The following is a 71523-nucleotide window of genomic DNA, read 5'->3' as shown; positions in this document are numbered from 1 at the left end:
AAACTATTCTTGGACAGTACTGGCTCACTCTGTACCAAAGCTAAAAGAGCCAAAAATATGCTGGATAGCATCCTATAGTGTTTTTGACAATTACAAAATATTATCTTCCATGTGGACAAAATCATGACTGTTCATAGCATTTTTCTGAACCTCGCCTTGGACTTTTTAGATATGCAAAACCTGTTTTTTAAATAAATGCTCAAATTAAGAAGCAAAGCACAATGCTGTGCTGAAATTTGAAAATACTGTGTCCCACAGTCTGTTCTCTTACAGCAGACATTAGCAAGAGGAAGTCCTGGGTCATAGTTAGCTGCCTTTCCATTTCACCTGGAGGTGTGCTCCTGTCTGATTTATTCCTGGGTATGTTCACTTATTCATGTCCTTGAATTCCTGCTTGAGACACTGCCCCCTACAGGTGCTATGAAAGGCTGCAAACAGGATAAGGCGTAATCTCAGGTCATGGGAAGTTTATAATGTTGTTCAGATGATAAACTATGTATACATGCCTTAAACTTTGAAAAATGATGCAAGGATTAAGTTATTCAAGAGGGTCATGGAGAAGTAAGGCATTTCAGTTCCTGGGAAGGAGTTACTATGGGCATCCCCCATTTAACTGACTCAGACGCCACCAGAGCAATTTTTGCCTGAAGCCACTTGGGAACCAAGCACAGCAGAGTCCATTGTGGGAGGCATGCGTCAGGACTTTAGAAAGTTCAGAAGCAGTTTTTGCTTTTGTTCTCTAAGAAATTCATCCTATGTAGCCCTCAAAAAGGAGAGATACTTTACTTCTTGTACTTAGATAGACAAAACCCTTCTTTTTTATCTTTTCACCAATAAGATCAAATGACCCTAAATGCAATTACATGTAAATTAAATTTTGAAACAGTTATATTTTAAGGCTTTACCTATATCTAATAAGTAGAGCTTATGGTATAAATTACATATCCTTTTTATGCAAATAGCTGTCCTTGTAGGCAAATATAATTCCCCTAAAAGTATCAGTCTTTGATTTTTTTGAGGGTTTTTTATTTTTTTAAACTTGGGTCCACCTAACTAACTGATTAGGCTGGGCTTCAGTTGTACCCTTTTCAAAGATGACAAATTGGTTAGATGTGCCTAGTGTCTGCACCCACTGCCATGTTCATGAGCAAGCTTCTCTAAACAAGTAGTTATTCTTCTGGTGATGACTAACAAAAAAAACCACTGTAGTATAATATCTCAGTCTTTACAAAATAAACCTAAAACCAATTTGACCCATGCTTGAATCTGATTTCCAAAGGTATCAAAAATTTCCACAACCATTTCTTCATCTTTCTTAAGATAGTTTTTCCCAGCATTTTCTCTTTTTTGCTCTGACTTTATCTGGCAAGTGAAATGAATTGCTAAGAAAGCAAGGACAAAATCATTTATTATGTCTTCAGACAGTTTTCAAAGCATGGGACCAGCAGCATTAGCATAATCTAGGAACTTACTAGAAATGTCTCACCCCTATAGAAAGTCTGTGTGGGACCTAGAAACCTCTGTTTTAGCAAACCCTCCAGGGAGTTCTGATGTACAGTCTAATTTTAGAGACATACCCTTAGAACATGCCCATGTGACTGCCCTATAGAAAAAAATGCTGGCCTGGGAGTCCTGATATTTTGGTTTAAGTAAGGAAAGGATGGAGCCTGAGCTACATAGGCCTAGTCTGGCTCACAAACTTATCAGATAGATAAATCTCACTTTCCATCCTGAAGAGAAATACAGGCAGGGGCAGAAAGACCAAGCCATGTCAGTAATTGGTGTTATGATGCACCCCTGTTAAGATCGGTCACCCACTGTGAATACTCAGAACCAGCTAACCCAGAGAAGAGCAAATGAAGATTTAGTTCTCCCATTCTTAGAAAAGAATCAAATGAGACAATAAGAGAATTGATTCATTCTTCTCTCTTATCAGTGTAGCCAGTTTCTCCCCCACCATGCCACCCACCCCATATGAACGTTCGACTTTCTCACAAAATTTGTCATTGTCCAAAATAATGCACCCGGCCCATCCCTGCAGCTACAAATGCGACTTTAAGTATTACGTCTTTCCCTTTGATTTGGAAGCAGAACCGTGGCTCTTCTATCGTAACCGTAAACCGCCCACACACCACACAGTGTTTCAATAAACACTAAGTGATGCAAGATGCTGTATTTCAATATAATGGGTAATTTAATGAAGCCCATCTCTGTGCAAAGTAATGGAGGAAAATCTGGTACAAAACAAATAACTCTGCTTGGCCCAAAACAAACTGTCTTATGAGGTGAATGTCTTTGGAAACTCTTTGAATGGTTAGGAACTGGACCAATGAAATGAACTTTAACAGTAAACCTTAAATGTTTTTCTGGTGTTGAAGTTGGCAAACTTCTTAGCACTACTTATTAAGAAAATTCATACTGAACAACTTGATGCTCCTCTTGGATTGTTTCCTTTACAGATTATCAAGGGGTTATTGTTTAGAAATAAAATGGTGCTTATTTCTTCCAGAAGGCCTGACCAGCTCTTTAGATTTTTAATTACTAAGTACATGTATGAGTTATTTTAACTTGACACTAGGCATATGTTAAAGGTGTCATAATTATTTTAATAGACCGTGATGGAAATTTGATCTTTCTTCTTTTTCAATCATTAATTCACCACACAGGGTGCAGTGCCTATTTAGTGCCCTAGGGACTCCCTTAAAGTGCTCATAATGGATAGGTTCTCCTGATTTATTTATTTGAAAAAAAAAAAAAAATAGCATGAGCCAAAGACAAAGCTGAGTTCTGGGATCTGGTGATGAACAAGACAAGCAAAAGACCTGGCACATAACAGAAATTTGTATTTTTTTGGTTTCCTGCCTTGCCTTCTTTCTGCAATTGCCTATTATCGTTGACTTTGTTGCATCATATCAACACGGTCCAAAGATTAGAGAGGAGATTAAGGAGAAGTTGCTGTGCCATCAGAGTATTTCGATCTTTCTATTCTCTGTCTCTATCATTGAGTCCATCTCTTCTACCTCCCCACTTAATTTCTAGTTTCTTTAACCCCATTATAGACCTACATTCTCCTGACTTTCAAATTTTATATGCCATGATTAAAATCATATTTGCCCCTGCTTTAACCACATTATTGTATTTTCAAGCTCTGAGCCTGAATTACAAAATTTTGCCTCATTTTTTCCACTTAAGATGGGGTACTGTAGTAAAACCACTTGCATACTTGTCTTAGCCCATTTGTATTCCACTATGAATAGATTTGAGTTTTTAAAAATTATGGAGCATAATACAGACCACATAGTACATGCTCAATAAATTATACATGCAGTGCATAACTGAAAAGCATGTTACAGACCATCTAGTCTGAGTCTCCTGTGTCATAGATGAGAACACTAAGGCTTAGAGAAGTTTAGTGGCTAATGATTATACAAATTGGCAGTTGAAGCTAAAATCCACATCTTTCAACTTGTGTGTAAACGTGCTGTCTCAAATATAAGCCTCTGACAAATGCTTCAAAACAAGTTGCATTTCTGGCCTCATTGGACCCGCTCTCCTTGAGCTAGTCTATACTCTAGCCTGTCTGAACATCTTTGTGTAGGTACTTTTCAGTCATTCACTTGTCTGCTATTTAATAAATATTTATTCACTGTCTTCTAATCACATTATACTGAATACTGAATATATGTAATAAATACAGAATATGTGGTCTCTGCACTCAAGAAATTTTCAGTCTACTGGAGAACACAGGCCATAAGCTAGTAAATACATAATGGCAAACAGTTAAGTGCTATGAAATGCATAAAACCATGAAGTGGTGAGGAGTGGTGGTTGGAAATTATCGGATGGTCAGGAAGTGCTGGGGTATGACATTTAAGCCAAGAACCAAAGAATCAGAAGAGAACTCAGTTGCATTCCTTGCTCTCTTGGCTACAACACTTAGTCCAAGCTATCACATATGCATGGAACAGTTTCTATCCCACCATGCTACACTATATTCTGCCCCTCGCTGCATTTGTCATTTCAAGTCTACTTTTTTCAAATAAAATCCCCTAATTAAGTCCATCCCATTACTGAGCCTTCTGGTGGAGTTTTGCTTTTTCAGGTTCAAATTCTGGCCAACTTTCTTGCTCCTCCTATAACTGCTAAAATGCTAAGAATATATTTCTGTAGATTATGTGACTAACTGTCAAACTCCCCGAGGAAGGGCCTATGATTTAGTATTTATTCCAAACATCTACTAAACAGTTAAGCAGTCAAATATCCTGTAGGTAGAGTTTCTAAGTGTCTAAACTCTACATGTCATTGTAGCTGGTTTTGTTTTGTTTTGTTTTTTTTGCTAGAACAGTGATTTATTTTTTTAAAATACCTTAGTATAATATAAAGATCAGTGGCTATCATAAGTATTCATAAGTTGTTTCTTACTTCTAGGAGTAACTTTCATTTATTCATTTGTCACATGTGCAATGAGTGAATGACAATCTCTGAGCTAGACACCACAAGAAACTGAAGATGACTAAGACAGTCCATTTCTGGTCAGTGGCAATAAATATATAAACCTAATTCTAGAAGTACGTTGGGATGCTAGAGAAACATCAAGATAGGAAAAGGTAGGTCAGAGAAGACTTCACCAAGGTGTAGAGGGAGGAATAAACAAAAGAATCAGAAGAGAACTCTGATTGAGGACATCATTGACAGCTAAACACTCTGTGAAACACCTCAAGTGGACATGACCTCTGGCCTCTGGAAAGTTCACATCAAAGGAGAAAATGGCTGGGTTCAAAGCCAGGATGCAAGTTAAACATATAACCATTTCAAATGAAAATGAGTAGTATGCTAGTGAAAGAGCAGGTGTTTTTGCATTGTCATAAGCGAAAAGGAAATAACAGGAGGATTTTTCCCAGCAGGAAATGGCCCAAACATTTCTGGTGGTCACACTAGCCGGTAGCCTTTCTGTGGGAAAAGGACTTACTTGTTTACCCAAATTAAACAGCTAGTAGGAATTGGTTTAGTTCCATATTGTGCTTATAAGGTATCTGTAGTTACACTTTGAAAAACTGAGTGCTGCTTAAGTGATAAGACTTAGTGTAAGAGGTTAAACTGGCATGCACCTTCCCAAGAAAAAACCTTTCCTCCACAGTTCCTTGGATATTTTTCAAGCACCGGAGGCAAAAGAAACTCCACTAAGATCTATGAGTTTGTGCTTAAGCGGTTGGTACTTTTCCCATTAACCAACAATACCTTTTTTGTTTTGATTTTTCCTTGACCATCTAATTTTATCTTATAGCTCTGGAATTTTTAACATTGCATAACCATTCTCTTTAGCTTTTCTAACTTCACTCCTTCATCCTGAGAAAAAGTATTTGATTGGATCAATTTTGTGTGTCCAATAAAGAAGAAAATTTAATGATATGACAGTAATTCCAGAAAGGGGGTGGAAGGGCTTTTTCTGAAAAATATCAATGGAAGAGTTTTATCAAGAAGAAAAGTTTCAATTTGCAGAATTTGTTGAATCTTATTGTCTATAAACATTACCCTCTGAGATATGGTGTGTAAAGTCAAGTACACACATAAAAAGCTTATCAATGCATTTAGGAAGTAAATGTATGGATTTAAGGAATAAAGAGTATTAGTTGGTATATAGCTGAAGATTCTCAGATACAGTAATATTTCATTATATGACGTTTGTTTATTTAGAAACCTCAGGTATTAGAAACACCATCACCAATCAGAAAGTGAGCAATACTGTTACTAAAAATAAAACTTTTAGGACCCAAAATAGAAGCCAGAGCTCATGCAATTTACTCAGGGACTCACCCTGAGCCTGTTTATGCTTATTGTAGAGAACTCTAGAAACCTTGATTTTCTGATTTTCTAGTACCCAGTAAATTAGAAGTAAAATATAGAATATATTGGAGAAAGCTACTGCTGAGGGCAATGAGAAGTGATAATTAACATCCTGACAGGGGGAAAAGAAAAAAGAAAAAAAAGAGGAAGAACATTACATAAAGGGGAAAAAAATTCAGACCCCTTTAGTCTCTGAGGCCTAAATACCTTACGAGTTGCTGGAGTGGGCATACTCTACTGGCTGAGAAATATGCAGTGTATTTCTGATGGCTTTTATTTTTTTCAGATGGCTTGTAAATGATTTAATATTTTTATTAGTATTGGGAGGGAGGACTTCAGTTTTTAGAAAGACTTGCATATTAAAAAATGCTGGGTGAGTGAAAAGTGACAGTATTAAGTTATTACAGATGGCAACCGTTCCTGCTAGCCTGTTTGTGCATGAGCATGTGCGGGATGGCTCTTTCTCAGTATCTTCGGGATAACCTTCTAGTAGTTACTCGTTTCTTTACCTTTCTCTTTCTCTCTTTCTAGCCGGAGACCACCCCCATCACCAACTCGTCCCACTATAATCCGTCCACTAGAATCCTCCCTGTTAGACTAAATGAAGTGTCTGGCATGGCAGTTAATTACTAATGAATTTTATGAAAGCAAAATATTTGATAACTGTTGCAGTAAATCATGAGTAGTCGCATGTATGGACATCAGTAGGCAAGTAACCAGTTTGACTAATGCATTCATCACTCACCTTCATTGCTCATGGTATGTCAAACTTTTGGGGTTTGACTGTTGAAAACTGCTGACTCTTTAAGGTTTTGTATGTTGTATCGACCAAAGTAGGCTGTATAGCAGCTCTCTGCTTTGTGGACCATTGGCCTACCCTGACATATATTTGAAATTGCTTTGACAGGTTTCCCACATTACCTACCAGAGAGCCCATTCAGTATAATTCTTAAGAGATAAGAGATGGTGGGCTTAGACCTAAATGATATATACTTATTTTCCTGCATTCTGTTTTGACTGATGGAAATTATATTGTCTATTATAAATGTTTCTGCCTACTCCAGGATTACCTGTTTAGAACCTCTCTCCTTCCTCTTTATTTCATAAAACTGATAGGGAATAATTTTTAAAATTAAGATTCCTTAAAAATAAAACTTTTCCAGAAGCACAAAGTTGTTTGCAAAGGAAAAGTTAATGCATTGCTTGCTCTAGAAGGCTTCTCATGCCAGTGTGTTTTTGCTTCATGCTAGAAGAATATTCAACAGTGAATCAAAGCTTGCTTTTTGGTAGTCAGTCAGTAAATTTGGCTAGTTAGTTTCAGAGTTTAAGGAAGAAGCAAAATATCACATCTCAAGAAGTATCTGGACAAATGTAATTTCTTTATTCACCTATGTACTTACCTCCTCACAGATTACAGTGAAGGCTAGCATAGAAAATATTTAATTTTTTATGTTGATCTGATTTTAGGCATGACTGACTACACTTTGACACTAATTCCATTCGATTTATTTCGTTAGAGCAAAAATATATCTCTCTTTCCATGCTAAATATGTAATTACCTAATGCAAAAATTTAGCCTACCTTTGAAACAGGTTAATGTAACTTTTTATCCATTCTAGGTTTCCTTAATAAATCCTGAGCCTTATTATAGGATAGCCATATTTTAAAAATGGGACCTGGCATGGAAAAAAAATGTCCCGGTTTAAGAGCAGAGCTCATTCTCCTGCAGTCAAACAACTTCAGGGTCTCTTTCCAGGTCCTTCCAGAAAATAGTTAAGACATCTAGATTTAAAGCAAATTGGTAAATTCTAACATTTCTAAAATTTACAAGTGCAGCTTAGCCTGGGGGTTAATAGTTCAGTCTCGAGGCTGACTTTTGGACTACCTAGGAGTAGATGATTAGCACGTAGGAAACGGCCAGAAGCCAACTGGAATTTTGTCTGCTAACTGTCCCCAGACGGCAGACCAAATATTCACTGCCTATTTGTGTCCCATGACACCATTTCATGTTCTGCAGAAGTAAATCAGGTTAGCCAACTGAAATGTCTCCCTTTGAAAGCAGAAAACATGATTTGTACATTACCTTAACTTTAATTTCCTGTGTAGTTTATACCCAAAGCAGACACCCGTAAAGTATGAAGTAAAAACGCTTAACCGTTATTAAAAAGAGAACTTGCCAAGTTGAATGGTGTTGTTTTGAACTTATTCTAAAGGGTTAAAACTAGGCCACTCAGGCAAAAACCAGAGAATACAAGATTTACAAAAAGAGCCCTTCAACTTTTAAATTACAAATGATTGTATAAAGAACTCCACCCTAAATCGCCACCCTAAATCTTCTCATAGCTTATGTTTTCTCCTGGAAAAAAGTTAACTCTTTGTGAATGGAACAGAGGTGCAAGATACATACCGTATTTTCAAAACAGCATTGCAGCTGAGTGGAAATATGTTAAGTAAAAGGAATAGTCTACAGTGAGATCTTTTTAGAAATTTTCCTCTTTTTAGGATTCCCTTTGCTTCTTCCTTTGAATTCTCTAAAATAGGTATCTAATGGATTATATACTTTCAGGGTTTGGCTTTGTGCTGTATGTGGTTTTGCGTTTTTCTATATTTCAAAAGTTTCCTTTGGTTAAAGGAAAATATTGTGGATAACCACTGGTGTGTTCTTAGATCAGCGCAAACCATGTCAAAGAAAATTGGAGACTGGTTTTCCAAGTTTCTCTGCGCTGGTTTTATGCAGTCATAAACAGTGGCATTTGTCACCTTTGGCTTTTGCTCTAGGTTTATAACTCCAGTTTCCCTGTCTCAGTTGTCTCATCTTGTGTGTACATTTTTATTTCATTTTACGCCTAAGCTATTTCTAATAGAACCCAGCCTCTCTCCTGGAATCTCAGCATCATGTTGGAAAATATTTTCACTTTACTGCAGTACTGTGTCATGTGATCAGTATTAATCCCATTTCCCAAAGGGATTGCATCCTGTTAAAAGGAGATGTCAATGTAAGTGAAGTCACAAGCTCTAGGATGTGCAGTTTGGAGGACAGCGTTCATATCAGGCCTTTAGATGGGAATGTCACTTACTGAGCTTTCTAAGTAGTCCCCATACACTTCAGGTCTTTCGTGTAACTGCCCCCTGATTCCTCCAATGTTGCCTGAACAACAGATGTAGCTCCATCATGTCTAGTATAATAAAACATACAGTGATTTTAGGATTTTGAAAAATAAACTGTGTGTTTATTTGATGGGTAAATCTATTTTATTGTCACAGGCTAAATCTTGCATGCTTATTGACTAATTGGACCTGCCATCAACTCAGTTGTGGACAGATGATTGAAATAGTATTGATTTAGAACAGATATATTACATTTTCAGATGTCATCTACCAAAATGACTCCTCTGAATATTGCTTCAAGCTGTAGTCTGTAACATAGAAGAGCAGTAGGGTCTGTTTAATTAGCAAATTGCCTACTTGTTCAGATAATAACACTATTCCAAAACATGATAATAAAACCAAGTTCCTGTGATATAACTATAAGCCTTCTGACCTTAGAATTAAAGAGTAGTCATATAGATTCATTTTATGACTTTTTAGTGTAGACTGTAGCCATAATTCTTAAGTATGAAATGGGACCTAATACCAGTATGTGACAAATGTTGCTGTTTTCTGTGTACACACATACTTTCTATGCATGTGTCTCTATACAGACTATGTGTATAGTATATACACAGTAAATTTGTGTAAGTACATGTATTTTGTGCCCTTTTGGGCAAGTAGGTTTAAAATTACTTGTTAAAATGCCACGAGCATGAATGTGATTGTATGTGTATCATGTATATATGTATATGTATGGGTGTAAATATGTATACATGTGCTTTGTAAGTGTGAGTATGAATTATTTTTTAAACTATGCTACTACAAGAGTTAGCCTTAGAGTATCTGCCATAATATGTGATAACAGTGGTTCATTTTTCCAAACATACATGAGGTGTACAAAATTTTTTTTGTATTGTATTCATTCTGAGAGGCACAGGCTCAGAATTTCCATGACAACATGGTAGAATAACATCTGCAGGCAAAAACAATAATGATAATCTACAGACATTTACATCTAAATTCACAACATTGCTCTTAAAGAAGAAATTATCTTTGCCAATATAGCTAGCTCATAGTAAGTGTAAGATCTGTAAACCTACCTTTAAGATCACTGATAGAATTATAAAAATTATTCTTAGATTGCTGAGCTGAATCTTTTAAAGCTAAGTTGGTCTATATAGTCATCTTTTTCTCTATGGTTAATGTCAAACTTATAGAGGGATCTAGCAGTATAATAATACAAGTAGTGGATTTTTCTGACTAAATTGCTTAAAATGCAGGGAAGAAGTTATGTAATACCTCAAAGGCAAGTCATCTATTCACTTTTTCAGGTAGACATTTTTCATTTGTCAGACAGTATAATTATTTGAAATCGACAGAAATCTCCTTAATGTTGAGAATAAAGCTTAAATAGTAGGTCTTTGAACTATGGAACTCAATGAAAGAAGATAATATTTGAGACTCAAGCCATGAGTTTTATATTATTTCACCAAGAGGACCGAAAGCTATGAACTCAGAGTTTAATGTGAATGAGGCTGTTGATAGTTTCCAAGAAACAGTTATTGGTTCACTAGATTGCTCATTCCTTTCTCAAAAGCTCAAGTGTGTCTTTTAGATAATCTTCAGTCATCCTGTCTAGTTGGTATGTTTAACATTATGTGGTGTTCTGTATTGTGAAATTTTAAGATTTTGAAGCATATGTTGTAGATGCATTGCTATCTGTATATAGGTGTAAGAATGTTGGTATATATGAGAACAAAAGAGAGGGAACTCAAAGAAGAATCTCATGTTTGTCTTAAGACCTGTTCATACTGGTATATTGGTGAGACTTCTCACCTGTCTGGGCTTCCCTGGTGGCTCAGACAGTAAAGAACCTGTCAGCAATATGGGAGGCCTGGGGTGGGAAGATCCCCTGGAGAAGGGAATGGCAACCCACTCCAGTATTCTTGCCTGGAGAATTCCATGGATGGAGAAATCTGGCAGGCTTCAGTCCATGGGGTCGCCAAGAGTCAGACATGACTAAGCGACTTACACACACACATACACACACACACACACACACACACACTCATCTCTCTGGTCTGAGGTTTTACACATGGCTCAGCTCAAGGCTTCATTTCTTTTTTATTTTTACCCTCTGATTTCTTAATGTAATGTTTTTTAAATTACTGTAAAATTATTCTGTCTAATCTCTTGCATTGTCTGTTGTCAATTTTATAAAAATGATCCTTCCCAATCAGAAATTCTACTATTACTTGATTTCTGTTTAATTTCATATGTATAGCATTTGTTTTGCTTGCCTATGTTTCTTTTCTCTCCCTTTTCAAAATGAAACTCGTTTTTTTGGTTTTTTATATTAAGAAGGAATGTACAGAAGCAAAATCTTGCCTTTTGTGTCAATTCTTTAATTAATTTGAGCCAGAATACTTTTCACTGTCTTCTTGGCACTTTCAGGATTTCTTATTGCTGATATATATGGATGGACTCTGTGAATGGACATTTTGAAGCAACTTCCTTTAAATCCTGTATCATTCTAGAAGGTCATGTGTACCTATTGTGAAAATGTGAAGCTGTACTACTGAACCTGAAATAAATGATAACATTTGAAGGACTCCCCCTCCCTCATTCTTGTATATAATTGAGTCATGTCTTTGCTTATCTGTAAGATCTGACTTGTAAATACTTAGAACTCTTTTTAATCCAGTTGTCCCAGAATTACCAGTATGGAGAATGATAACATTTGACATTACGGTCATTAATTTGGGAAAGAATGAAATTTTTAAAGGGAGAAAGTTGAACAAATCAAAGGCAGGAGAGTGGGAAACATTTTACTGCTGACTTGAAGTCATTGTTTTACCAAGTTAAAGAAGGACACAAACCTTAGGCTGCTGGAGTGTGCAAAGTGACACTTCCCAAGAAGCACCACGACGCTCAGCTATTGAAAAGGAAGTGATTCTGAAAATCTAGGTCTACAGAAGGCATTTCTTACAGAAAGTAATTGAGCTTCTGACTCAACAGTTGACCTCCATTGTTTACTCATGGTGCATTGATGGGAGAAGTTACTGCTTTTCATTTCCCCAGTATTAAGAGAATGGAAGAGTGTTCAGTAGTTACACATGTCCTTATCCTACCTGAATTACCAGAGAATAGAGAAAGACTGTTTGTAAGAAGGGAATGGGAGGGGAGAAATTTTGATTTACTTTCCCTTTGTGTTCAGGATAGACTCCTTGTGGAAAGATGAATTGGAAAGACTGTTGGGTTAATTCACACTTTCCTGTTGTAATTTCTTTCTCATGTCTATACACGTTCTGTGAGAGGATCCGTAAGTGTCTTCAGAGGAAGCCTCTTAATGGAAGAAAGACTCAGGATGCGAATCCTGCTGTGCCCTTGTGTTTGTGTGTGTCTTACTGCATGATTCTTTATTCAGAATTGTTCCTGATAGAAATACCCAAACTGAAGGACCTTATTGTAACTGTTTGGCAGATTTCCATTTGTATTTTTAAAATAGTTCTGATATCAATGTAAATATCTGCCCAATTAGTTCTCAAGATTCTTGTTTTTCTGCTGGAATCTTTAAATCTCATACTGAGAAGTACTCATTTCATCACACACCTGATATTGCCCCTTTTAAGACCATTTCTTGAAGTTCTTTCATCCTGAGGCAGCCTGCTACTTAGAGAGTACATGCAACAGATGTTGGCTAAAACTACAACTTTAATTTGGAGTTTCCCAAAGTCCACTCCATGAGATTTTAATGTTTTACACATTCATACACCAAGACCCTCTCAATTAAATATACTTGGGAAAAGATGACTAAACACTAAAGGTTTCTTTACTAGAAGACTCTACAGGAGCTCTCATATCAGATTACAGGGCTAGTGTCTCCATGTTTCTCAGATTTATTTTAACATCAATGCTTTGTTCATAGAGCATCTATGAACTGTACTACAGGACTAGTGTTCTGAGGTACATGCCTTAGGAAACACTGCTTTAGTGGCTTTAGGCCAGGCTCAGTTCAGTTCAGTTGCTCAGTTGTGTCCGGCTCTTTGCAACCCCATGAACCACATCACGCCAGGCCTCCCTGTCCATCACCAACTGCCAGAGTCTACCCAAACCCATGTCCATTGAGTCGGTGATACCATCCAACCATCTCATCCTCTGTCGTCCCCTTCTCCTCCTTCCCTCAATCTTTCCCAGCATCAGGGTCTTCTCAACTGAGTCAGCTCTTCGCCTCAAGGCAAATGCATTGAGTGAGATTATCCCAGTACAGACCATCACTAACACAAAGTTGGGTGATAAAATAAAATGTCATTGTAATGAGAGATCCCAATCTAGGACCATCCTCCTGGTATGCTGGTGCTTTGTCACAGTGGGGTCTGAGACGCAACCAGGTAGGTCACATAGGAGCAGGAGACCTGAAAGCAGGTAGCGACAGACGTGCCATGCATCCCAGGGAGCCTTGTGGAGAACTCAGATCAGTTTCAATATGACTGTGACTCTCTCACTCCAAAGTGAGAGAAAATACTGAAGGCTTGGGAAAATGAGACAAGAAAGGCAGTAAGAACAGGCGTTCTTCTCAATGCTTCTCTGATGATCTCCACTTTTAAGTCAACTTAGATCTCTCCCTTCAGAAGAATACATTGGGGGTCATGTAATTACCTGAGAGAGGTATACTGAGCGAGTCCCAGTATTTTCAGCAAATGCCTTCAAGCACTTCAGCATTGGGTTAAGTAACATAGAGCAGCAGTCCACAGCCTTTTTGGTTCCAGGGATTGGTTTCGTGGAAGACAATTTTTCCACTCCTTTGAATTAATTACATTACCCCTAATGTATTCTTGTGAAGGGAGAGATCGAAGTTGACTTAAAAGTGGAGATCATCAGAGAAACATTGAGAAGAACACCTGTTCTTACTGCCTTTCTTGTCTCACTTTCCCAAGCCTTCTGGCTCACCCACTTCTCAGGGATGTGAAGTTATCTAAGTGATGGGCAAAGGAAACAAGCAGAGCATGTTTTGTGAAATTGTAACAGAAGAGAACAAAGTTATAAGGAAGGCCTTCCCAGGGCTCTTGCCAGAGGAATGTCATCATAAGAACAGATTGCAGCATTGAGGTAGATCCAAGAGAATGTGGGTAATTCATTATTCTTATGAATAATGGGGTCTTTTATGTATATATGAATTATGCCCGTGTTGTACACACAGTTTTTCCTGCCCCTTTACTTCCTGTTTTGGCCAAACGATTCTCTGAAGTTATTTTCAGAAAACTTAAGGAGATATAACCTGTAATGATCATCTTGACTAGGGAGAATTTGCTTGTACAGTGAATGCTGGCATGATGAGCTTTCAAAAGTGTTAGCAACTCAGTATCCCCACTCAGTAGTCCAAACTCAGTACTTCAAGTTTCAATTGTTAGAAGTGGCAACAATAGAAAGTTCTTTGTTGCCCTTCATATAAAAAGCTCCAGTATTTTCAGCAAATGCCTTCAAGCATTTCAGCATTGTGTTAAGTAACCCAGAGCAGCAGTCCCCAGGCTTTTTGGCTCCAGGGATCAGTTTCGTGGAAGACAATTTTTCCACTGACCAGGGCAGAGGTTCAGGGGGTGGGGATGATTTCAGGATGATTCAAATGCATTACATTTATTGTGCACTTTATTTCTAATTATTATTGCTTCAGCTCAATCTCAGATCATCAGTCATTATATCCCCAGAGGTTGGAGATCCCTGATACAGAAGATTCTGGCAATAGTTAAAAAATAAAAAATAAAAAAATTTGCCAAGATCCGTAATAGAAGTAGCTCTGAGCCAATGTATGGTGTCATCACCAAGGATGCCTTTTTGGCAACAAGTGGAAAGTTAGATACTGGGTCAGTGAAGAGGAAAGAAAAGAGCTAAGGGGATAAACATATACACATTTCTCTGATGGTTGAAGCAAACGTTCTAGCTGTTCAGGAAATATATTCCAAGACATAAAGCTTCTGACCCTGTTTCTGGACTAGAACACCAAACTCAAACAGGAAAGTGCTTTGGCATATGCTAACAAAATGTCGCTTCAGCACTGTGGACTTGCTGTTCAGTTTAATGGCTCACCTCCCCACCCTGCTGAGGTCATTAAAGTGTTCTAAAGCCCCTTCAGAACTCAAAAATAGTTTCTGTTTGCTGGGCAGGTGATAAATCTCAGCAAGCCTGACAGGAATTTAATTACACTTTCTTCACAAAAACACTAGGGATACCCATTACCTGGATCTCTAAAGCTAAAGGCTTGCAGACCCCCCACAGTTGAAAGGTTACGGACCCATAATAAGTTCTTCATCATATAAATGGATGGGAGGGCTCCTTAAGTGCAGCCAGCTTAAATTGGACCAAAGAAAAATTGGTCTTGGACTTTAGGAAAGGTAAGATCATTTTTCACTGTTGCTAAGAAATACCCCAGTCAGCTTGGCTCCATTAACATTTTATAGAAGATGAAAAAGAAGTTTGTTTTTGTTTTTGTTTTTTTGTAGACCTCCTTGCTCCACTCACTGAAGTGTTACAGAAGTAGGATGGAAGTGAGTATGTTGTTGAACACCTGGATGAGTAGCCAAAAAGAAGTCCCACAGGGAGCGGGGTACTGAACTAACCTCGCAGTTCTGTGGCTTGCTGTAACGTTGAGCTCATTACCAGTTGGGTTGGAAAGAGGAAATTAAATGTAGACTTTTGCAGGAAACCCATGGGAAAGCTTCACTGGCCTGCTGTTTTCCTACTTACAGAGCTGTGCATTGCTGTGTAAGCCTTTACTGTATCTTCTCTACCAGCCCATCATCCAGAGACGCTGACGTCAAAACTAACCACATCTCTGGACCCTTCTTTCACATCCAGTGAACGTGACAAGATGCAAGCCAGGCTAGGGATACAGAGAAAGAGCCAGCAAACCAAATTTCACTTACCCTGGACCCAGTTCAGAATAAATCAGAGTTTCAGTTGCACCTAACTTGGAGTCAAAGAGAAATTTTACAAAATCCTCACGTCACCATGAACCAGATGTAGCCTCTGAATTTGCCTGGGCCTAGAAAGGCTATCACAACAGGATTTTCACCTGGAGGAAATTCTCATTTACCAATCCTTTTCTCCAAGATCGACCCCTGATATTTTCCACCTTGTGATTACATTGCTTATCTGATCTCTTGCTGCCTTCTACTGTCCTTCATCTTAAAAAAAAAATTTCCCCTGTCATATTGCTATATCAACTCCCTCTCCCCCTATGGAGATTTCACAACATTTATTGAAATCTTTGAAAATAACTGAATGTCACAAAATCAGGGTTGGGAAACAAATACTCAAGTTATAAAGGTATGTGGCTCTGGTACTGTTCCCAGTTTTCCTGAATATGACTGCATGAATTTCATTCCATGGTACAAAATAATATGGGTTTGGAGTAGGCTCAAATGGCTCATACCTAGCACATGACTGGTAGCCAGGAAATGGCCCAGGAGCTGCTTACTATGCCACGTGATCTCTCATTTCCCTTGCATGTCTGCATGTTTTTTGTCTGATTTAAATTTGATTTTTGTGGGATTATTTTTGCATGCTCTTATTTGGATTTGTTTTCTGGTTTAAACATTGTTTTCTTCCTCCACATCTGTGTTTTTCTTTTTATTATTTTGTTTTGTTTTCACTAGGCGACCCCCTCCTGCAGTTCCTGGACGACCATCCTAACCCCCATCATTCATCTCCTTTTGTGTCCGACAACATGTCTATCTGTGGTATTTAAAAGCCTTTCATTTGCACTGTATGTCATATGTACAGAAAAACTTTTATTTTTGATCCATGTCTATAATAAAAACAAAGTTTATTCTATATAAAAAATGAAATGTGTTCTCTTTCTTTTTCTAAAGAAGATCCAAGTTAAAGTAGGAGTTTGTTTCAACTAAAACCAGGTAAGGTGAAAAATACATAATTTGACTTGCAAAGGAGCTTCAATTGAAAATGACTGATTTGAAGTTCTTAAAACATTGTGATTTAGGATGATATTTGGTGGAGAATAGTAATCAATCTTCAGGTGAAATGTCTGTCCAATAGAAGAGTGAAAGATGAAGCAAAAATCCTGGGTGTCTAGAAAAGACACAGAGAACCAAATAAATTCAGTCTGCTCCCAGGAATCTCATTAATAATTATTATTGCACCAAGACATTTTGGAGGAGGAGAAGGGGATGACAGAGGATGAGATAGTTGTATGGCATCACCAACTCGATGGACATGAGTCTGAGCAAGCTCCAGGAGTTGGTAGTGGACAGGGAAGCCTGGCATGCTGCGATTCATGGGGTTGCAAAGAATCGGACACGACTAAGCGACTGAACTGAACTGACCTGAAGCAATTGAACTAAAGACATTTTTTCCTATTTTCATTGTTTTTTAGGCAATAAAGTACATAAGATTATCTTAGATTATGGGAGAAATTTTTGGTCTGAAACATGTAAACCTCATATATTCTATTTGGCAAGTTCAGAGGAAAAAACACATCATTCGAGTAAAAGTACAAGGCAAAGAAATGTTGCCACATTGAGAAGATTCCTAATGATGTCAGTAAAGTACTGGAAGAACAAAATCTTTATGAGTTTTCAGGAAGAGAACTTTTTTTATACCTTACTCCTCAAATGATAATTTCAACACTGAAATTTTAAGCTATCATTAAAAACTAATCCCAAAGACTTACCCAAATAAAATGATTATTATTAACACACTATTGACTGGGGAATTTTTGTAGAAACTAATGTCTGTGGCTGGTGATTTGTTATATAAATGACTGTTGAAACACTCGGGACAATAATGCTTGGGTAACAAGAGATGAATTAATACGTCTGTGGTCAATAAGTTGTTATGGTAACATAGTTTATCCTGCCAAATATGTGATCTGAAGCCTTCCACTAAAGGCTTGAGATTTAATTCGGAGTTTTCTTTTTGAATATTTATTTGGTCTACGTTAGAATTTTAAAGGATCTCCTCTTGGATCACTTCTCCATGTGCCTAGCTTTAGCACATGAAGAAAGAAGCTACAGGATGGGAAAGTAAAACACTTGATCAGGACTCCGTGTTCCACTCACTCCCTGGCTGATCTAGACAAGCACCGGCAAGGAGAGGCAGCTCAGATGTGGGCAAGAACCACCTCAGTACAGCAATGAGGACCCTTGCTACCAATGTCCTTTCTCTGGGCCATAAAAATCTTTTTCAAGGACTACATGCTCCTCCCCAAAATGCAAAACCAGCTTATCTCTCAGGTGAAAATTTTCATCTTGCATGTTAATACATCAGTGTGTACTTGCATCACAGGTCCAGTGACAGAAGCACTGGTGACTAAGGAAATTCAAAGACACCAAAGCAGAGGGTCAACCAAAGCTCAACTTTACCTCAAAGTAACTGAACTGATGCAGACTACCACGCAGCTTGCAGTCTGTTGCCCTTCCTTTCACCTTCAGTCCAGACATTTAACTTTTTAAATCAGTATTCTCATCGTGTAACATTCTCATTTGATAGCATTCTCATCCCAACAGACCCAGAGTTCCTAGGTTATATCACACCACCTCCCCAAATACAAACAGGAAGGAGGTTGTCAACAGGAAGGTTTTCATCATTTCTTTTTTAAGTGTTTGGTATTTTTCCACTGTCTTAATTTTGAACTTGTTTCTATGTGCAATGTTATACCATTTAGATGTTTAAAACTTAGATTGATCTGATGACCATGAGAACGTAAAGCTCAAGTCATAATTGAATGAAATGATTCCCTGGCAATCCTAATCCATCTCTTCAACCAACAGGTATGGCCCCATCCTCACGTTAGACTGGTGAGAAGAAAGGGGACCAACGGGATGGGGTGGTGGATGTGGGGAGAAGCCTGGAGTAAAATTAAACTATTCAGAGGTTTGTTCATTTTTCTTTATTGTTCATACCGTTTCTGTGTTTTATAGTATACCCTTGTTCTGCTCTCCCACCTTCCTTACCCCTCAATATTGGATAGAGAGCTGAAGAAGTACAGTTCTTCAGAGCTGATTCAGGATCTTTGGGAGAAATAAACTATTATATCTTTAATACATATTCTTAAGTATTCCCATCCCTTTATTTGTGTATCAAACATTTTTTTTAAATTTATTTATTTATTTTTAATTTTTACTTTACAATTCTGTATTGGTTTTGGCATAGATTGACATGAATCCACCACAGGTTTGAATTTATAAGAATGTCGTAGTTACTGGGAATATCAGAGACGTTAATAGGATAAAAGTAGCTGACAAAATAGGTAAATAAGAAATTCCAATATAAGCTATGACAGGATTAATTTTTGGACTTTTTTCCAGGGAGAACTGTTACTGACTTCCATGCTAAAGCAACTATTTGAGTCCTAGAATCAGATTATCCACTTGACCCAAAGCCTGCTAGCATTCTAGAATGTGGTGATTTTGACCTCTGACAAAGAAATAACAGAACTCATTTCAGCCAATCAGAAACCAAACTTTTCATTTCTCATGGAATAGTGTAATAGAAGACTCTAAATCACATTAAGTGTGGGTTGAGAAAGACATAGTGGGATTGAAACTGAAGCAGTCTGTTGTTAACTTTGCTTTGGCTTCTAACAAGAAGGCTTTAGATTCAGAAGGTATCCTGCATTGGTCTTCCACTGGACTCAGTGAGAGGAGTGAGAGTCCTCCAGCCTCTAGCTAGAAACTCCCAGATCACGCAAAAGATGGAGAAAAGAGAACTAAAGGTAGGGAAAAGTTAAAAAAAAAAAAAAACAAAAACTTGCCATACTCTCCTTAGAGATTTCCACTGGTAAGCCTTGGGAGCCACATGTACACTGGAGCATTTTTCAGCAAATATCCTCGAAGTTGAGAGCCAAGAAGAGATAAGGAGATAACCTCAGCTGTTCACATACAAACACAGACATCTTCAGTGGGTTTGGAGCTTGGACCCTTCAGTCCTTTTCATCCCTGAGTTTGAAAAAATACTGTACTTGCCAACATCTGTTTTATAACTCAGCACTAGGTATGATTTTTTTTAACTCAGAAAATTGATATTAGAATCTTTAGTCCAGTTCCATAGATTCTGAAATAAATCTTTACAACTGTGAATCCATTTCAAAGACATGATCCTCATCCAAAGAGAGAAAAGATTGCTAAAAAACAAGAAAACCTCTATTGCCCTTTATAATCCTACAGAATCTATATCTGAATAAATCAGATGGAGCTCAAATGCCACCACACCCCTGTATGTTCCTCATTTAAATGGACACACTAGCTGCCTTCATTACCATAATATACATCTGTTTTTAAAAAAATCTTTTTATTTTGTATAACCAGTTAACAATGTTGTGATAGTTTCAGGTGACCAGCACAGGGACTCGGTCATGCATATACGTGCATCCATTCTCCCCTAAACTTCCATCCCATCCAGGCTGCCACATAACACTGAGCAGAGTTCCTTGTGCTATACGGTAGGTCCTTGCTGGCTATCCATTTAAATATAGCAGTGTGTACATGTCCAACCCAAACTCCTTAATTATCCCTTCCTCCCTTCCTTCCCCCCAATAAGTTCATTCTCCAAGTCTTTGAGCCTCTTTTTTGTTTTGTAAGTAAGTTCATTTGAATATACGTCTGTATTTAGTTTTTTTTTATTTTTTAATACTATACTATTAGATCACAGTACTGTCAACATTTGAGATCAGATTAGGTGGTAGGTTGTTGGATGAGTCAAGGCTATAAACTGCTACTCTCGCGGTGTTTTTAATCAAATCACATTTTACAGTACTTCTTATCAGATCCTGATCTCTCCACAGTTCACATCTTCAGTGATCCTCTTGAGCAGGCACACAGTAAAGACAGTCTTAGGAAGCCCCAGGGTCCAAAGAGGTTACAATCCTCAAGATAGTAACACTGAAGTGGGTCCTCCCTCTCAAAACAGCTGCTAACAAAGGATATTTTTGAAGCTCCATATAAAACAATGGAAAAACAAGTCTTTCAGATTCTTAAGGGCTCACTTTTCATCCTCCTCTCTGTGACTGTATTTTAGAGGCAGCAAAGAGAAGTTAGTGCCAAGCAGACTATTCCTTCCTCCTGCTGCATTTTTCTCTTTTAAAGACAGAAACACATTCAGCCTCAAACATAAAAGCTGCCTGGGGCCTAAAGATCTGTTTATTTTGCAACTTAGAAAGAGCAGGAGACTCGCAGTATTCTCACTGACCAGAGTCCAAGTGTTCTTGGGCTCTGCAAAAGGCCCCAGGGCCATCCTGTGAGTGAGCTGGGAAAAGCAGGAGCAGCCCCCTTAGCTGGGGAAAGCTAGCTTTTCAGGGGACTGAGGGGACAGTACCCCTCGACCTCAGCTCTGGTAAATGTGCTCCACCACCCCTGCAAAAGTACAGTCAAGGGACTGGAGAGCTAGTCTGTTAGTGCACAAGACCTCACTCCGGCTGATCCTGAAACCCAGGTGCCAACCGCTGCTGGATGATGACAGAAAAGGCCATGCCTTTCTAAGGCTCTTCCTTGGGCACTCTTTCCCCTGTCATACTATGGGCGAGATGGCACCCGTACCGTGGTGTTGCTAGGCCCCTTGTGCCCAGCAGATGTTGGCCTGTGGGGAAGCAGAGCCTCCCTTGTCTCTGCGGAGTCTTCCTGTTAATCACAGGAACAGATCTGGGAAGAAAAGGGCTTTTGGATTTGGCTGGTGATTGCTATTGTTCCCCAAGTAAATGAGCCAAAGTTAATTGCACCTGTGAGCTGTAAATCCTAAGCCAAAAGCAGTGGGCTGGTAAGCTAGCTCATTCCTACAGAACCTCAGCCATTTCTCCTCCGCCTCTGGCTGCAGCTAAGCTGGCCAGAGCCCTGTCAGTGGTCCGAGGAGCCGCCCTCCTCAGTCCTGATGGTTCCCAGGACCTTGGTCAAACCCTGGCTCTCACTTCAGCCCTGATCACTTTCCCCAAAATCAAACTTTCTCTAGAAATGGCATGGCCCCACTGTGGGAAGTTTGCATGGTTCTCAGGAAATTAGTCATTAGCGCCCCACAAGGCTCTGGTCCATATGTTCATTTATCTACCAACCTTCAGTTCTTTCTCCCTTATCTCCTGATGATTTTAGCTCCTGTTTCACTGTCATTCTCCTGTCTTAATTCTTGGAGATTTCCACCTACCTGTAGGTACTACTTCCAACACCCCACTCCCATCTCACTTCTCATTTCCTTGGACTTCACTCCTCCAATATCATTGTCCTCCCTCGACCTCAGCTATTCACTTCCAAAGTCACAACCTTGTCTTTATCTTTTCTCTGGCCTTTACTTCCTGGCTTCCAAACCCCTTGAACCTCCAGTCCATAGAACTTTGCCCTGTCCTTCATCTCCCTGTTTTTCACCCTTCTTGAGGTTCATTCTCCTTCTTACTCAATTTAAATTCCATAGCCAATCATTATAATCATGCCCATGTATAATTACTGTTCTCCCTTGCCTTTCTCTCAATCTGATTAATCACCATCCTGGGTAAATTCAACTCCCCATCTGCTCTAGTTTGTGCTCATGTAGCTGTACAAGGTCAGCAAAACACACACACACACACAGACACACACACACCCACACACACACACACACACCCCCACACCCACCCAACTTCACTTTAAATTCATGATTACCAGTCTCAAGTGAGCCCTCCCTTACTACTGCTGGGCATTTATACTAAAGCATCCCTAGTTCATCCACTTCCCCAGTGTCCCAAACTGTTTCATACCCCCTCATTCCATCAGTTCCCTTCACTTTCACATCTCAGCTGATTCTTTGCCTCCTACTTCCCTGAGAGAATTGAAGCAATCAGAAAAGAACGGCCACAGATTCCCCTCACCTCATCTGTCCACTAGCCATCTACTCACTTACCTGCATCTGTATCTACACGTTATGCCTTCCCACTTGTTCCCAGAGACCAACTCTTCCTTCTCTTCCCGAAGCCAGTCCCTCCCCTGTGCAGTAGACCCCATCACCTCTCACTTGCTCAAGAACATGACCTCAGCAGTTAATTCTCCCCTTTCTCACATCAACTTTCTACTGTTTCATTTCCATCAATATACAAACATTCTCCCATCTTAAAAAAAAGACATTTTCCTTGCACTCACCTCCCTTCAGTTTCTGACCTATTTCCTGGTTCCCTTTTGATGCAAAACTTCCAAAGAGTTGCCTGTACTTGCTGATCCGATTTCTCTTCTCTTGTTCTCTTAAACTTACTTCAAATAGGCTTCTATTCTCACCACTCCACAAATATATATTTATTAAGGGACACCAATCACCTCCTCCTTGCTAAATTCAATGATCAATGCTCAGTCCTTGCTTTCTTGATTTTTCACATTTTGATCTAATCACAGTTGACCATCCCCTCTTCCTGAATCATTTGCACTTGGTTTCCAGGATTCTAAACTCTTTATCTTCCTCCTGCCTCAGTGGTTGTGCTTTCCAAATCTTTTTGTTTATTCTTCTCTCCAACATTTTACTTTGGATTTCTTAGTCCTCTTCTATATGAAATTCCTTCCTAGTGATGTCATCCAGTCACATAGCATTAAATGCCATTTATATACCAGCAAATCTTAAATTTATATCTCCATCCCATACATTGCTCCTGAAATTCAAACTCATATCCCCAACTCCTTACTCAGCATTTCATCTTGGGTGTCTACATTTCATACATGTCTACATGCTCCAAACTGAACTCCTGACCCTCCTCCCCAGAATCTTTACCCCATATCTCCTGAGCCCCATCTCAGTGGATGCCATCTCCATCTTTCAATTTGCTCAGGCCAAAAACCTCGAGTCTTTTATGATTCTTCTCTTGTGTTCATGCCCTCCATCTAATATATATTAGGAAGCTCTTGACTATACTTGCAAACTATATCCAGAAGGTGACTGTTTTCCACCACTTCCTTTGCTATCACTGTGGTCTGCGGCACCACCATATCCCCTGCTTGGATTAATATCAGAGCCTCTTCTAACGCTTTCTGCTTCTACTCTTGCCCCACAGCATCCAGAATGAGCCTAGCCTCCCACATTCCCTTTCTGGCCTCCTCTTCTGCTCTCCTCGTTCACTTCATTTCGGCCACTCCTGGCTATTCCCCAAACACGTCATGCCTTCTTCTGCCTCTGCAGCGGCTCCTCCCTCTGCCTGGCATGCTCTTCCCCTGAGACCCTGGATAATTCCCTCACTTCCTTCCAAACCTTTTGCTAAATGTTACCTTTTCTGTGAGACCTACCCTGACCCCCTTATTGAATTCCATTGCTACTTTTTCCTTTTTTTTCAAAGTTTTATTACCTTCTGCTTATGTTTATCATCTGTCTCCTCTTGCTAGAATGTATGCTTCACTAGGTCAAGGAACTTTGTCTATTTTACTCCTATGTAGGTGTATCTCAAGCAGACAGAACAAGTGATATCTGTCACATAGTTAGTGTTCAGTATTTGTTGAATGAATACATTTCTAAGGTTAAACATCATAAAATGTGAATGGTAGAAAGTGAATAGAAGTGGGCCTAGGTGGACAATAAATAGATATTGGGGGAAGAGAATAAGGGTTAAAGTGGGACTTGATAAAGCATTAAAAGCAACAGCCTACCAGTTAGCCCTGGATGCATTTCAAGAACTTACATTAAATTTCATTATAAAAAGGAATATCAGTAACTTCCACAAGATGGCACTATGTCCCAGGCCTATTTTCCTGTATTCGAAGAGTTTGAAATACTGTAAAATTGTGTGACTGGTGCCCTCTGCTGGCTTGCTTTTGTTTTTGTTTTGTTTTTGTTTTTTGACCTTGAGCCTTTGGTTTAAAGATGTAAAAGTGATGGGCTCCATATACTTCCTTGAACATGCTGTGTGAATTCTTAAATCCATAATTTAAGCCAGCTTCCCAAGAGCACACCCAAAAGTTTATAGTACTAGCACAGAATACAGGCATAACACTGGTACCAGTTTGATTGCCACACAGAACCACTGTGGTGTGGGAACACTCAGATCCATGCACAGCATTCTAGCTACATACCAGTCACGCATCACACCACAAAATCCAGCACACCTGCTGCCCTGTGCCTCTACCTCTCCTTGGTCCTTCCATCTCGACTACAATCCCTGGTACCATTTTGGAAGGATGGGCAAAACTGCCTTCCCATCCCTCTACCCTTGCTCTAGCTTGCCACCATCCCGCCTTACTTATAACTTACCGTAACAAGAAACAGAGCTGGGGGAAAGGAGTATAGCTTCTTATATAAATAAGTATTTGATAGGTTGGGCTTTTTTTAATTGGAGGATAATTACAAGGATTTTTATTCCAATGCTACTCTTCCCTTCCTCCCTCTACCACCCACCCACATACACACACCATAACTAATATTCCCTGGAAATGCAGATCATTGATATCCTACTTGGACCCTTTCAGTGTGGTATAAATTTAGAAGGCTGATTAGACTACATACTTAAGTGATGAGTAACTTTCTCAGGAATTGTCACATTAGGGCCTATTGGTCATTAAGCAGGCCTGCACCCCTATGCCAGCAGCAGCCCAAAGAAGCTGCCATATATGAGCTCATCACCCTTCAGGTGGCAATGCCTAAGGGCTTGGGATTTCTGAACATGTCCTTACAAGGCATTTATGGCTTTTTTATTTGCATCCTCCCCCTGCCCCCCCCCCGCCCCCCACCCCACAACTTTTGGATCCCATCTATATCCCTGGCTTCTGAAACTTTTTGGACTTACATGTAGAATGTTTATAAAAATTTTTTGTCTTAAATTTTCCGTTCAAAGGTGTCTCTCCTATAAGGGCTCCCCCAGTGGCCCTGCAGCAAAGAATCCACCTAACAATACAGGAGGCGTGGCAGAAGCAGGGTCAGGAAGAGCCCCTGGAGAAGGAAATGGCAACCCACTCCAGTATTCTCACCTGGAAAGTCCCATGGACAGAGAGGAGCCTGGTGGGCTACACTCCACAGGGTTGCAAAAGAGTTGGACACAACTTAAGAGACTAAACAACAACAAAAACCTTCCTATATAAGGCAAGATTTGGTGAGCAAATAACATTCACTTTCATTAACAATTTTATAGGCAGTGACTGGATCTCTTTTGAGCCTTTCTTGCAGGCTGTGGTGGTTCTATGCTCTAATCTGGTTTCATAGGCCAGCCTCCTTTCCCTCAGATTCCTACCATTTTGGTTATTCCAGTTATCCTTCTGTGATCCTTTTCTAATTCCACTATAGCCTGGTTGTGAGGCAACCAATTCTGTACAAAGAATTCCAAACACAAAAGTGCTGGATTCTGTTTATATCTCAATAACCTCCTCGATAATGCCCAGAATTCTGAGCCAGTGTCCTCCAGATACTACATATGGAACTAAGGAGTTCGCTTGGGTGTACCACCTCAGGCACCTCGAACTTAACATGTCCCGTTCTTTTCTTATCTATTTCCAAACCTGTTCTCACTTCTGTTTTCTCATGGTATAGTTATTAAAAACACAAACATCCACTCAAGGTAGAAGCCCTCCCAGTCATCCTCTTCCCCTTCTACCTTCCAACATGAATTTTCCAAGTTCTAAAACTCTCTCGTCAGAACCCTCACCTCCTTTGCCCACTGTCACCACCCTTAGTCTAGACTCTCATTTTTCACTATTGCCACGAAAGCTCCCCATGCTCAGCCTCTGTAGTTCAGCGTGAACACTGCTATTAGAATTTCACACACCATGGAAGTGTTAGGTGTGAATCCTAGATCCCTTTTTTCTTTTTAAACAAAAAACTTATTTACATTGGAGAATAACTGCTTTACAATATTGTATTGGTTTCTACCATACATCGGCATTAACCAACACAATATTGTAAAGCAATTATCAAAAGTAAATTTAAAAACAATTTATACAACTATTACATTCCACCACCAATCCCTATCTTGTTTCTGATGTGGACTATATAACAATCATGAGCCAATTCTGGTCAGTCAGGGCATGCAGAGTAGTGTAGTGGTTACCTTGTTTGGACAAGGTATGCTCTCCCAGTTTTCCAGCTGCCATTAGTCACATGAAGCATGCCAGCTCCACTTGCTTAGCCCAGGTATTGCTGACCTGGGCTAAAGGCTTTTGCCACTTTGTCTCCCAAACCATTTTTTGCTTGCTGAAATCCCAACCTACCCTCCAGGACTAAAGCTCAAGTGCTGTCTCCTCTAAAAAATATTTCATTACTCTAGGTCTCTTTGCCCTCCAGCCTCTTTGAATTCCCCCAACATTTTGCTTGTGTATTGTGATACATCATACTCCCCTTGTAGTTAGTTAGTGGCATACAGGCTTCATTAAGAACTAAGTGGAAACTCTGAGTCAAGGTTAAGAGATCAATCCTGTGATCTTTGGCAACAAAACTGGTCATATTATCCAGGGTTCTAGCATTTGAGCTGTAGATAAATAACAGAGCCTGCATTTTATATACTGAGAAGGTAGAGAGAAGTGACTTTACATGCACACACATACACAAATTCTTACTCTCCATGTCCCTACTGTATGCCTTCTGCTTACAGAAAAGTCAGGAGACAGCTTGATGTGTTATTTTTTTAATAAATAGAAACCACACCACTTTATTTGTTACAGAGAAGAATGAGATAATTCGAGGGCCCCAGGAAGCTTTTTCATCCATAAGATAACAGAAAGGATAATCACCTTCACCGCCCAAGACTTTTGTTAACATTTTCTTTTGATCTCTGATCTCCCACCCACATCAGCATGCCACTTCCAGAATGGAACTCTGCCTTCAAATCTTCTACTAGTTGGAAGGCTGGTCTATCAGCTTGTCTTAGTATTGGAATGGAGGTCCCCAACTCAGCTGAGAAACCTGGACAAATCTTCTTTGATTTCAGCCTCATCCCAAGGCCCATGAATGTTTTCTTTAAAAAGCTGCAGGCGAATGAGGTAGAAAGGGCAGAGACATGAGATGGAAACCAGCAGAAGGGCAAAGAGTATGGCTCCCACAGCACTGATGGACAGCAGGCCTCCTAAGGCTGAGAATGCAAAGAGCAGTGTGACCCCCACATAGCTGCGGGGCGTACATGCCTTCAGTTTCTTCTGTAACATGGGCCACAGGGCAAAAATCTGGATGGCAAATGTCACCATGATGAAGGCATGGAGGGATCGGGGCAGGCGGGAGGCAAGGCAGACAGAAGCAAAGATGGCCATGTTCAAGGACAGTGTGCTGGATACAATGGCAGCATTGGCACCATAGTCAAAGAAGATGAGGTGACCTAACAGCATGAAGACTGCCATGGCATAGATGGTGTCAGTGCTGACCGATTCTGTCAGGGTCTTCAGCACCGGCGAAAAGCCATATGTGAAAGTAATGAAGACTAGGGCACTCTTCAAGTCAGCCCACCGGGTCCGCCCACTCTTCCTCCGTCCTTCACCTCCGTCAATGAGATCAAACAAAACATAGCCAATCAGTGAAGAAGCCAGGCCGGTCCCAAAAAGCCACTGAGGGGCCAGAAGACCCTCATCCATATACCACCAGATAACCACAAAAACACAGACACTGCACAGCTGCTGTATCACCACACTGGACTCAAACACCACAGCCCAATATTGGTATTTCCGGGCATAGATGTTTTTCCGGAGCTCTTCGAGGAACCTCCGATCCACGTAGTTATCAGGAAAGGGCTGTCGCTCATACAAGACCTTCTGCCACCTGACCTCTTTGGTGTTAGCTACAGGCTGGGCACACATTATCCTTTTGCTCAAACTCAGGCGACTTCAATCTCCCTTGCAGAAGTCCATGTGGTTCTTGTTCTTTATAAAGTTTTGAAGTAAGACTTCTCTGGAAATTCCATGCTGAGTTGTGGTTGATATTGTACTGACCTTCCCTTGCTATCAAAGGCAGCAACCCAGGCTAGGCCTACAGTAGATGAGATTGTTCTCTGAGGCAGGACAATGCAGCTAAGTTCCTACAAAAAGAGAGACTATGAATCTATGAAAGGTCAAGGGTAGGACTGAGCTAAAATCAAATCAACTTGGTTTGTTAGAAGCCTGAACAAAATATACGTGGTGGCCGTCTTATACTATAGATATGAAAATTTCATTTCAGATTTTACACTGTAATTCTTTTTCAGCTGTCACTTATCCAGTGCCTACTATGACCTGAGCCTTTGAAGCTTCTTCCATTTAATCTCCACAACCTTGCCAAGTTAGTGTCAGTCCCACTGTATCTAGTAAAACAGCTGAGATTCAAAGGGTTTACTTTACTTCAGTTCAAGCTAACAGTGGTAAATAGTGGAGCCAGATTCAAACCAAAGTTCTGCCCAAAAGCCTGTACCTCTAAACCAGTTCTTCTTAACTCAGGGGTTCACACACCCCTGAGGTCTATCGATGATCTTCAAGACCGTTCAAAAACCCTCCCTGTTAATGCATATTTGTTGCTGTGATTTATGCAAATTTCTAGGACTAGAATCCCAGTTTTTATTGGGTTCTCAAAGGCATGTGTTACTTAGAAAAAGTAGAGAAAAAGAAAGTTACCGGTCTATAGAGAAAGGTAAACCTCACAGTACGGAAAGATACGAGCTCTATGGTTTGTTTAACCAAAAGCAAAGATTCAAGAGTCTTAATCCCTTAACTGAGCTCAACATCCTTTAAAGAGCTATCATCCTACTTATAAACGCGAAACTCGGGAGGATCGAAGATAATGATCCCCTTTCCACAAAGGGAAAACTAAGAGTCAAAAATACCAAGGTCATCCAGCAAGTCTGAGAAGAAAATTCTTATTGCCCGACCTTATTTCTTCCAAGGGGACCACGGTAGGGTCCGAGGCGCCGAAAAGGGCAACGCCCACCCAAAGGGGGACAGGGCCGGGTGGGGTGTCCCCGGGGGCGCCCCACTCTCCCTCCTGGGCCTCCCCCGCCCGCCGCCGCCGCCGCCGCCCTTCACCCGCATCGGGCCTGCGGGAGACAGCGGAGGAGGCCCGGAAACACTGACTCCCAATCGGAACCCACCTGCCCGCCTGTTCCTAGGGGTGCGCGGCCGGGGAAGGGTGGCCGCCCGCCTCCTTCCCCATCCGGGGCGCCGGGGTCGCGTCGATGGCTGAGCACTTCCGGGGCCGCCACAACCTCCGCGGCTAGAGCGCCCTTTCTCAGCCGGTGAGGCCGCGATGTCGCTGCTGCCTCCTCCTGGCCACTTAAGAGGAACTTCCAGTTCCTCTCCCAGGGGAAATGCTCTGAGCCAGGAAAGCTGATCTTCAACAGCGAGACCCGGAATGTGGCATCGGAAGGGCAAGGGAGAGAAGCCAGGCTGGAAGAAAAAAGGTTATAAGCGCGACTTGATTGAGCTCCTATTGTGAAGTCAAGCCCTCAGCTAGGGACATCCCATGCATCCGTGCAACCACTGGACACATACTCAATAAATATCTACAGGTATCATGCACTGTTTTAGGTGCTAGTGATACAGCAGTGAACAGAAGAGACAAGAATTCCTCCCAAGAGACGATGTCCTCCTCCTTTCATGGAAGACAAAACTGAGGCTCAGAGAGGTTGTGATATGTCCAAGCCCACACACTTGGAAAGTGGATTAACCTAGATTAACATCCCATTGTCTATCGCTTGGAAGTGCAGTTCTTTCCTCTGCCTCCTGGAAGGGGTGAGGGTGGAGGGCCCTGTGACTGAAAACAGCCAGACACTTGGAATGGGAGACTGCTAACATTCAGCTGAGGTTGTGGAAATATAAGAGGATGCATAAACAGATGGGAGTAATGGAGGAGCAAAGGGAGATAGGACACAAGATGTAGTGGACACAGAAGTCAGAAAACCTAAATCCACTTACTGGCTGTGTGACTCAGCAAATCACACTGACTAAGCTTTGATTTCTTCATCTGTAAATGGAGATAACACTGTTTCCTCTTGGCTACTTAATGGGAAAGTCAATGGGGTCAAATATGGAACATAAAAAATGTGAAGTGCTGACCGATGTATAGCTGCTATTAGCCTACTTTCATCATCCTAATGATGGAAATGGCCAAGTGAAATACATTCTGCAAAATGATCTCTTTCCATTTTTCCCTCTAGGTGTCTGTTCCAAGATTTGACAAGATTCCCTGGTTTAGTGAGGCCAGCTTCATGAACAAGCCATTAGTGCTCAGCCTCCCCAGAAGGTAAAAGCCCAACCACTGAGAGCAAAGATCTCAAGCAAGGTCTCATGGAAGATGATTTCTTAAGGATTAGGGACAATCATCTGAGGGGCATAGCTGGGCGCTTAAGAGGCTAAGTCAAGTGCTTAAAAACCAGAAAGGAGAACTTGCCCAGTAATCCAGTGGTTAAGATGATGCCTTCCAATGAAGGGGGTGCATGTTGGATCCCTGGTTGGGGAACTGAGATCCCACATGCCCCAGGGTGCCACCAAAATTTTTTTTTTTAATTAACAGCAACAAAATGGAAAGGGCCATGGTTTCTAACACAAAAGTGAGCCCTGAGAATTGGCCTGGCTAGTGTTCTTGCCTGGAGAATCCCAGGGATGGGGGAGCCTGGTGGGCTGCCATCTATGGGGTCGCACAGAGTCAGACACGACCAAAGTGACTTAGCAGCAGCAGCAGCAGAGGAGATAAGACCTTAATTAACTTCCTTCTGTTCCACTACCACTTAGCAATACAAGAAAATTTTGCCCATGAACACTGCCTTTCAAAACAATTCCATCCTCTTCATCATCTTACCCTGTCTCCCTGCTTTAATTTGAACATTTTAAATTTTAACCATTAAAGTCTAGAATCATAAATTCTTATCTTCATAGAGTAGCAACTTCCTATATTTTAACTTTGAGACAATCTCCTCCAATCTCACCAGTCCTGCCCTTTCACACAAATGCCTGTGGAACATGTGTCTATCCTTTAAAATTGGGAGATTTCATGTGTAGGGAGTTGCCACTTGAAATAACTGAGTTCACTCATTCCTCCCCCATTTCTGATCCCCGGGTGTGATCCCCAGGTCTTATACTCTCCTCTGAAAGGGGAAATAAAAGGAAGGGTGAGTGTGAGGTTAATGTCAGGGTGAATGGGAAAAACCAGGGAAGACTGGGAGAGGGCAGTCCAGGAGCTAAATTTATAGGTACACTATAGGTGAGAAATTGGCTCCCTGGCATGTAAGATCATTTGCTGGAAAGATAATGCTCTTTCTGAAAGAGCCTTTCCTCCTTTTGGTAACTGTCATGTACCCTCTTGTCCATGGATAAATGACTCTGCATGATAAATATTCCCTCCACATCCCATTTTAATAACATACACCTTTGCTTCATCTGCTGCCCTTCTTAGAAACCACATTCTCAGTAAGCAGCTAGACAGTTTTGTATATTCTCAGAGGCACCTGTAAAGTGCTTGTTGTTCGTTTTTTTTTTTTTTCTCATAACTTGGAATATATCTAAACTCTAGCTAATGTCTTAATATAAAGCAGGCAATCTGAGATTGAATAAACCCAAAGGCTTGTTGACTAAATAAAAACAGCAATGACTTAATTCTTATTAAGCGTTGTTAGCAGTTCAGGGATCAGCATGAGTGCTGACAGTTTAGCACCTTTTAATTGGGGGCAGGGTACAAACTCACGTGGCAGTAGCAGACGGTCAGCACACATGAGGAGAGCTGGCCGAAGGGAACTGTAATGAAGGGGAGATCACCTCCCTTCAGGAGAGGAACAGCCAGCCTCTACCCTGATCAGTGCTGCCTGCAGGTATGTGACCCCATCTGTATCTCCAACGGTAGCAGAAATGTGGATTTCCATGTGAAATGGGTAGTGTCTGACATCTAACTAGGGTAACATCCTGCTATCCCATCCCACCCCACACCTCTTAGACCTCCCCCTACAGCCATGAGCAAAGCATCCCTGTGCATGGCTTTCTCACCCCCAGTTCCCTTTTGCCTTGACTGTACAAGCCTTTGGTGGGAGGTAGGAAGGGAGCACTGGAGAAGGCAATGGCAACCCACTCCAGTATTATTGCCTGGAAAATCCCACGGACAGACGAGCCTGGTGGGCTACAGTCCATGAGCTTGCAAAGAGTTGGACATGACTGAGTGGCTGAGCATGCCCACAGGGAGCAGAGATATGAAAAAGGCAGACCGAGAACACAACTGGGCACTCTCACGGCCTGTTCAGTTTCACGGATGGGTCCTGGGGTGTCCCAGGGGCCAGCCAGCTGGGGAGAGAAAGAGTAGTTTTTCCATGCAGCCAGCCATGCTTGAGCCAGTTGCAAAGAGAAATAAGTTGACATGGTATGGAGCGCTGCCCATGTCTGTTCTGGGAGGATTTCTCAATACCTCTGAAGAGAAATGGTGCTTATCTACCTCACAAGAACTCTAAGATGATTAGACAGCACCTGTGAGGTACCCTACCTTCAGAAGGACAAGATAGGAATGGAAAGTCTTTTGAAAGGATTCTCCAGGTCTCAACAGTTCCTAAGGATTGGAAACCCCTTCTCTGGCCATAGCTTGGAGTTCCAAGCTGTTTGTTTCTGGAAAAAAACCCGTTTCTAGGAACTTGGTTGGGAAGTTCTGAATGTGCTTTAAGTATTACTGAGCTTTGGGCAAGGAGTTCCAACACAAAACAGTCTGAAAAAGAGAAAGGAAACTTCAGTGAAATGCACTCAGAGCACCCCTAACTGCGAGTTCTGGATACACATCTGCAGGCTTGGAGGAGGTGAGACCCGGTTCTGAGGGTCACTGCCCACAGACCCCTTCCTTCTAGGAGGTCTCTCTCTCAGGTCAGCCTGACTGTGCTGAAGCCACATCCATCATTTGTCTCAAAAGCCCTCACGTCACACTGTGGTCCTGTTTGTTTAACATTCTTGGGCGCCAAAGCAGTTCTAAAGGGGCCTCTGATCTCTGCTGGTCAGCATTTGCGTATAAGTTCAAGGCGAGCTGTTCACACGTCAAAGACAGAGGTGGTGAAGGAGCTGGATCAGACCTACTTCCCCACTCTCCCAGAGCAATGGTGGGAGAAATAAAACAATAAATGCCTCATGAACACCATGTGCATGACTTTGTTATAAATGAACAATGGACAATGAAATACTTCCTTATAAAAGAGGAGAGGTGTCCTTGGCAGAACTACCAGCATTCCATGTGAGTTTCCATTTCTCAGAGGCCAGGGAAGGCCCAAGGCTGCACACACAGGCTGCTTATGAGGCCCAGGCCCCCTGCACACCTTGGCTTCTTACAGTGTAGTTAAATGACCCACAGGAGCCAGCAGGGTGGGTCATCCTGGGAAGAGAACTCTTGTTATTGCTGTAGCATCTCTGCCTCACCTTCTGCCTGGAACGAAGGAATATTCCAAAGGAAGAGTACAATTAGAGGGAGATGTTCCATGGTAGTAAATGGGTGGATCATTTTAGGGTACAGGGACAGAAGCTCCAAGAAAGTAGGCCAGGCAGGAAAGGACCGCTCTTGTTAAATATCAGTGGCTTGTGTGCAGGCCTTGCCAAGAAGGAGCTCTGGGGTACATTTCACCCATTATCTTTTTGCTTTTCTCAACAATTTTTTTCTTGCTTTGTTTGTACACCATCCACTAACAACCTACAATTGGCATTGGTTAGTTCAAAAAAAGGGATGAACTTCTCTGGTGGTGCGGTGGTAAGAATCTGCCTGCCAATGCAAGGTGTTTGATCCCCGGTCTGGGAAGATTCCACTTGCCACAGGGCCAGCTAAAGTCTATGTGTCACAACTACTGAGCTCACGTGCTGCAGCTACTGAAACCCATGTGCCTAGAGCCTAAGCTCCCAAACAAGAGAAGCCACCACAATGAGAAGCCCACACGCCACGAGGAGGAGTAGCCCCCACTCGCTGCGACTAGAGGAGGCTGACACAAAAGCAACGAAGATCCAGTGCAGCCAAAAATAAATTAAAAATTTTTTAACATTAAAAAAAAAAAAAAACTAAAGGGCCAGAGAAGCCAGAGGGACTAAAGAGGAGAAATCTTATGGCAGCCCCAAAATGGCCGGGGCCCTCCAGGTTCAGGGTGAGGAGCAACAATGTGGGTGTCCCCCAGGTTCTCTCTGAAGTGCCCAAGGGCCTGACACTTCACATGGGGCGCCTCGATTCTAACTTGCTCTTGTTTTGCCTTCTCAGATATCCTCATTCCTCTGCCACTTTTCTGGTGGCATCCAAGAAGGATATGAATTTGCCAATTTTGTTCCAAGTTCCAGATGTCTTACCTAAGGTACTCAATTATTTTTTAATCAAAAAGAAATCCAAGGCTATAAGTAGTTCCAGGATGACAGAATATGAATACAAAGGGTATCTTATCTCCCTAACACAGCGGTGAGTCTGGATCATCCTCAGTGTTCAACAGAGATTTGTTAAATGAAGTGAGTGAACACTGCCTGCCCCCTGCCCCATCCTGTCCTGGGTATCTTAAGGCTCCCATGCACTAGAACTAAGAATAAAGGCATCAGGTTACAATTATCAAAAAGGGAACCCCCCTCCCCCACACACACACCAAAAAAAAAAAAAAAAAATTCATATTGAAGGGTCTTCCCTGAAACCTTCAGGGACTGCTTCTCAGCCTGTGCCCAGAACCAGTCCGCCTTTCTGGAGTCTCTAACCCTTTCCCCCCACCACCATGAAGCCCTCTGTCTCCCACCTAAGACCCCCTAAACCCAGGGGATTGCACATTAAGAACTCCACACCAATCCTTCACCTTGTGGAAGCCTGCCACGACTGGCTGCTGGGGGACACTGCGGGGGGTGGGTTCCCATATGAGGGGTGCTGGTGCAGCGAGCGCCCGCCCCAGGTGGAGAAAGAGCATTCCAGGGAATGTGGGCAGTGTCTTCACCTGAAAAATCCCAAGTCACACTCCCAGGGCTGCTAAAGGCGGCACGCTAAGCGCTTGGCACAGTGCCCTTGGGTCAGAGGATGAACGCTTCCAGGGCCCTCGCGTTATGTGGTTGAAAGAGATGAGTGAGTGAGTCAGATGCCACCCACACAAATGAGTGGGCGGGCGGGCCAGGTACCCAACCGTGGACTCAGAGAAAGAGCAAAGTCCCGGAGAGGAGGTGGGGGAAAGGTCACCTGCGGCCTGGGGGAGGGGCGAGGGAGGCTGCGAGAAGCAGCGGCACCTGCACTGGATCTGGAAGATATCATTTCCACCTGAGGAGGAAGGGCCGGGGCGGGGGTGGCCAAGACTTGGAGCCGGGGCTTGCCGCCAGAGCATCCAGGGATCCCGCCGGCGGGAGCGCGGGCCCGGGGTGGGAGGGACCCAAGGAGGCGGGCGGACCCCGCCCGGACACGAAGGTGTCGTTCCAGGTCTACAAGCACGGGAGTGGCGGGGTCAGGGCTGTGCTTGAGAGTCAAGCACGAATCCCCCGAACACCTTAGGCTGGACGGGCAAGTAGGTAAGAAAGGGACGGAGGGGCCTGAGAGGAGACGGCGTTGACCCCTTGTTTGCTGCAGTGCCAGCAAGAAGCCTTCGAGTCAATCAGTCTCTGCAGTTGTTCCTGAGACAGGCTCTCCGCTGCCACCGAGCGCCTCCTCTTCGCGGGTTTGCCCTGGGTCTCAGCGCACCGTGCCATCCTAGGCGCCAAGGCTCTAAGGAGAGGGAGGAAAGCATCATGAGACAGGCCTGGTTTAGGATTTCGCGGCTCCAATACTCTTATGTGGCCACTAGATGGAAGCCAAGAGCAACAGCTTCCGCGGCCTCCCTGCAGGCTGAGCCGGGGAGGCTGGTCTCTGAGCAGACCTGGGAGGTCACAAGTCCATCGCTCCTGCTGCGACAGGAGACTGAGGTACTTCACCCACACCTTCAGCCCCACCTTGTCAGAGACTGACCCTCCACCAGTGAGCGTGTGCGCGGGTGTGTAGGCCAAACAGGTGTAGGGGAGGCAAAATTATTTTACCTTTGCCGTCTTAGGGTTTGGGGCTGAACTAGAGATTTAAAGGGACAGCTTAATGGGAGAAAATTTTATTTACTATAAGTTTTATGTGAAACAGGAGGCTTCATAAGGAAATGAAGACCCAAAGTAGCAAAATCTGAATGTTTTTATAGTAGGTGTCAAAAAAGGCAGTTGTGCAAGAGTAACTAAACTGAGGAGGCTGAAGGAGGAGAACAAATCTTTTGGCTTCATTTCTTGTCCTTGACGATAAGAACGTTACTTTTCTTCTGCTATTAGGACATCTTGTATATGCGATTTTATCTCCTTTTAGGAAGAAATGGAGGAGGTTAGAGCACTTTTCTTGCCCGTGCTGTTTTTACAGAGCATCTTAGCTCAAACAAGGCTTAGGCCAATGTGGCCGGTTTGGGGAGGCATAGTCTGCCACCCTTCTTAGGGCCCTGGCATCTGTTGGGGCGCCTGGTGGGTACCTCATGTCAGATCTGAATCCGGCGCCCAGAGTCAGTGGCGAGCCTGAGGGCTGCATGTGTGTGCTGCTCGTCTCTAGAGAGAAGCTGTGTTCTACCTCATGGGAGTGGAATGTACTGTCTCTCTCTTCCTTCCTCCTCCACACCAGGCACCTGTCAGGAGGCTGTGGTAGCCCTGAGATCCTGTCCCCAGGGCACAGGTGCAAAGGTCCTGCCACCTGGCTCCCTTCCTCCTCATCATCACGGGTCAAAAGGCATCACTTTGAACATCCACATTCCAAGTGGCCTTTGCTGGCCAGAAGCAGTCCCGGGCAGGGCCGAGTGTGTGTGTCTGGAGCAGGACACCTGAGTGCATCACCATAGAGACACAGAACCAGAGGCTCAGAGACAGAAAGACAGGGAGAGGGAGACAGCAAGAGAGCAGAAGCCAGACACACAGAAGGGTCAGGGGACCACACACGCCAAAAAAGAAACAAAAAAGGAGAGCTGGAGCTCACAGAAAAGAAAAACAGAAAATGAAGACCAAGAAATGAGGCCTGAACATGTCCCCACTCAAACACCTGTGGAGCAGCTCTTTACCGGGCAGGGCTTTCACCTGCCTGTTCCAGGCCTGCACTTGACTCCTCCAGATTCCGTGAGAGAAGAAAGTGACCATGGTAATTGGGTAACTGAGGCCAGGAGGTGACTTACTCAGAGCTCACAGCCCAGCAGAGCGAACATGGAGGCGATCGGGGAGCATGGTGGGAGCCCTTGCAGCCTTTTGCCTGCTTACTGGGTGGGCTGTGACCAAGTCTCCCCCCAGCCCTACACCATGGAGTGCAGAGTACCCCCGACTCCCTCCACTGCTGCCCCATCCCCATCTGCTCTCCTTGACTGGCTTTGTTGTTCCAGTCTAACGAGTCACAGAGAAGAGGAGAACATTATTCACGCTGCTTTTGGCAGACTTGTGACAAAAAGCCCTCATTGACAAACACTGTCCAGCAGCAGAGATGTGGCTGGGAACACTATAGGAGGCAACTTCCCATTTTCTGAGAACTTTTATTTCTCTGTCATTGACTCTCAGTTTTTGCAAATTCATGACCCCTCACATACGCCTCATTCCTTCTTTTTGTGTTGCTCAAACACACATAACCACAAATCCAAGCTTTAAAGGACAGAACTGACCTGAAATAATGATCTAGATATATAATGGTCTAAATAATGAAATGAAAACCAAGTTTCACAAGTCTGGATGATAGTTACACGGCTGTAGATCATTTTGTGTATGTTTGAAATTTTTCCTAGTGAGCAGTAAGAGCACTTTTAAGCTGTGTTCACTTTTGTTCTTGAGGTATTTGGTATTGTCTGAGAGCAGGGAAATGTGTAATTATGATGGGGGCTTTTTGTTTGAATATTGAATGTAGTTCTACTGTTACTTTTTGGCTTCTAAGGGCTGCAGGAATCATCATGTCCTGATATGGACACTAGGAGTTCTCTCTCCCCCTGGGAAAAAGGTAGTCTTTCTTTGACCCTTTATCCAAAGAACTTTCTGGATGACAGAAACTACATGTATGGACAGTTGGGCAAATCTCTTAACCTGTCTGAGCCACAGTTTCCTCACTGTGTCCACTGAAAGGGTGGAAGTAAGTGATGGTTGATGAGGTGTCTCAGTTAAGGCAGGAGTGAGCAGGAGGAAAGGAAGACAGGTGTGGGGTGAGAAGATAGGCAGGCCTGTCAGTGCCCCTCGAATCATGTTTTTGATGGATATTTTTAAATTTGCCATCTGGTGCTTACATTTTTCAGTTTTTGTTAGGTGGACAGGTGTGTGTCTGAAAGAGAGCGAGAGACAGAGAGGGGAAGAGGGAAGGAGAGGGAGAAAAAAATTCTTTTTTTTCCTCTAAGATTCAAGGAGGCCTAGCACTTTGGCCACAATCCAGAGTCCAGGGGCCTCAGCAGACACTAAGCTCAGATAAGAGGCTGTTTCCAGGTGATGTGAAGCGCAGGCTTTGGCCCTGGGGGTCGGCTGAGCTCTGCATCACCTTGGCCGGGCTCTCGTGGGGACAGCTGCTCGGAAAATGAGAGACCCATGGACATTTCAGAGCCTCTTTCCCTGATGGCTCCGACTGCAGTTGACACAGCCGGGAGGCCTGTGCTCAGAACCACCGGCCTGTTTATGCTCCATTCCTGCTCGTATGCCAAGTGGGCATGAAGGAAATAAGGAATGAGAAGGAGAGAAGGAAAGGGCCTTGGTTTCAGGGCTGAGGCCCAGAAAGAACACAAAATCCCAAAGAGTCTGCGTTGGTGTCTTTATAGACCGGCCAGGCAGGATTGCTCATCACAGCCGCCTCCCACACTGCACAGACACCTCTCTACCCCCCAGCCCCCCACCTCCAGGCCCTCGCCCGCCTCTCCAGGTGAGGAGGGACACGGTGGCTCTTCTGGGGGCGAGGACTGGCTGACAGTGAGTCTCAGGTGGGAATACCGCCACTTTCCTGGCAGAGTGACTGAAGCCACATGTCAAAAACTGGTTCTTTCTGTCCCTAGAAAGTGTGGGCAGGATGAGAGCTGGCCTCTGGCCTTTTGGCCACAGAGACCAGCTGCAGCAGCAGGGGGCTGGGAGTAACAGAGCGTTTCAGTGATCGCCCAGTCAAGCTTCTCAGAGCCAGGTCTGGAACTGAGCAATTTGCCTTCCAGCCTTGGCTTTTCTAAGCACTTTGTGTCCACGAGTTGGTTGCACACAAACGTTTCCCTGAAGAAAGTGCTGTGATCTTTGCACACATCTGTCTTGTGTTTTAGAGATTTATGGACATACATGTATGCTGCTGCTGCTGCTAAGTCACTTCAGTTGTGTCCGACTCTGTGCGAACCCATACACAGTGGCCCACCAGGCTCTGCCGTGCCTGGGGTTCTCCAGGCAAGAACACTGGAGTGGGTTGCCATTTCCTTCTCCAATGCATGAAAGTGAAAGTGAAGTCGCCTCTTCTCGACCCCATGGACTGCAGCCCACCAGGCTCCTCCGTTCATGGGATTTTCCAGGCAAGAGGCTGCTGCTGCTAAGTCGCTTCAGTTGTGTCTGACTCTGTGCGACCCCATAGATGGCAGCCCACCAGGCTCCCCCGTCCCTGGGATTCTCCAGGCAAGAACTCTGGAGTGGGTTGCCATTTCCTTCTCCAATGCATGAAAGTGAAGAGTGAAAGTGAAGTCACTCAGTCGTGTCTGACTCTTAGCGACCCCATGGACTGCAGCCCACCAGGCTCCTCCGTCCATGGGATTTTCCAGGCAAGAGGCTAGTCATGTCTATATACCTGATAGTTTAAAATGCTTACACTGACACATTCATTCAACCAACATGTGTTGAGTGCCTCCTGTGTGCCACACAGTAGGCTGTAAATTCCGGTACTACTTTGGGTCAGTGGTGATTATCAGTACTTCCCTCTGAAACTTGTATTTGTCGCTGTATGTGTTTGATCGACATGAAACAGGAGGACTTAGGAGATGCAGGGTAGTTGCTCTAATGATCACAAGCTGTCAAAACTTGGGAGTCAATGAGAAGGAAATTATAAAAAGAGTTCTCTGTGGTGAGAAGATTGAAAGTCAGCCTCTTATATATCCAAAGATGTGTGAGATACATTCTTGCTCTTAGGAGGAAATAAACATGCTAAAAAGAAAACAGAATAACAGCACAAATTGCAACAAGAGTTATACTAAATCTCTGATGCAATCTGAGAGGCAGACACCCAGGTAAGGGAGTCAGGAGAAAGACTTTCTGAGAAAGAAACGTCTAAGCTAGATTGTACAGGATAAGGAGGTGCCAAAACCAGATCAAACAATATATATGACATGTTTTTCCCTCAGATTCCCAAGGATGACAGTCCTCACAGTGTGGGACTCAGGTCACAGGTCCAAGCGTGGTTAAACTAGCAAGCTCCTGCCAGGCACCTGGTATGCTTGTTGCTTGATTTGGAATGAATCCTGTGACTCCAATCGCTGCGGGCTCTAGTGTTTTCTTCTGCAGACACCAGATGTCTGCAAGAGGGGCAGAATCAACTGCAGGAAACACAAGCACCTGCTTCTAACTCTACTGAAAACAAACCTGCCGAGGACCCTCCCACCCCACCTCCGCCCATCCAGGTCTTCCTCGTCCTTTCAGACCAAGCACAGATGCCACTTTCAGAAGCCCCCACTGAGTCCTCCAAGGGGATACAGTCTGTCTCTTTGCTGATGGCCCAGAAGTACCCTTGCTTCTTCAGTGATGCCTAGCACATCCAGCCTTGAATTGCAGTTTCAGAGAGGTGTCTTAGTCTCAGAACTCAAAGACGTGAGGGACAGGGGGAGAAGCCTGGGCCCCAGGAGGTCCCACGCCCAGGATATCTGGGAAGAGAAGGTAGAAGTTTGAATGGGTCCAGCAGAGCAGAGGAGACAGCCCAGGGTCAGGATGAGGGTTTGTGGGGGGTCCTCTCCAGCCTCTCTTCTCCCCACTCCCTCCTCCCCTACACAACTGGCCGTTCCAGGCTGTCCTAACTTACCTAAAGTGGATTTGCCAGGTCTTTCTTCCAAGTCACTGCACAGTGTTCCTAGGTTGGAACACCGCCCCCTCTCCTTGCTCACCATCCAGCACCTACCCAAGCACTGCCTGTTCTTTCAACCCGCCTCAGAGCTTTCTCGTGACACCCCAACCCCACCAGGTGAGCTCAGACCTCCTTTTGGCTCCCGGTGGCCTCAGCGTCTTTCTGCCTTCAACACTGGCACACTTCTTGGTACCCAAACACTGGATGCTGAGCAAGTTGTGGTCAGAAATGATTTCTTCTTTATCTCCACGTCCTCAGTACCTGGGGTTCCCTGGTGGCTCAGATGGTGAAGAATCTGCCTGTAATACAGGAGACCCAGGTTCGATCCTTGGGTTGGGCAGATCCCCTGGGAGGGAATGGCAACCCACTCCAGCATTAATGAATGGACAAACACATGAGTCTGTATTCTTCCCTGGTCTTCCTTTGGGCCAGAAACCTCTTATTCATCTTTGTGACCCCATCTCAGCATCCTCTACGTGGTGGAGTCACAGTGAAGGTTTGTGGCTGAATGAATGGATTAAGCTGTTCCCTGTCATGCTTTCACATGCCAGCCCAGTGTGGGAATACTGTTTCTTTGAGCTGATTCTTTGAAAATGGACTATAAACATGAAATGTATTTTAAATATTTGTCAGAAGAATCCAACATGGTGCATACTTTACAGTCCTCAGATCCCTAGTAATGCCTCACCCAAGTGGATCTCATGGAACAGTCTGGCAAAGGCCACCTTAGGAGCACGCCGCAGGCACTCCCCCTGCCATACGGGTATATTCCCCATCTTCCTGTTCTGCACACCTGGCTGGAGAGCAGGAACGCGTCAGGGCGCAGGTGGGCACACCTGCAGTGACAGATCACCAGGTCAGTCAAATGAGAGAAAGCCTTCAGTTTGCAGTAACTGTCTGCTTGTCTCTGTGGCCCTCCTCTCCCTTGTAGCTACGCTTCCTAAGAATCTATCTCAGGACTCTGGTGTCAGTGTGAACAAGAAAGGGGAAGAGAGAATCCCCACACGGGATGCTAACCTCAAGTTGCCATCTGTTCCCTAACCAAGCTTTCACCAGCTATGCAAAGGAGAAGCCTGCGTTTCAGGTGGAAATGTGCCGAAGCCCACCCTTTCCCCTTTTGGCAGAAATGGAGTCTGAAAGAAAGCAGTGAGCAGACGGCTGCACCACTCTCCCTCAGCTGGTGGTTTCTTTGCCTCCCTCCTCTGGGGAGAGATGGGACTCAGGACCCACACACCACTTCAGTTCTGCCCAGGTCTTGATCGGCCTGTCGGGTGGTGCAGAAGGGCCACGTGGTAGCAGTGTATTCTTGAGAGCTGACGTCACCCCAGAGTGAAGGCCTGACAAGAGAGGATAGGATTTCAGAGAGACTAGAGAAAGCAGGTTTGCAGCAGATGGATGAAACTGGAGCCAATTATACAGAGTGAAGTGAGCCAGAAAGAAAAACACCAATACAGTATACTAACACATATATATGGAATTTAGGAAGATGGCAATGATGACCCTGTATGCAGGACAGCAAAAAAGACACAGATGTGTATAGCGGACTTTTGGACTCGGAGAGGGAGAGGGTGTGATGATTTGAGAGAATGGCATTGAAACATGTATAATAACATGTAAGAATCGAAATGCCAGTCTATGTCTGATGCAGGATATGACACGCTTGGGGCTGACGCGCGGGGATAACCCAGAGAGATGTTGTGGGGAGGGGGGTGGGAGGGGGGTTCATGTTTGGGAACGCATGTACACCTGTGGTGGATTCATGTCAATCTATGCCAAAACCAATACAGAATTGTAAAGTAAAAATTAAAAATAAATAAATAAATTTAAAAAAAAAAAAGAAGAAGTCTTCTATTTGTTTTTCTCAGGCCATCAGAGGGCCTCAACTAGTCAAGATGGTGGGAGTTGTATATGAAATTTAGAAAGTGTCACCTATGAGAGAGGAAAGCCCCTCACACTGGAAAGAGGGACCTCACTGGATTTCAGCCCCCACCGCCTGCCAGCTGTCTGATGCCTGTGCCACTGTATGTGGGCACCCGAGGCCACTGTTTAGTCTGTGGCTCACCCTCTTCTGTCTAAACCATCTGAGTCTAACATCCATCCTGGGCATGACTGGGACCAGAGTGTTCATCTCTGTTTTATGGCAGAAGTAACTTATTCCTTCCACCCCTCCACCCCTTCCCCACTTCTTTGCCACCCCAGGTCCTCACCTCTCTCTCTCTCTCTCTCTCCACCCTGCAGGCTGGGTGGATCCAGAATGACCCCACGCTGATCAGAAACAAGCATCTGTGCTCCACATGTCGAGATGTGAAAATGGTAGGTGAGGGGATGGCAGGTGTGGGCATGGGCATCCCCAGGGCACAGCACTACACCTTCCGCACCAAAGCCCAGCAGAGAGACCAGGATGGAGCCTGGCTGGAAGGGCCGCAGATGAGCAGCTGCTAGCCTGGGAGCACCATCACCTTACATGATTAGCCTCCCCATTTGCAACAAACCACAGATGAACCGAGGCAGGTTGAACCAGAGGAGAAGAACGGAGTTGAGCTGCTTTGCTTGGACTCAGTTGACTACCCTACAGAGGTGCCGGAGGTTATGGAGCCTCTTCTCTGCCTAAACATGTCTCCAACACAACACTCCAGCATCACAGCCATGAAACAAGCAGCTTCATCCTGGGCTTTGTCATACATTCAGTCATCGCCTCAATGGTGGTGGAGCTGGGGAGAGAATCTCTGGTACTTCCTGGCTACAGGTGGTTGTTTGTTACTGGTGGTGGGGAATAGTGGGTGGGGGGAGTTTTAGGAAAGAAAAGGCTATCAAGGGGATGTGGGCACCTCAAGAACAAAGCTCTGACATCTGAGTTGCTAAAGAAAGAGATGTGTTTCAGGAGGGAGGCTGTACATGTTGGAGTTAAGACTTGGGTCAGTGTAGGAAGCAGGGTTAGGGGCCTTCCGAGAAAGCATCAGGCTTGGATTGAAGGTTGATTTAGTTGAATGGTTAGGTTTGGGTTTGGGAAGCATCTCTTCAATTCTTATCCTCTTTGACTCAGGGAGGAAAGTGAGGCTAGTTGTGCAGAAACAGGAAAGGGGCAAGGAGTAGAAGACAAACAGGAGGCACGAGCGAGGCCCCTTTGATGAGTTCACAGTGAAAATGCTTCCAACGAGCAAGTGTTTCTCTGGGTTTGTGAGTTTGTCGTGTGGGATTTGGAAATGTCACTGAAGCTACCAACAAAGGTGTACCTGGATGTTACAACCTCCATTCACGTTCTGCATAATTAGGATCACAGTGTTCAATATCAGCTTTGGCTGGGGTCTGGGAAATTGGGATTGGAATTTCTCCTGGTCCTATTTCTGGAATCACTTGTGTCTACGTTTAGAAGGCCCTGACCCCAGGCCTAAGCGGGCCCTGGCCCATTGGCTCCCTGGGGACCTCAGCAGCTGTTCTTTCTCAAGACCTCTTTTCTGACTTTTGCTTTTGCCCAAACCAGCCCCGAGTGGAAGCACACAGCAGGGTTTTATCATTTGTTGGAATGCCCAAAGGAAGGGCCTCAGATGCAAAAGTGCCCAAGGGCCCTTCCCTATTGCTGTCAGAACTGGGGCTCGCAGAGCCTAGGGGAAATGAAAAGAGGTTAGAAAATAAGTGTGAAGTGCTCTTGGCTCACTGTGTGCAGTAGCAGCTCCACTTCCTTGGTGGGACCGCTTTGTCACTGAGACCCCTCCATTCATGGGGTAGAGCGGAGATGCTGGCAAGGTATAAAAAGACTCCTAGGAAATTCCTGGTGGGCCAGTGGCTGACACTGCTTCCACCACAGGAGGCGTGGGTTCAATCTCTGGTCAGGGAGCTGAGATCCTGCATGCCATGGGGAACGGCCAAAAAAGGAGACTCATAAAACTAGAAGGCACTTCCTCAATTTGATGTAGGGTGTCTACCAAAACCCACAGCTAACATCAGACTTACTGAGGAAAGACTGGGTGTTTTCCCCTGAGATCAGGGACAGACCTGGATATGTATTCTTGCCTCTTCTGTTCACCATTGAATATTTGTTCTAGTCACGAAAATTAAGGCAAGAAAAAGAAACTGAAATTAGAATAAAAGAAATTAAAACTATGAAAACATAAAACCATATTTCAAATGATGTGATTTTATATATAGAAAACCTTAAGGGATCCACAAAACGTTTACTAATAAATGAGTACAGCAAAGTTATGGGACACAAGATCTGTGTACAAAAAATAATTTTATTTCTAGGTATTAGCAATGAACAATCCAAAAATGAAATAAAGAGAACTATTCCAATTATAATAGCAGCAAAAAAATTTAAATAGGAATAAATTCAATAAGAGAAAGGAGAAAATGATATATGAATGACTCATATTAAATGCAACTTGAGTTTACTAAGATGGTATGTTATTTCTGTAACACAGAGTGCAGTTTTGGGCATTGTTATACATGAGACTTTCTTCCATAGGTGCAACCAAAAACTCTGATAATCCCAGATGATCTGAAACTATCCTTTGCAAATATTATGAATCATAGGTAAGTTAAAGATTTAAATCAGGACACAGATTTATATCTGGTTATATTCATTTGGGGACATAGGATAGTGGGTTGAATAATATAATAAGTAAAATGTTTAGGGAATGCTTAAGTGATGAGTTTCTTGAGTGGTTTCGTTTTCTGGTTAAACTATTAATACACAGTTAGACCCAAAAAATAGTTGTTTTTACCTTTTCCCTAAACAGCTATTGAAACTAATGTGCAAACTATAATCTTCCTTTCTACCTTCATAAGACCTGTACAAGGCATAGAATAGATTTGTTTGATAACTTAGAACTAAACACAAATTTTCCATGTAGATGACATATTTAATTCATAAGATACGAGAGATTACACATCATTTCTCTTGGGACTGGGACAGCCTCTGATACGTTGCAGTGACTAAAATTACTGTTAACCGTTCCTTTTGTTGTCATTTGCTGCTTTCTTACCAAGATCAAATATATCAGAAATAAAGTCCAGTCAAAGTTTGATTGGTTGGATTTTGGGGGGTTTTTCCTGCATGTTACTACAAGACAGGGAAGAAAAATTCAGTTTTCATTTTATTAAAAAACTCAAAACATGGACTCACCCTGGATAAGGAGCCAAGATAGGTGGGCTTGCCTTGCAGTAGATGGTTGGAAGGTAAGCCTACACGGACCCGTACATATGACAAAGCCAAGAAGTCATATGTGATGTGACAGTCATTAACGTGTCTCCTCTACAGAGAGCAATAATGTGGGAAAATAAACAGGCCCTTTTGTAACCTAGGATGGACAGTAGTAGATGTTATATTTCCCTGTATGAGTTCAGGGCCATTTATACAAACTAAGACGCAGACTCAAATGCATCAAATGCGTGCCCTGGCCCGGGTGGACATGGCGGTGGAGGAAATGGGCATTTGAATGTGACGGGCTCCAGCACGAACATTACCCACACCCACTCGATACTTAATAAGTGCTCTTGCTGCTAAGTCACTTCAGTCGTGTCCGACTCTGTGCGACCCCATAGACGGCAGCCCACCAGGCTCCCCCGTCCCTGGGATTCTCCAGGCAAGAACACTGGAGTGGGTTACCATTTCCCTATAAGTGCTCTTAGATCACAATAAATGAAACTCTCATAAATATTCTTTACAGACTTTAAATGGAAAATTGAACTATTTAAACTCAGGAATTTCTGAGCTAAAGTTCATTCTTCTATGAAAGAGACTTTTGAAAAGTTTTGACCCAATTTATTTATCTTGTATATTTGGTACTTTAAAGAAAGTCTCAAATCCTGAGTCATTAATTTTTTAAAAAATCAACTCTTCTTCCTTTAAAGCTTAGAGTGATGGCTGAACCAATCCTAAAATCATGTCAATCCCAGTATTATTAGATTGGTCATTTTTCGTTTTTTATTTTTTAGTAAAATGAAGGAAAACATCCTACTCTGTTTGAGATTTAGCTTGTGTGACTATAAAGTAAGATCCTGGTTCTGTTTGTAGCTTATAATTTCTCTCCTCACAGTCTCTAAGTATCAGTACGCATATAGGCTGATGGAATTGTCTTCATTGAAATACTTTTTAAGAGACTTTAATTATAGTCATTGTGGGAATTAAATGATGTTTTTTGATTGGAAGGAATGAAGGAAAAAGGAAAGGGAGAAAGGGAAAGACAGAGGAAATAAGTATGAGCAGATAGATATATATTTGTTGTATTATAGTGTAGGCAGTTCTTAAACTATTGTCTTACAAATACCACCTTCTTGTTTGCCAAAAATGGGCAATTAAAGGTATTTTTCTTTTTCTTAGTCCCAGTAAATCCTCCAATGGCAATTTAATAAAATTAACTGGCTGGATTGGCCATACTTTTAGTAGCAAAGTTAAAATAATCTTGGAAAATCTTTGTTGAAATAGATACCAAGAAATGAATGTAGAGATGTAGCTTGCCCATCTAAGTTTACAGATTGGTCAATCTTTAGAAATAAAACAACTTAAAATAATGTAGAAACAGTTTGGGGCTTCCCTGATGGGTCAGTGGGTAAAGAATCTGCCTGCTAATGCAGGAGATGCCAGAGACATGGGTTCGATCCATGGGTCAGGAAGGTCACCTGGAGAAGCACATGGGAACCCACTCCAGTGTTCTGCCTGGAAAATTCCATGGACAGAGCAGCCTGGTGTCTACCATCCATGGGGTTTCAAAGAGTTGGACATGACTGAGCAATTGAGCACCTTTTGGTTGAGAGTCACTTCCAATCTTAGCTTCTGGAAAAAATAGACGGTGGTCAAGATATTTTCTCCAAAATTGGAAGACTGTGATAAAAATTTGCTCAATTTTGCACTTGAAAGGTAGATTGGAAGTGTTGTTACGTTTTTCTTGAGAACTGGAGGATTCTCTCCTTAATCCCTTCTATTTTCAGGCTGTACATGTTCTGACAGTGAAATAAAATACTTTTTTAAACTCAGCTTTTATCAAAATCCATAAAAATATCACTTAAGTAAAAAGAGCTTCTGAAGTAGTGGTCTTTGACCAGTCATCTCACACTGCAGCCAAGTAATCTGAACACCAATTTAGCAGGTGCTGGGTTCAAGAGCCCATCTGTGTTATAAAATTTATAAAGACACATTCCTTTCTGTCAAGCCCTAGCCAAATCACTAATGTGTATTCTTGCTTCTTCCCATCAGAATGATGAGTCTCCATCCGCCAAAAGCCCAGACTGTACCCAAACGTTCTCGTGATGACATCCTAACAGGTTTGCCTTCTTTTGGAGTACTTGTAGGGGGAAACATACTGCCCTCATGGTAACAGAATGAAAAGTTTATTGCCTAAGATAATTTCTGAATTTTTTGAACAAATTCCCACTCTCCATCCCTTCTTTTTCACATTCTGCTTATTGACCTGCTTTGGTGGGTCCACAGCCCTCCCTTCACTCCAGCCCTTCCTGTCCCCTCTTCAGCCCTCACTTGGCCTTATCCGTGGTGTGTTCCTTCCCAGGTCCTCTCCATGCCACATCACTCTGCCCCTTTTAAAGAGCCCCATAATCCACTTGCTGAAGAACGTCTATAGATAATTCCCTTCTCAGACAGTCCTAATAGCCCCAATTAAGGGGAGAAAGCATGTATGTCCCCACTCTGCTGGAATGGCCTTCCCAAGCCCTGAACCCTCCCTCCCACAGGCTCCTTGGAACACCTGCCTTCTCCTGGCAGCTGCCCAGTGCTATTCTTACATTCATTCACTGGTAATAGAATAAAAGGATAGCAACTCTATCTCTGGCTTCAGCATTGACATAAATCTTATCTTTTAGAGAAACCAATACAGAGCTGGTGAAGGAGGGGTGGCCCATTCTTTGGACTGATGTAATTTAAGGGTTTGATGCAGCAGAGGCTGTAACTTTATGTCCGTATTTTCATCTGCTCCCAGATTAAATGAAGCCACTTTCAGTTTTTCTTTTGATACACACAGTAAGGAAAATCAAGAGCACTTTCTTTTCTTCATACTGATGGGAAAGTCTAAGCTCTGTCCTGGGAGGTTGCAGGGCAGTTAGAGCCAGAATTGAACTGAGAAGACATCAGAAAGGAAATTTGAGGACAGAAGGGGTATCTTGAAGGAGTGTCCAAGGGAGGATCAGAGACTAAGGGGACAGCTGAGGTTAGGAGATTTCCACTCTAGTGGATCTCCAATCCCTTCTTATGTATACAGAAATATTGGCTTCTCTTCTGCCTGTCATTTAGCCAAAGTGGACTGAAGATCCAAGAGTTAGCACATCCTTCATGAAAGTTCCCCCATCTGCCTGCAACCACCTCATTCTTTTGAAGCCTAGGGAATGCTGGGCGAATAAACCCATGTGAGGCTGGTTTCAGGGTTCTCTCATCAGCTGCACATTCATTCTCAGTTTCCCTAAAGCCTGGATTTTTTTCAGGTCTGCCTCACAAAGGATGAAACCTATGTGTGCACACACACTCACACATAATTACATGCCCTTCCCTAAACAAAAATGTTTATTTTCTGATTTTACAGCACAATGTGATAAGATGCTTCTCATGAATTTATTAACCCTGGGGATATATTTTCAACTACCAATATAAGAGCTAGACTCGATGAATGGAGATCACATTTTCTCGATAGACATGGTTCTTGCCCATAGTGTTCATCCAAGAACCACAGTCTTGGAGGTAGCACTTCAGGGAGTGCTTTTAGAGCTGAGGCTTGATAGATTGATAGCTGATTCCAGCTGCGACCCTTCTGAGCTGAGCTTTGCTCTTGTGTATGCTTTCTGAGGTTAAAAAAAAAAAAAGGTGCCTAGGAACAGAGACCTGGGTTTAGAACCTAGCCTTGCTAGACAGGTTTACCTATCTTGTTGAAACTCTCTGGGTCTCTTATGTTCCCACCTTTAAAGCCACTCCCATCCCTGAGAGCCAGACACTCAGTACCAGCAGCCTTCACTTTTGATTGACCCAGAAAAGCTGCTGACACTGCCCCAGCCCCACTGGCTTATACAGCTTAGACGTGTCCCTATGTTGCATAGCCTGTGGACATGCTGCAAAATAACAAATGGCTGAGTCATCCCAGCAAACATCACTGCCAATGACTGCCCAACTCATTTTGTTGATCACGACAGTAATCCCTAGTGTTTTTCTGGATTCAGCTAAATTTCATAGATCCTCAATAATTACTAGTGAGAACTAAGTAAATGGAAAGAGCCTATCTCTATTAAGTGATGGGGTTTCTTCATCTTGACTTTGGCCTTGAGTCCAGAGTTCCATAACACTCACAAGCTCTTGTCCATAAACATTGGTACAGCTGCTAACCACCTGACTTAAGTCTACCACCTGGCCTGGTCTACCACTCCACCAGGGCTAAGCTGTGACATGAAGGGTCAGGATTAAGGAGATCTGGCTTCTGATCCTTAGTCCATCATGACCCTGTACCTCGGTTTCCTCTTCATTACAGTGATGACACTGAACTGGTTTGTGATCTTCTGACATCTCTTAGCTCTCATTCACCTGGACCAAGGAGCTTTTCCAGAGAGTTCAGGACACCAGTTCCCTTAGTCATTCAGTGACTTCTGATGAGAATATGCTATTTTAGGCACTGATGTACTCTCCTTCACAATGAGTAGTCACAAAAATGTTGAATAAACCAACCATCTGTAAATAAACTGATAACCAAAGAAGAGGTCAGGATGGTAAGAGTTTTAAGGAGCCCTAAAATAAATTATTTCATAAAATGAAGGTTCCTTTTGAAATACAAGTGCATTTGCCCTGCTGTAGGCTTTTGTAAGATCACATTTGTTTGTTTGAAGAGCAGAACCACACATGTGTCTTTGAAAAGTCTTCTGAGGATTGTATCCTCTTTTCTCTTTAACTCGTTACAGTTCCAGTCACACATTATCTTCATTTATAATTTAATTGGCAGTCTCTCTGATTATTTGAGTTTTGTTGCTAAACACTCTTTTCTGGCCTCTTTGACCAAGATATGTAAAAGCCTATGTTTTGTGGGGTAAGATGGTTCTGTTAGAGAGGATTTTCATGTGAATCTTGAAGCTATTTTATAAGACTGAGAAGTCTTTGGTGACACTGGTTATTTTGAGTGTATTTTAAAAATAGAATCTAAGGAGCCCTTCTCCTTCCTTCTTACTCTGTTCTCCAGAGAACGTTCACTACAGACTGCCCATTTTGGGCCCCAGGACAGCTGTCTTCCATGGACTGCTGTCAGATGCCTATGAAACCCTGCGGGAGACACAACTCTTTTCCTTGCCCAGAAAAGAACCAGTGAGCAAAGCAGTGGGTCAGTGAGTGGTGGGAATGCATCGCCTTCCAAATGCTGAGAGAGAAAGCCACCTCACCAAGCGAGTTTCTGACACTAGTGCCTTCACGTCACTTCCTCTCAGTATGAAAAAGGTGACTCAATTTTGCCTTCCTAACCACTGTTAAAATTCTAGCTTTTACCATTCTCTTCTCATTTCTCCTAAAGATAAAATTGTTTAATGAACATGATTATAAACATGTGATGATTAAAATGGAACATTTTGAGTGTCATTCATTTTATTTTGATAAAGAGTCTCTATAATAGACAACAGTTTTGTTTCTAAGACATGAATTTTCTGTGAAAATCATTTCTTCTTTCAGGACAAGGGCCAGAGATGGTTCCAGGAGGTCAGCATAGTAAGAATAAAAGAGAGAAATGGTGGTCGCCCTTCTGTCCTTATCTCAGTCAGTTAACTCAGATGACAGAGGTTACTGGGTTGCAGTAACTGGTGAGTGGTAGGTGAAGTTTGTGTGTTCATATCACGTTAGGCTCATGGCTACCCGTGGCTTTCCTGGTAGCTCAGACGATAAAGAATGTGCCTGCAGTGCGGGAGACCAGTGTTCGATCCCTGGGTCAGGAAGATCCCCTGGAAAAGGGAATGGCTACCCACTCCAGTATTCTTGCCTTGAGAAATTCTATGGATAGAGGAGCCTAGTAGGCCCAGTCCATAGAATCACAAAGAGTTGGACATAGGTGAGCGACTAACACTTTCACTTTTTTCACTTTTACTCTTGAGGACAGAAAAAGTATTTGTCTTGCCTTCCTCATGTAACCTCCATTAGTGTCTGGAATGTACTGGATGTTCATCTCATCCGTGTTCAGTCAAATTCAGATCAAATGCTTCTATTCTGTATTTTGGTTACTTTGGTTTGAGGATGTATATCCAGCTCTATCACAGTCCATGTGTGTGAGACAAAGGAACATTCTAGGCTTGTAATGTTATATTTGTGGGCACATATGCTCCATGCCCAGCTTCAGGAAGGCTCATGTAAAAAAAGATCCCTTCCATTGCTTAGGAGGCAGTGGCCTTATGGAATCCCAAGATCCTGTCTAAAGGGGCACTGGGCCAACCTGTGGGAATGAACCTCTGTGCTGTGTTTGAAGAATGTAATTCAGAAGTCTCTAACAGATGGCCTGGTGACCAAACTAACCTCATTTCTTGCACATGCATGCATGCACAGAGACACTCACACAAACCCCCAAGCTGGAAAAGCTTGCTTGATTACCCTATATTCCTGGTAGGCTATGGATTCTTGGTTTCAGTTCAGTTAGAGTTCAAGAATTCAAAAAATAGAATGCATTTCCTTTCAAATGAAGGCTGTATGCATGAATTGTGATCCCATTTCAGATAGTTGTCGAAGGACAGATGAAAATGTTTCCTTATCTTTATTCTTTGCAAATTAACATATCCAGTAAAAGGATCTGGGCACACATACCTGTATGTAAGAGGAGGGTGCATGCCCACAGCACAGTTATTTAGAGCTTTTGAGGTAATCTGAATATTATCTACTTAGATAGAATACTTCCTAAATCTCCTTAAGAAGTCTTCACCTAGAATACTTGGGTGTTCCCCAAATCTCATTGAAAAGAATAATGTGATGGTATTTTGTTAGCATTCTAGCATGGTGATTGACAATGATGGTCTATATTGTGGTTCTTAAAATTTTTGATCTTAGGAACATTTTGCACTCCTAAATGTTGAGTGGGTTATATTCATTGGCAGTTATTGTGTTATAAGTTAAGATGGAGAAATTTTAAAACACAACAGTACACAAGGACACCTTCCAACTTCTGTCAGAGTGATAACATTGTCACAGGTCATGCAGCCTCTGGAAAACTCCACTGTACGGCTGGGAGACAAGAAAAGAAAGGCAAGTAACATCTCAGTGTCATTATGAAAATAATTTTGACCTCAAAGAAACCCCCAAAAAGGATTTCAGAGACTCCAAGGGTCCCAAGACCATGCTTTGAGAACCAGTAATGTAAAGGTTTATGTACCCTTGCATCTTCAGCCTTCCAGGAAAAGGAGTGCTAAGATGCTTTCACTCATCTACCTGAGAAATCTGGTCCCTTGGGAGAGATTAGAGAGACGACAACAGCAGGTTTTCAAAGTTTGGAGATATTAACTTTTTGAACATCTTTTACCTCTATTTGAACATCTTTTACTCTCTTTCCTCATATCATCTGTTTACCAACCTTAACTTGGTTTCTCAAATAGTGTCCTGGTGAGAAGAGGATGGGTTGACGAGTTGGCATAAGAACTCAAGTTCCCTTTGAACTCTCATTTTTCTATATGAATGCTTGTTAGCTTATTTGCTATGAAATAGCAAATTGGTTACTATGAAATCATTTCTCAGAAGCTGAGGTCCAAGCCTTGACCAAAGGTGGGCCTGAGCCCACTCGTGATGTCCCATCAGCAGCTTTGTTGAACAATTAGCCAGCTGGTGAGTTTCCTTCAAACTTTACTCCTGTAACTATAGCCTGTAGTGGCACTGAGGGCAGATTGTCCTAGACCTGGGAAGTCCAAGCCTTGACTGCTTCTCCATACAACCTACCCAATGCAATGATTTCAATTTAAACTCACAAATAGATCTATATGGGTATTGCCTGTTTTTTCCTACTGGTGATAATGTTTATAAGAAATTATCTTAAACATGCTTCTCTTTGTACCATGGGGGTTAAATGGTTGAGTCTACCATCTTCCTTGGTGCAATCTCTTCCTTACCTAATTGAATCCTTGGAAGTAATAATTTGGACTTGTCAGTTATTCTTTTATCTACTGCATGTTCCTAAGCTTCATCCACAAACCTCTCATAAATTGACCAGGATAATTTCTTCATGGTAAAAATCTAGTCATAATGTTATTCCTGATTCAAAGTCATGTACTGTTTGGATTAATTTTTTAACATGGATAATCTTGACTAGATTTGTTTGTTTCAAGGATAAAGCCTGATTTTTCTGTTTTAAAAATAAATGACTCTTGTTAAATAAAAATCCACAAACATGAGTCAGACTTACTCCTACTCTTTTATCTTCTTTCACCCCAACAGGGAACTTAAAAACCAATCAATCAGCATAGTTGTTGCCTTACTGCCAGGATTGGAGAGAAATGCTATATTTAGGAGAATCTGTACAAAAAATCAAGTATGTAACCCAAAGCCATTGTCGTCTCCAGTCCCCAGTTTAACCTTGGGAAATCCCACAGGCCTTTACTGTCTTGTACCCTCCTCAGGGTCACTTGTCTTTTCCCTGGCCCCTGACTGTCAAAGTTAATGGGAAGCCAGTCAGGGGCCTGTTGGCTCCTGGGCCCTGCGATATTAATACTGGAGCTGCCCATCTTCCTAAAAATGCCCAAGAATCATGTAACTCCAAAGAGTAGATGTGAAACGGGGTTTGGCAGAATGGCCTTATCTCCTCTAAGGAAGCCCTGTTGGAGTATCCTGCGTGGGTATAGTTCCCAGGTTGGGAGAGTCTGAGGATGAGGACACCCATGCCCAGTAGAATACAGATTTCCCAGAAGAGGAGGAAGCACAGACTTGTTTCTGTTAGTCAATCTATGAACTGTAGTCTTAAGAATCAAGATTAAATTAGAATGTCTAGAAACAGATACACTTAATCTCTAGAGAAAACTAAGACGGTCAGTCCTGTTTCAGCCATGTCCCCCTCAAACCCACCTCAATTTAGCACCTTAGTCAGCACTGCCCCTGTTTCGTATGTGTAATTCTTGTCTCTCTAGAAAAATGCGTCACTTAATGAGGATGAGGGCAATGTCTCCTGCTCCCCCCATATCCCCATGGGAACCACTCACATTCTAAAGATCTAGAAGAAAAGTCCATTTCTCAATTGCTAAGCAAAATGAAAAAAATAGGAGGTGAGATCCTTGTATTTGGGGCTCTGAGGATACAAAAGGTTTAGGTACTAGGACCCCGCCTTTGAGTAACTTATTATTTCCGTTGGATAAATAACAAACGTATATACAAACATAGAGCATGTGTACAGGCCAGTATGGAAACAAGTGTGAGTAACTCTCTAACTGAACCCTGGTGATTGCAGCAATAGTGCTCTCCTAGCACCAACCATCCAGCTCTCTGGGTAGGAACAAAGATGCAATTGTGTGTCAGTGTTAGGAAAGTTGGTCAGAGGAGAGATAGCCATATCCACCCACACAGGATGTTATCTCGCATTCTTTGCAGAGTCTTTGGCAAGACATTTAACTAACTGCCTGGCCAGTGGAGCGCAAGTAAAATTAGGCATTGATAAATGTGTGCAGTTTTGAGGAAGACTTGTTCCTAAACTTCTTGGGATTGGCCTCTGCTCAGTCCTGTGTCTCAGTGACTATACTATGGGATGTCATATGGCTAGAGTCAGGAAACCCTTACAACCCAGATTCTCGCATGGAGAAACTTGTGTGAAGAACAAGATGTGTCTAAACAGCAAGAGAGATACTGGCTCTCAGGAGTGGAACTGAATGGCTAGAGAAAAGACATTAGCAAAAGGAGAGTTTTCATTTTTCTTTACTCTTTGAATTTTACACCACAGAAATGGTTTCATTGACTCAAAAACAAGAGGAAATGAACAACAGCAAAAAACTCTGCAAAAGTTGCTGGGGGGCTTTCTAGCTTTAGAATTGGAAACCTAATAAACCTATCAACATAATTGTCTTCCTGACAAACAAGACAACAGAGTCCTTGAATACCACAAGGTTCAGGCAAACATCCAGGTCAAAGATAAATTTTGTCTCTGGCCTTTGGAAGTTTTGCTACTGAAATGCTGCTGCTAAGTCGCTTCAGTCGTGTCCGACTCTGTGTGACTCCATAGACAGCAGCCCACCAGGCTCCCCCGTCCCTGGGATTCTCCAGGCAAGAACACTGGAGTGGGTTGCCATTTCCTTCTCCAATGCATGAAAGTGAAGTCGCTCAGTCGTGTCCGACTCTAGCGACCCCATGGAATGCAGCCTACCAGGCTCCTCCGTCCATGGGATTTTCCAGGCAAAAGTACTGGAGTGGGGTGCCATTGCCTTCTCCAACTGAAATGCTAGTTCTGGAAAATAGTAACTGATGTCTCACGCTTATGGAGCATTTTAAGATTTCCAAAGCACTTGTCACTTACTTTTCCTCTCTCTTTACGTTCAAGTTCACCAGTGTTCTCCTTCCATTAAACAGGAGTGGCAATGCTCCACACAGTGCTGTCTACTCAAGAAACACAGTCCTTGCCTGGGCACCTCTGCAAAACTGCTCATTCTGTTGTAACAAGTGCATCTGCTGCTTTTTTTTTTTTTTATGGCACTGCCTGCATGGGACTTAGTCTCTTGCATAAAACCCTTGAAATATTTGATGAAATGACCATGTTCTCCTTAGTCCTATTATTTACTTGTTTATTTACATTGATGTATAGTTGATTTACACTATTTGGTTAGTTTCAGGTGTCCAGCAAAGTGATTCAGTTATATATACACTTTTCCAATTTTTTTTCCATTAGAGGTTATTACTGTGCTAGATAGTAGGACCTTGTTGTTCACCTTTTTAATGTGGTGTGTATCTTAATCCCATACTCCCTAACTGAACCCCTCCCCTGCCTTCCCTCTGGTAACCATAGGTTTGTTTTCTATGTCTATAAATCTGTTTCTGTTTTAAAAATAAGTTAATGGCTATCATTGTTTTAGATTCCACGTATGAATGATGTATTTGTCTCTGCCTGACTTACTTCATTTAATATGATAATCTAGTTCCATCCATGTTGCTGGAAATGGTGCCCACTTCTCGTTCAACACAATATACCTAAGATTTCCTAGCAGTCAATCACCTCAGCCTTGTTAGAGTTAAGTCCAAAGTAGCAATTCCTCGGTGGAATCCTCTACCTTCTGAGGGATGAAACTGGCTGCAAACCAAGCCATGCCAAGCCCCATCTTGGGTTTTCCTGACTGAGGAATGCCACGTGCTTGCTCCAGGCACAAGCCTCTGTTCTCTCAACCTGCTAGATGTTCAGGGTCATTAGCATGGGTCATGTCTTTGGAATGGGAAGCCAGGGTGGGGCCATAAGGAGCCGAGCTCTGGCATGAAACTTGCCTACCAGGATAGACAAGGCTAGGAAGGGGAATGGTAGAAGGTAGGAAGGTAGACTAGACCCAAGAGTGTGGCAAGGTCAGTGGACGAGTCTTCCGGCAGTCAGCCCAAGTGTTCTGGGCTGCAGTCAGAGCCCAAAGTGGAGGAGAGCAGCAGCAACCAGGGAAGTGGAGGAGGATGTATGAAGGAGGAAGGGCTCACTTGTAAATATCAAGGGCAGGAGTTCATCATCTTGGAAGTCTGGTTGTCTGTAGGAAAGCCCCGTCACAAGTTCAAAGGGCTGCCCATGGAAGGGAGTCTGGCCAGAGCAAAACTAGAGGAAGCCCAAAGGATTCCCATAAGAGCATATCATGATCTATGAGGGAGGAGAAAGCAAGTGCACACAATACTTTAATATTTTGCATACATACATATTTAAAATATTCTTGTTGTGTTAAAATAGAACATAATGAAAGCAAATCTGAACAAAGTCATTTTAGCTGGTGAGGATGTACAGAAACTAGACTCTAGCTCAAAACTATTCTCTTTTGCATATTAGTGACTTTCAAGGGAGTTGCGAAGTTTTTATGTTAACTAAAAAAGAGGGCATCAGTTTCAGTATTGAGAAACTCTTGAAAAGTAGAAGAGAAATAGAGTCCAGTTCTGGGGATAGGCTTTGTTGCCCCCACGGGCAATAAGTTAGTCTAGGACTTTCTTCCATTTGTTTGCTTTGCTTTAATTATTTATTTATTATTTTTTTAAATTTTATCTACTTTTTGGTGTAGCAGTAATTTCTCCTCATATCCATTACAAGGCAGAACTAAAGAAATATGTGTGGCAAAATAATCTTATTAATATTCAAGCCTGATCTTTAAAGTCTTGTTGTTATAATTAAACCTTTAGGTCTAGGATCCAGTGGGAATCAACAATGCTGTTTTTTGAAGCCCTTTGTGAAGTTCTACCTTGTATTCTCTGACTTGGCTGAGAACCAAACAAAAGAAAAGAAACTTCTATTTCAGCAGGGAACTTTCAGTTAGAAGAAATGTAAAAAATTTTTTTTCTTACTCAAGAAAGAAAGAAAGTTTTCTTCACTCAGTGGAATATTGGGTTTTAAAATCTTATTCCCAAGGTTTGAGAATCTGGTAGCTATATATGGGCTGTCCCATGAGTTCTGGGGGGACAAGAGGATCTTTGGTGACAGAGAAGAGTTGGGGTCACTCTTCAGTCTTTGGGTTCCATTCTGAAATGAAGATTCACCAGGACTATTCCTAGATTATTTAAATGTAATAGTATGTAAGTTAAATGTCATTGACAGCAACAGGGATGAACCTAGAGATTTTCATACTGAGTGAAGGAAGTCAGAGTAGAAGTATCGTATGACATTCCTTATATGCAGAATCTAGAAAAGAAATGATGCAAATGAACTTATAAGGCAGAAAGAGACTCACAGACCTAGAGAACGAACTCACAATTACCAGTTGCAGGGTAATGGTAGTTAGGGAGTTTGAGATAGACATGTACACACTGCTAAATGTAAAATGGATAACCAACAGGGACCTACTGTATAGCTCAGGGAACGGTGCTCAGTACTATGCGGCAGCCTGGAGGGAAGAGTTTGGAGGAGAATGGATACATGTATAAGTATGGTTGAACCTGGAACTGTCACAACATTGTTAATCAGCTATACTCCAATACAAAATAAAAAGAAAAAATAATATGTAAATTATCATAAAATATAAATAAAAGTCATAAACGTAAATGTGTACCATTTTGAGCATTTTATATTACTAAGACTTTACTGCTTAAAGAATTTTACATAAAATAAAATGGGAGTTTTTCCCCTTAGATTTAAAGAAAAAGGAAAAAGAGAGGAAGGGATGAAGAAATGGAAGAAGAAAAGAAGTGAGGGGTTCTGGGCTTATAGAGATGCACAAAGGACAGGAGAAATTTTTCCATTGATCTAAAACATTTCTTTTTGATCTTGTTGGTTCTAGCAGCCATTACTGTTTATGAAGATAACACAAGTGAATGAGTTTGTAACCAGTTCATAGGTACGGTCATTTAAATTTTTTTGAATCCTATTTAGTTAAGGTAAAAAAAAAAAATCATCCATTTCTTCTACTCCCCATCACGCCTTGCCTCTCATAACCATCAATCTGTTCTCTGTATCTGTGAGCTTCAGTTTTGTTTTGTTTCAGATTTCACATTAAAAAAAAAAAAGAAGAAATCGTATGGTTTGTGTTTCTGATTTATTACACTTAGCATAATTCCCTTGTGGTCCATTTATGTTGTTGTAAATGGCAAGGTTTTGTTCTTTTTATGGCTGAATAATGTTCCATTGTGTGTGTGACTTCATCCATTCATCTGTTGGTGGACATTTGGGTTGTTTCCATATCTCGGCTATTGTAAATAATGCTGCAGTGAACATGGCCGTGCAGATATCTTTTCAAGTTAGTGTTTTTATTTTCTTCCAATACCCAGGAGTGGAATTGCTGGATCATAGAGTAGTTCTGTTTTCAGTTTTTTAAGGAAACTCCATTTCTACTAACAGTGTACAGGAGTAGCCTTTTGTCCACATCTTTGCAAGAATTTGTTACTTCTTGCTTATTTTTAAATTTTTATTTTTTTATTGTGCTGGATATTCACTGCTGTGCTGTCTTTTCTCTAGTTGCAGCAAGTGGGGACTACTCTCTAGTTGCAGTACTCAGGCTGCTCATTGCAGCAGCTTCTCTTGTTTTGGAGCACAGGCTCTAGGGCACGTGGGCTCAGTAGTTGTGACTCCAGGCTCAGTAGTTGTGGTGCATGGGTGTAGTTGCTTTGTGGCATGTGGGATCCTCCCGGACCAGGGATTGAACCTGTACTCCCTTTATTAGCAGGTGGATTCTTTACCACTTAGCCATCAGGGAAGCCCTCTTGTTTTTCTGACAATAGCCATTCTGACAAGTGTCAGGTGATATTTTATTGTGGTTTCAATTTGCATTTCCCTGATAATTAATGATGTTGAGCATCTTTTCATATACCTGTTAGCCATCTGTATGGAAACATGTCTTTTCAGGTGAAGATTTTTACATTTTTAAATTTAATTTTTAAATTTTTAAATTGGATTGTTTGCAGGTTTTTTTTTTCTATTAAGTTGTATGAGCTTTTTAAAAGTTATTTTGGATATTGGATCTTTACCTAATATATTATTTGCAATTATTTCCTTCCATTCGGTAGGTTGCCTTTTCATTTTGTTGATGGTTTCTTTTGCTGTGCAGAAGCTTTTTAGTTTGATTTAGTCCCACTTGTTTATTTTTATTTTTGTTATTTTTGCTTTTGCTGGATGTCAGATTAAAAAAATCATCACCAAGACTGGTGTCAAGGAGCTCATTACCTGTGTTTTCTTCTGGGAATTTTATGGTTAAAACCATAAAGGCCTAAAGGCCTTACATTCAAGTCTTTAGTCCATGTTGAGTTAATTTTTGTTATGGTGTAAGATTGTGATCCAGGTTCATTTTTTTGCATGTGGCCACCCATTTTCTCAATACCATTCCTCAAAGAAACTGTCCTCTTGCCATTGTATATTCTTGGTTCCTTTGTTTTAAACCAGTTGACTGTGCATGCGTGGACTTTTTTTCTTGGCTCTCTGTTCCATTGACCTGTGTCATTTGCTTTACTTTAATTCAATGAACATTCTGTGAAAACTTACTAAGCAACAGGTATTGTGTTGGGTGCTATAGATCCAAGAATGAACACCATTGTTTTCTGCTCCTGAGAAGTTTGTGATCTAATTGGGCAATAGAGGTAGGTTGACAGATAATCACAATGAAATGTTAGAAGTGCTTTGATAAAAGTCCACGCAGGATACTAGGAGGGGAGGGGGAGGGCAGAGGGTTTCCTAGTTTTAGGGAATAGAAGATTATCAATAGTTTTGAATGTCATAGGGAAGTCAAGCAGGAAAGGAATGAAAAGGTCATCAGAGTCCATAATTAAGATATTGGGGATAACCTTAGTTCATGCATTAGTTTTTAAACTGGATTGCAGTGAGTTAAAGAGTCCATAATTAAGATGTTGGGGATAACTTTAGTTCGTGTATTAGTTGTTAAACTGCATTGCAGTGAGTTAAAGAAAGGAGTTTGGTAATGAGGATGAGCGGAGGGTATGAAGAGAAGGTCTCTTTAATGTGGGAGAGTCTGAAGCATGTTTGGAGCCAAGCCCATGAGCACCTAAACATTCCACTGCTTTGTTTCTGTGAGTTGCTTTTTTAAAAAAAGAAAAAAGTTATTTATTTTTGGTCGTGCTGGATGTTCATTGCTGCGAGGGCTTTTTCTCTAGTGGCAAGAGGAGGCTATTCTGGTTGTGGTGTGCAGGCTTCTCACTGCAGTGGTTTTTCTTGCTGTGGAGCACACACTCTAGGGCACACCAGCTTCAGGAGTGGCAACACGTGGGCTCAGTAGTTGTGGCTCACGGGCTCTAGAGCACAGGCTCAATAGTTCTGGTGCACGGTCTCAGTTGCTCCACAGCATGTGGGATCTTCCTGGGTCAGGGATCAAACCTGTATCTCCTGCATAGGCAGGCAGATTCTTTGCCACTGAGATACTAGGGAAGCCCTCCATGATTTGCTTTTAAGACAAGACATTTTGTAAAACATTGTTATGGTTAGGAATCTCATTGCTAGCATTTTTTAAAACATACCTCTTAGTGTTATCTGAATCCTCTGGGTGCACTCCAGGTGGGCTCTGCTCCCAGTCCTCACATGCCCACACCAGAGGCCCAGGATTACAAAGAGAAATGAATGGCACCTGCTCCCCCAGCTCAAGGCCCTCCTCCAGCATCTTGCTGTCTGCCTGCTTTCAGAGCCCCTCACACATCAACTCCCCTCCTCCCTAACCCACTTGGCTTCACAGTTTGGCTCCCACCTCTAGTGCCTATGAACCTTAGACTGTCTGCTTTGGGTCTGGCAACTGGTCCTCCTCAGTGCTGCAAACTCACGCCGAGCCCTGAGAATACCCGTCCTCCTCAGTGCTGCAAACTCACGCCGAGCCCTGAGAATACCCCTGGCAGTGCCGAGAGTGACCCATCACCTATTCATTCATTGCATGTATGGTTATGAAGCCCATAGCTGGAATACTCCTCCCACTCCTTACCCTGTGAAATTACCCACCCTGATAAAAACTGACAACCCCTTACCCTGCTCTTGCCTTTTGAGCTGGCCCACATTCTGTCTATGGAGTGTGTTTCTCTCTGAATAAATCCACTTCTTACGTATCTCTTTGTCTCTCACTGAATTCTTTCTGCGATGAGACATCAAGAACCTGAGCTTCATTAAGTCCTGAGATCAGGTGTGTGAATTACATGGTTTCAGAAGCAAAAGTAAATCCTCATAATCAAGGTTCTCAATGCTCATGTGACAGGTCCAACTCTAGTAATAATCAGTCAGTACATTCTAATGCAACCAAAGGACACTGGACATGTGGGAGACTTCTTTGTGTAAGAATTTGGACTATAGTTTCTTTCCTATGAGTTTAAATTATGAAGGTAATATTTTATCTATTGCAACCACTCCAGAATTTCAGATGGAGAAACCAAGGTTTCTTAACCATGGCACTGGGTGCTCATTTAGTGCTCCCCAAAGCCACTTTTTTTCTCTGAAAGATCAGAACTTGTCTGTGTCTGGCAACTTAGGCTCTTCCTGAAATGAGGGAAAGCTACATGGTAGGTTTTATTATCATGCTGGCATCTAAAGGTACAAATATAAGCTGCAGAAGCCATGAGATGTAATGTTGACAAACCCTCACTGGAGACTAATTCTGGGCTCCTTATCTGGAAATTACAGATGCTGGTAAAGGTTTTGAAAGTGAAAGTGAAAGTTGTTCAGTTGTGTCCAACTCTTTGTGACCCCATGGACTATACAGTCCATGGAATTCTCCAGGCCAGAATACTGGAGTGGGTTGCCATTCCCTTCTCCAGGGGATCTTCCCAACCCAGGGATCGAACCCAGGTCTCCTGCATTGCAGGCAGATTCTTTAACAGCTGAGCCACCAGGGAAGCCCAAGAATACTGAAGTGGGTAGCCTATCCCTTCACCAGGGGATCTTCCCGATCTAGGAATCGAACCGGGGTCTCCTGCATTGCAGGTGGATTCTTTACCAACTGAGTTATCAGGAAAGGAACCGTAAAAACTATTGTGAAACAGGAACTAGGTCAGAAGGGTAAAATTCTGGGGTTTAAAAAAAAATTTTTTTTTTTTCTTTACCAGAAGGAATATCCAGAGACTATTTCCTCAGGCCATCTGGCAGGGCTGCTAACAGATCAGATTTTTGCATGGCTCAACCTTTTGCAAAATTCTATTTAAATGTCACCTTTCCAGAGAAAACCTTCTTGATTATCTCATCTATAATAGCCTGCCTACAATCCAGGACATTTAATTCTTTATTCTGGTTTTTAAAATCACAGCAATTATCACTATCCAATACTGTCTAAAATGATTAGTTAATTGATAAAACTTGCTTTTTTTCTGTCTTCTCCCACCAGAAAGCAGAGACCTGGTTCAACCAACTCCGTAAACCCAGGGCCAGAACAATACCTCTGAAATAGAAACTTAAAAATATTTGTTGAATGACTGAACAGTGACTGAATCCATGAAGAAAATGACAGGAGCTGTAATTATTTCCATTTCAGACAGATCAAATTCTATGTCAGATTTAGAGCAGGTTTTAAGTGGTTCATTTTCTCTCAGGAACTAGCTGTAATGTTTCTGTATCACTGATCTTAACTTAGTGCCTGCCATGTACAAGGCTCTCAGTAAATCTTTGCTGGATAAAAGAATATGTATCGTATACTCCTTAATGATGAGCTGCTGTAATTTTCAAGAAAAGTAATCAGCAAGCAACATATAATCTTAATAATAAAAAAATTGGAAAATGCAAGTAGATTTTATATGATATGAAAATTGAAAGATTTGAAGATTTAAAATAACATTTTTAGAATAAGAAGTGGAAAATCATGAAGGCAGGAGACTTTTAAGAAGGAGAAATTCAAGTTGTCATGGTTGTCCATGTACCTCTCAGCTCCTTTGTTAAGTAACCTAGGGAAGTTATAAAATCTTCTTCCAAGAGGACTTTAAAAAAAGAGCACTTTCTCCTTGACTGGATGCCTGTGAGTTTGCCCCCAGAATGAGGGAAAACCAAGTGGCCTTTCCAAACATCTTCCATCCTCATGATAATTCTTAATTTGGACACTGAGAAACTACTCATTTGTCGTTCAGCTGACATTTACAAATACGTTCTATGTGCCAGAGAAGAGCCAGAATCCTTTGGCTGCAAGTGACAGAAAGTTCATACAATTAAAAAAAAGAAAGAAAATGTGCTTGAAGGATCCTGGCTTTTCTCCGAGAGCAACTAAGCCACAAAAAAGGCAGGGATACAGCAGACCCCAGGAACTGCTGGAGCTAGGGACCTAACATGGTGGGGATTCTCTCTCTACCTTTCCCCTTATTTCTGGAGTTATCTTTTTCCTTTCCCTGCTGCAGACTGCCTATTTCCACATGGTGGAAAGCCTGAAGACTGATAAGAAGTATCTTCTAAGATTTATGCCATATAGCCTTTGGCCACTGTAGTTCCAAGCTAAATAATCAAAAAGAAGCCACTTAGCCCAACTTGGAAAGGCACCCTATCAAATCAAGCAATCAATTATGAGCATTGCAATAGGATGAAATAAGTCCAAAAAGATAAAGTGGTGGGGAGAGACAGTTTTCAAAGGAAGGGGGTGGGGCTGAGCAGGCAATAACATACACTCATTATGGTCTGGCACTGTGTTGGAAACTGGTCAAAGATGATTAAGCCCTTATACCTGTAAAACCAATGTGTCATCAGCTATCGAGCTACACAAAAATGCTGGCAGTAACATCCCCGGGAAGTCTGAACGAGGTGCTGTGTATGGGAGCAGCTGAGTTTGGCATCTCTGAGAACGCCTCCGCTTTTTTTTCATAAGTCGTTTCCCCAGTTCAGAAGGTTGACTGTCCCTTGGAGCTAGTGATGACTGTGCAGGCAGAGGTGATTGTTAAGGAACTGGTTTGTCAACTCTTTGGAATCTGAGAGGAGAGATCACTATGACCCTCTTGGGGATGAGCCTGATCAAGTACAGTAGATGTAGAGAAAGGGAGAAAACAGGAAAAGAAGAATGTTGTTAATGGAGTTAATATAAAATTAACTCCAAACCTCACTTCCTCGTAGCTCTCCATGTCTTCTTCCACTGAGGAAGGAGAAAGCTGGGGTTTCCTGGAAAATAATGAGAGGGCGAAGCCTTCTGATATGTGAGTTTCTGATCACAGACTGCTCTCCTTTCTGCTCTGTGGCTGTCTGCTCCATACTGCCCCGCCCCCACCCCCAGCAGGACCTGGTAAGAAAGATGGTATGAGACTGAATGAGCTATTTATGTCCTAGTTTTGTTTCCATGACAACTGAGCTTCAAGCATTGCATTTAGGCCCTTAGAATTCACACCTTTCTGAGGAGGACTCTGTACGTTTGGGGAAGGGATGGAGTTGGCTTCTGGTTACATAGTTGGGCTTTTCAGAGATTCTCCAAAGAGCTGACTTTTTTAAAGAGATATTTCTGCTTTCAATGCTTGTGTGTGTATATGTGTAAGTCGCTCAGTTGTGTCCGACTCTGCAACCCCACAGACTGTAGCCCACCAGGCTCCTCTGTCCGTGGGATTCTCCAGGCAAGCATACTGGAGTGGGTTGCCATTTCCTTTTTTAGGAGATCTTCCCTACCCAGGGATCAAACCTGGGTCTCCCACGTTGCAGGCAAATTCTTTACCGTCTAAGCCACCAGGGAACTTCAGTGCTTAGAGTAATCGTATTCCTTCCCAAGTGACTTGAGATAAAAATTCTTCACTTTTCCCTTTAGACAATGTCTGCAGCCCAGTAATTCCCAAATAGGCTGGTAAGAACCCAGAGGGGTGGGGGTTGGGAGGAAGGTTCAAGAGCAAGGGGATATATGTATATCTATGGCTGGTTCATGTTTTGATGTATGCCAGACACCAACACAACACTGTAAACAATTATCCTTCAATTAAAAAAGAAGAAGAAGAACAGCACAGGGCACAGAACCCCAGTCGTTTGTTAGTCAAATGGGAAAGTAGGAGGAAGTAATGCATTGGTGGCAACTGGCTCAGCCAGTCAGCCCCTGTCAGAAACCGTCTCTCCTTTCCCTGAACTAGAGTGAGCGTCCAGACCTGGATCCTTCCAGGGGAAGAAGTGTCTTAAGATTTCCTGCAAGTGAAGAGACACATGTGGCAAGAATCTCAGGGGAACCTGAAACTATCACAACATTGTTTGTTAATTGGCTATACCCCAATACAAAATAAAAAGTTAAAAGAAGAATAGGAAGGAGATGGAAGTGTTCAGGCAGAAAAGGATGATAAACGTCCATACTGTAAGAATTTCACTGACCGACTGAGTTCTTCCTTTCGGCCTAAAGCAAGAAACCATGACTTAAACCTTTCCAGGTATCTCGGCAGCGTGGTGCCTGGCACAGAGCAGGCACTCAGTAAGTTTTGATTGACTGACTGCTTAAAAATAATGTTTGATATTTGCAAGCGTATCTCAGGAGCTGTGCACAGTCTGGGGCTTCCTGAGAGCACCAAACTTGCTCTCTACAAATGAAAAACATCCTTTAAAAAATTTTAAATTATCCTTCATTTAACTCTGATTGATTTTTCTTAATTATGCTCCACGTTAACTAGGAATTTGATTCCCCAAACTGGTTCCCAATGAAATAGAGGAAATTAGTTTTGTCTCTCATAGCCCTCCAAAGCAGGAGCAACTCATTCTGATACACAGAAACAGAGCTGAGGATGGGAATTCCTGTGGATTCCCAGCAAAACTCAGGATCGAAATACAGTGACAGGACTTGCAGAGTTATCTTCACTGAGGGACCCTGAAACCACCACAGCAAGGGAGAAACAGAGTCTAGTCAGCGGGGAATTCTCTTTGCTTTCAATTTGTAAACCCCTTAGACCTTATATAATTGACATCTGGAGTTTCCATCTCTTATTTGTACATGAGAATTACTGAAGTAAATTAGCTTAAAACTGAAGAACTACAAGGAAAAGATAAGCAATGAGAATTAACATTTGTAAATGAAGGACAACGTCAGACATGTTTATATCTTAGTGGCCAAGAGCAAGGGTGCGGCTGGCAGCCTGTTTAGGGTTTGTGTCCTGACACTGCACCTTCCTGCTGCCGTGTGACTCTGGGCAAGAGTGTTGTGAGAGTGAAATGCATTATGTCAAGAAAAGTGCTCAAAATATGCCTGGCACATAACAAGTGCTCAATAAATATCAGTAAAGCTTACTATTAGAATATTTTTAAGTTTCCTGGGACTTCCCTGGCAGTCTAGTGGTTAAGACTGTGTGCTTCCTTCCAATACAGCGGGCATAGATTCTATCCCTGGTCAGGGAAGTAAGATCCAAAGTGCTGCATGACATAGCAAAAAAAAAATTTGCTTTCTAAGCCACAGTTTTAATAAGACTATCTTCCTGCTTAAAATACTACTTAAAATAATATTCCGGTAGCTTGTTCTTTTCCCTCTGGATAAACTGAAAGTTCTTTAGCATGGCCTGAGGTTTATTCCAGGGCTGCCCTCCACTTACTCATTCCTGGCCTCTCTTCCCTGATCAAATCCTAAGCTCTAGCTTTACTTTGAACCCTTGAAGTGCCTTGTGTTCTTTACACATGTTCTTTTTCTTCTGCTTGAAACATCCCTTCCCTACCACTTTCCTGGCTAATATCTATGTGTCCTTAAACTAGCCCAGATGTCTCCTCTTTCAGGAAGCTCCCCCTAACACAGTTAGCTTGATTTGGGGACCCCCCCCCATACACAAGCTTTTCTAGTCCCTTGTTCTACTGATCGCATCCCCTAACATACTCTGCTCACATCTTCTCTTTCTCTCTCACATGCTCCTTTGTGAAAAGAAATGGCATCTTGTCCAATGTCTTCTCAGCATGTATCACAGAGCAGGTGTTCCAAAAAATGCTTACTATCTTAAGAACAGAGGGAGGTTACAAATGAAATATTCTAGAAAAATCAGCAAAGGTAAAGAACAGAAGCCCACAAGAAAGAGAAATAATTAGTGAAAATCTGTATTCCTTCACCTCTCAACTCACTTGTACACCCTCATCTGTGCAGGCCTGGGATTTGCTCCTTTATGAACTTCTTTCTCCAGTTCCTCTGAAGAGAATACCAGGAGTGACATTCTCTGATAACTCAGGTCTTTGAAGGTTACCTGATCCTGCTTTATTTCCTGTGAGCAACCACAACACCAAGTCTTGATCCTCAATGCAAAATCCAAGCAGTTAGGGTGTCAAGTCCTTCTAAGCTGATTATAGTTCTTAGAGGTAAGGAATCCAGGCTTTTCGTCATCTAGACAATGCAGAGCCTATCTTGTGGACTAGCCAGCACTGGATAAATAGTAACCAATTGCTTGTCCCTTTTCTAAGAATCCTAGAGGGCCACAGTTAATCCTTTAAATATTCCTGTGGGTGGAAACACATTCTGTTGCATATTGATTAGAAACATGATAGCTCAAGGTCATTCAGCAGATAAGCGGCAGAACTAGGAAGTACCAGGGCCATATAAGTTTGAGTCATGAGTTTGAGCAAACTCTCAGTCATGTCCGATTCTTTGCGACCCCATGAGCTGTAGCCCATCACGCTCCTCTGCCCATGGGGATTCTCCAGGCAGTAATACTGGTGTGCGTAGACTATACCTTCTCCAGGGGATCTTCCCAACCCAGGAATTGAACCAGGGTCTCCTGCACTGCAGGCAGATTCTTTCCCAGCTGCGCTATCAGGGAGATACTGAAGGAGAGGGAAGCCTAGCGTGCTGCAGCCCATGGGGTCGCAAAGAGTCAAACACGACTTAGAGACTGGGCAGCGACAAAGGGTCATATAATGCAAGTCAGTCTCTCTTTCCCTTTGGCATTTTAAATTCTGGACACAGAGCTATGGAATAAAAACCAGAGCAGAGGGGCAAGCTAATGAGAACATTATATGTTTGAACAAGATTTAAAAATAAATGGGAAATAGAATTTATGGAATCCTATGAACCTATTCCCAGAAATCTGGAAAGCATTAGCAAAAGCAAATACCCAAGTTATCCAAGGGATTACCCTACTATCTTTGGGGTTTTTTGGCATGAAAAAGGCCCCAAGGATCCAGAGTAGGCATTAGGAGAAGAGAAAGAGGAAGAAAAAGGTTTCTAAAGAATCAGGAGCTTGATTTTTCTGCCATTTCGTAGACATTTTATTTCTAGATTAATTGGTTACAAGCTTCTGAAATCTCTTTCGCAGGATGTTTGATCCTGGAAAGTAGAATAGACTTCAGAATATTTCAATCTCAAGTGTGAATAGACCCAAAGATTTTCACCTGTCTCTACAATAGACAGACAAATGGTCAGGGAGCTTGTCACAGTTAATGAAGTCTCTTCTGGTCCAGAGATTGTATATTACCTATCATTATAACTCTTATTCTACTATGATAAGTGAAAGTGTAAGTCACTAAGTCATGTCCAACTCTTTGCGACCCCATGGACCAGCATGCCAGGCCTCCCTGTCCATCACCAACTCCTGGAGTTTACTCAAACTCATGTCCATTGAGTCGGTGCTGCCATCCAACCATCTCATCCTCTGTTGTCTTCTTCTCCTCCCAACCAGCTCACAAAGTTTCCAGAAGTTTATCAGCTGGCTCTTGTGACTGGCAGGAGTCAAGTCCAGCAGACCTGTGCTTGTAACAGTACATTCTTGGATCTCTGTGTACACAGAGCAGAGCGAGGCCTAGTGTTTTCAATACATTTAGCCCTCAGAGGGAAAGGGGATTCTAGATAAAGCTGGAGGTGACTTGGGAACAGAGATTCTGCAGTATGCTGAGGTCTCCCACGTAGAAAAGCTCATCAGTAGTGTCCTGGGGGAACTGCCAAGGACCAAAATACCTCTCCATCTCTAGCCTACTATGCAAAATTGAAGAAGTGCATATTAAACTCTCCTCTGCATTCTGCATGCCTCTTCCTCTAAACAAAAAAGAAAAAACCACTCAGAATTCACAACCCTCTTTAATAGGGTTGAATTTTATGTGAACAATTAAAAAACAGTAATCCAGGTCTAAATGTGTTCAATCACAGTTATCAAACTAAGCTGTCTTTGTAATGTGGAGATTAAACCAAAGAGGGTTATTTCCTTTTATGTATGTATGTGGAGGTGGGAGGGTGGGGCTTCTCATGTGGCACAATTGGTAGAGAACCCACCTGCCAATTCAGGAGACATAGGGTCCTGATCCTTGGGTCAGGAAGATCCCCTGGAGGTGATCATGGCAGCTCACTCCAGTATTTTTGCCTGGAGAATTCTGTGAA

The 71523-nt window shown here is 42.4% G+C and overlaps 3 protein-coding genes across 10 annotated transcripts in view; 2 read left to right on the top strand and 1 right to left on the bottom strand.

The window, feature by feature from the left end:
- Positions 1-16767, top strand: part of DNM3 (dynamin 3) — a 641139-nt gene extending 624372 nt beyond the window's left edge. For 4 of the 7 annotated variants that reach the window (XM_040263495.1, XM_040263491.1, XM_040263490.1 and 1 more), the window contains one exon: positions 6376-11547. In XM_040263495.1, coding sequence (XP_040119429.1) covers positions 6376-6445 — 70 coding nt within the window. In that variant the 3' untranslated portion in view covers positions 6446-11547. Of the gene's footprint in view, positions 1-6375; positions 11548-15431; positions 15477-16586 lie in introns of those variants that run through there. The other 3 variants (XM_040263496.1, XM_040263493.1, XM_040263497.1) reach the window with 2 other exon arrangements.
- A 10701-nt stretch (positions 16768-27468) lies between these two features.
- Positions 27469-30008, bottom strand: PIGC (phosphatidylinositol glycan anchor biosynthesis class C). 2 transcript variants are annotated; one of them, XM_040263487.1, is made up of 2 exons: positions 29903-30008; positions 27469-28861 (listed from the first exon to the last, which is right to left on the bottom strand). In XM_040263487.1, the coding sequence occupies exon 2, from the start codon at positions 28641-28643 to the stop codon at positions 27750-27752; it is 894 nt and encodes a 297-aa protein (XP_040119421.1). In that variant the 5' UTR covers positions 28644-28861; positions 29903-30008; the 3' UTR covers positions 27469-27749. The 2 variants fall into 2 exon arrangements, with proteins under 2 accessions (XP_040119421.1, XP_040119422.1); XM_040263488.1 differs by having other exon boundaries at positions 29684-29971.
- On the top strand, positions 29283-52324 carry CUNH1orf105 (chromosome unknown C1orf105 homolog). Its single transcript, XM_040262839.1, has 9 exons — positions 29283-29445; positions 29699-29969; positions 30235-30319; positions 30968-31053; positions 35005-35095; positions 44017-44091; positions 46241-46308; positions 48971-49038; positions 51936-52324. The coding sequence occupies exons 1-9, from the start codon at positions 29283-29285 to the stop codon at positions 52079-52081; spliced, it is 1053 nt and encodes a 350-aa protein (XP_040118773.1). The 3' UTR covers positions 52082-52324.
- The last annotated feature ends 19199 nt before the right edge of the window (positions 52325-71523 follow it).

This window comes from Oryx dammah, unplaced genomic scaffold, assembly GCF_014754425.2.
Source record: "Oryx dammah isolate SB20612 unplaced genomic scaffold, SCBI_Odam_1.1 HiC_scaffold_21, whole genome shotgun sequence".
In the NCBI taxonomy this organism is placed as follows: domain Eukaryota; kingdom Metazoa; phylum Chordata; class Mammalia; order Artiodactyla; family Bovidae; genus Oryx; species Oryx dammah.
This window is presented reverse-complemented; position numbering and strand designations above follow the sequence as displayed.

What these genes read in the sequence shown, in the direction of transcription:
- PIGC (XM_040263487.1), bottom strand. Translation starts at nt 28,643, where the DNA reads ATGTGTGCCCAGCCTGTAGCTAACACCAAAGAGGTCAGGTGGCAGAAG.
- CUNH1orf105 (XM_040262839.1), top strand. Translation starts at nt 29,283, where the DNA reads ATGATCTTCAAGACCGTTCAAAAACCCTCCCTGTTAATGCATATTTGT. An exon ending in GTGCTCAGCCTCCCCAGAAG is followed by an intron (nt 31,054 to 35,004) that starts GTAAAAGCCCAA and finishes TTGCCTTCTCAG; the next exon opens with ATATCCTCATTCCTCTGCCA. An exon ending in CATGTCGAGATGTGAAAATG is followed by an intron (nt 44,092 to 46,240) that starts GTAGGTGAGGGG and finishes TTTCTTCCATAG; the next exon opens with GTGCAACCAAAAACTCTGAT.